Below are 70,336 nucleotides of genomic sequence, written 5' to 3' on the forward strand. Positions count from 1 at the left end.
CGATGGGAGCTAGAGTCCCAACGATATTTCCAAAATAGAGGGGGGGGGGTAAATAGATGTTGGACTCCATCAGCCAACGGTCACGAATGAGGGAAACACGAGTCCAACAACATCTGGAGGGCCCCAGGTTCAGGAAGGGTGAAATAAAGTGTTATAAGAACAAAAAACAACAACGAAAACTTACAGTTTCCCTACCTTACCTCCAATGGCACGGGTTTTGCTTATGGATTTATTAGCAAAATAAGAATGCATTTGCGAGCCGGAAATAACTGAGGCTTTGATGACGTTCCATCCTCTTTGGGCACCCCCCACCCCCGTAAGGAAGGGAGGTGACAACAGAGGCGATGCCCCTCCCCTTGCGCCGCCTAGGGGCGTGGCCACGAATGGCCCCTCCCATTCCCTCTGAGGCGGCGGTTGGAATTCAGCCGAGCCGGCGCCATTTTGTTCGAGGTGGGCGGGAAGGTGAGGAAGCGGCGGCGGCGAGGGCGGGGGATGCCTCTGCTGCCGCCGCTGTTGTCCACCGGATAGGGCGTCTGAGGGGAGCCGTCCTCGGGCGGCTATCCGTGCCATGGACCCGACTGGGCCGCGTGGGCCGCCTGGCGGGGTCGGGGGAGCCCCGCCGCCTCCTCCGTTACAGCCCCGGGAGTACAAGCTGGTGATGTTGGGCGCCGGAGGCGTCGGCAAAAGCGGTACGTTGAGGAGAGGGTTGAAAATCCTTGTTGAGGACTCACGTATGTACGCCTTTGAGGGACGGGGTGGGGTGCGGCAGTGATACGAAGGGCGTGGGTTGGTTGTTTTTTTTGGGGGGGTGGAAATAGGAAGGGGCACCTTCGGAACTCCCTGCCTCATGATATGGGGACAAAACATACCTTCGCTACTTGCTTAGGCCCTGGGCCCAATACTCTCTCGCTCACTAACGTCTTTGGTAACTGGCTAGCCTCTTCCTTTCTTATTTTTTATTTATTCATTTTCTCAGGCATGTATTGATTTATTCATGAAGTCTTTTTATATACCGCTGGAATCCTATCGCAGCGGTTTATACAGCAATATCAAAAGTATAAAACCAAGTCTTAAAATCATTAAAAGTTAGAAGCAAGAATATAAACTGAAAGCGGACATCAGCGTACAATTGTGGAAGGATGTGCTCTGCATAGGCCTGGCGGCACAGAAAAGTTTAGAAGTTGGAGCAGAATTCGCCCGCCGACGGTGATGCTTGCTCCTTTGTTGGTGGTGCGGGTCGGGCTCACCCTTGTTGTTGTAATCAGCTTGTTAAGTGCTCTTAAATACTGTGTTTTAATGTTTTAACACGCCCTGGGATTACAACATCAAGGGTGGGAAATGAATAAAAAAGAAATAACCCTTCTAAACCACTTCTCAAGGCGATTTACACATAACACAGTTAAAACAACAAGTACATTTAAAACAAGACTAAAACCCTAACAGGTTTATTATGTTACTGGATCTACACAGTGTTGTATTTTTTTCTGGTTTTGTTCTTAACTGGTATGTTACCTTGTTAAATTGCTTTGAAATGTGTTAAATAATTAACGATAAAAGTGAAATCTGATGGGAAGGTTGCTGTAATGTTTTTATTAGCTTTTAAAATGTCATTTATAACGTGATTACCAAAATGAATGTAGTTCTAGAGGGGCGGCTGTGTTAGGTTACTTAAAGTCAAAGCAACAAGGAGTGTAAAGCAGGGAGCTGAACCGACATAATGTCATCAGTGCAGTTCTTCTGTATGTATGTCTATATAGAAGTAAGTTCATTGAGTTCAGTGGTACTTTCCACTGAATTCACTTACTCAATTCTCTTAGGTTGCAAACCCATATTCAGGAAACTGAATATTCAGGAAACTGAATATAGGTTTGCAGCCTAAGAGACTGACCTATGAATTGGGAAGTCCCCAGTTTGAGTCTTCTGCTGGATCAAGCATCAGTGGCCCATTTAGTCCAGCACCTTGTTCTCACAGTGGCCTGTCAGATGGCACTAGGAAGCCCATAAGCAGGAAGTACAGAAGCCACTCTCCCTGTTGGTGGTTCCCAGCAACTGGGATTCAGAGGCTTTTTGCCTCTCAAGTGGCAACAGGAAGAACATAACCATCCTGGCTAGAAGCTATTGACAGCTTTGGCCTTTATGAATTTGTCTTATCCCCTTTCAAAGCAATTTTTGATGTTGCAGCTTACCCTGAGGCCTCCATGCCTCCACACGGATGTGGAGCTTTCCCCACTTCAATCCTGTAAAGGGCAACTTCCCTCTTGCCTATTATGACTGGAGTGATTCTCATGTGGGACTCCCTGCCACAAGATGAAGGGACAAATATTATCATGCTCTTTAGCATGTAATATGAAAGTAGCTGCAATGATTCAATTCGTTTTTATTTACTGCTTCTGTTTTATGTTGTTATTGCTGTTATCTATAAATCTGTTTAAGGACACTACGCTCTGTTAGACAAATTTAAAAGGAAACAAGGTTGGCTCACAGACTTTCATCCTAAAGCTTGCTTCATTTTGGCGGTATTTGTTAGTTTTTGAAAGCAACCTTGAAGTGTTTTCTGTAAGCCGGAAAATATTTTCCCCAAACAAACAATGAAGGTGCATTATGCAGTCAGACTATTGGTGCAGCTTGCGCAATACTGTTTGCTCCTAACTGGGAGCGCCTCTCCCAAGACCCCTGATGGGATGATTTTTATAATATTTTTCTTACAGCATTTGCATACTCCTAAGTCAAATAGAGCTTTAAAGGTCAACACCAGCCTTTTGAATTGTGCCTGGAAATGGATTGGGAGCTGTTGTAATGTTTCTCCCCTTTAAAAACCATGGCAAGTTATATTTAAAACGGTGGGTCTGGTCACATTTGTGGCCTGTCCTTTTTCAAAGAAACTCAAGGCTTTGTGCACAGGGTTATCCCAGTAGCACGTGCTTCATCTTGTGTTGATAGGCATTTCTGCCTTTTGTTCAGTTTTAACATGTTTGCGCCTTCCTTTCAGCCATGACCATGCAGTTCATTAGTCATCGTTTCCCAGAAGACCATGACCCCACCATCGGTGAGTGTGTTCTTCTGCTTCCTCTTCTCACCAGTGATGTGCTGGCTGAAAAAGAAAAAAAAAATCTGGGGCTGGTAGGACCCCCCAACCTGCAAAATGGGGAAGCCTTGCTACTATTGAGAATAAAAGTGTCTTTTAATTTCTAAACCTTTTTTCCAGACAATATTAATGATAGTCACCTGTCAGTGATACTAGCTTTGATTGGTAGAAATGTTAACTTGTTTTTTTCTTTTTCTTTTATTTGTTTGTTTGATTTATATGGAACCCTATACCTGCAGGTCTCAGGGCAGTTTCCATCCCTACCCCCACCCCCACTGCTAAAAAAATAATGGTGCTGGGCGCATGAAACTTCCATAGGCCATTGGCAACAGCACTCTGGTACCTGAGATTAATCTTTTAAGTGGAGAAGTTGAGAGTTGAACTTGGGTCCTTCTGCTTTACAAAGGCCAGGGCTCTGAAACATGTGAGGAGCTTCCATGAGTACAGAAGGCTCTCTGCTTCAGCGGTTTACTCTCCCAACGTGGAGGAACTCTGGGCATTCCTATTTTGAAGGCAGCAAGGGCAGCCCACTATCTGGTAAATGGGCTGGTAAATGTAATTGAAAGCAGAACTTCATCGTAACTAGTAATATATTAAATATTTTTTCAAGAGGTACTTGTGAGCCACAGGTGGAAGTTCCCAGGTATTGTCAATCATTCACATCAGTGCCTGTATCAACTGGCAAAAAAAATTCATGTTTGTGAGAGTTGTTTTTTTACATTAAAAAGAACAATAACATTTGAGGCAGACCATGAGTGCAACAATCACTTAAGCAGTAACTATGGGTCTCTGTTGTGAACATGTCTGAAGGATTGTCCTTTGCTCATAAAGACATTGATAGCTAGACTGTACTGAATGTTTGTTTGTATGTCTTTCTCTTTCTCTAGAGGATGCTTACAAAATGCGAATAAGGATTGATGATGAACCTGCTAATCTGGACATTTTAGACACAGCAGGCCAGGTATATAATAACCACTGTATATTTTATATTTTGCTTTTACTCATTCAAAGCAGTTTACATACATTTACCTGACTGTGATCCTTAAAACAATCCTCTATGGTGGGTCACTATTATCCCCACATGGGTGGCTGAGAGTGCCATCTGGCATCGTGTTGTATAAATATTTTCATATACTGAAGACAAGCTACTTTACCCTTGCACTGCCAGCAATGAACATTCATTTTATAGTACCTGTGTTGTAGGCACAGGACAGAAGCTAGTTTGCCCAATCCACTGTAACCCTGGGCATTTATTTATAAAATTATTTACAACAGTGCATACAATAAAAACACCATAACCCAGTACAAAATGATTATAGTGACTGGCTGGTCCAAAAAGGTAAACAGTTGCATAGGCCTGTTTACGTAAGGTCTTCAGATGGTCCTAGAAAATCATCTGTTTGCGTGCATGTCGATAGTGCAGCATGATTACAGACCTTTTGCTGAATGGGCAGGCTCATGATATTCTATAAAAATCCTGGAGCTGGAATATACTCTGTTGTTGTTTTACTTCCTAGGCAGAATTTACCGCCATGAGGGACCAATACATGAGGGCAGGCGAAGGGTTCATTATCTGTTACTCAATCACAGACCGCCGAAGCTTCCATGAAGTGCGCGAGTTCAAGCAGCTTATCTACCGTGTTCGGCGCACAGATGAAACTCCCGTGGTTCTCGTGGGGAACAAGTCTGATCTAGCTCGTCTCAGACAGGTAAAGAATGCTTCAGAATTAATTTCTATTCTTGTATGTTGGTGATTTGCAGAGGATGATAGGAATTGAACCGAATCTTTGGATTTGCTCATTATCAAAAGGGAGGCAAATAGCCTTCCCTAGAAGGCGAGGTTGTTTGTTAAACAATTTCTAGCCGGTCTTTCAGGGCACTTAGCTCTCACAATTTTGTTTTCAAATAGACGTGGTAATTGTATTCCCACAAGCCCCATCAGATATACTGTCTTGGTCCCCTTCCCCCTTGTTCTTGCTGCTGAGTAACTAGGATGTTGCAAGAGGCAGGGAGCATGTTGAAAAACAAATATTTGGAACAATTGGGACTTCTCTCAAGATTGAAATAGGGTTGGGAAAATGCATGCAGGTATCAAATGTGTAAGTAAGAAAGCAAAGCAGAAAATGCACATGCCAGGTGAGCATTGAAAGATGCGGAAAACAAAAAAGCCATGCCACACAGCAGGTATGGAAGAAGTGTGCTAAAATAAAAAATAGTGTATGTAATAGAATGTGATATGTAGCTTGCTACTTTGTTGAGGCTTACTATAAAGTGGAGTGCCCGAGAAAATTGCACATAAAGCCTGCCTTCCTTCCTTCCTTCCTTCCTTCCTTCCTTCCTTCCTTCCTTCCATCCATCCTTTATAATATTAGTTATTGGGAAATGGACATTCACATACTTTGAAGGACTTGGCAGAAGTTCAGGTGCTGGGAATGCCACCAAGAACAGACATTGACCATGTTGAGATTGGTAGAGGGGAGAAAAGAGAACTTTTATAGCTATATATTCCCAATAATGTTTCATTCCGCCAAAATCCAGTGCTTTCTGAGAGTTGCATGGTTCCTACTGCAAAAAAACCCTTAAAATCTAACATGACAGCATGGCATTTCCTTTCAAATGTTTGAAAGATCAGGAAGAGCCTCGGCATAAAGCAGGAATGTCAGAAATATATAGCAAAAGATGGATATTGATGATGAGTACAGAGAGTGAAGCATGAAAGGGCAGTATTCCATGAATTTTCAGGCTGTGTGAAGGAGTCTGTAAAAAGCAAAAGTGGGTTTTGTTAAAAGAAATGGCTGCCTCTCCTGTTGCTGACCAGCATGTGCTTTTCTTGTTGCAAGGTCCCCAAGGAAGAAGGTTCAGCCTTGGCACGCGAGTTTGGCTGCCCTTTCTTTGAAACTTCAGCTGCCTTTCGCTACTATATCGATGATGTGTTTCACACTCTGGTTCGAGAAATCCGAAGGAAGGAGAAAGAAGCAGTCATGGCGCTGGGGAAGAAATCCAGGCCTCGGACGAGTGTGTGGAAGAGGTTGAAATCTCCCTTCCGGAAGAAGAAGAAGAATTCTGTGACATGAATCAAATATGTCTGTCAGCCAAATAACTGTGTGGCTTGCAGGAGAACCAAAGCAGTCCAGCAGCCCTTTGGAGCCTTGTGCTTGTTTCTGCTGACCGTGCCAATCAAGAGACTTTTGTGTGTTCAAAACTGGATGGAGTGATTCTGCCCTGCCACCAAGAGTGTCGCGCTACATTGCGTGCTTTGAAAGTTTGTTTAATCTGTTTCTTCCTGGAGAAGACTTGGCAAAGAAAAGTAACAATTGATCCAGATGGCCATAAATCAGTTTTGCAAATAAGTGCAAGTCGCATAGCCAACTAGTCTGCCCGTATGTATTTTGTGCCTCGCAAGGTTGGCTTGTGCCAGTTGGTCTGATATTTTAAACAGTTGCCAACATTAGGATACCTTCTGGATTTGGGTGTTGGTGTCTCAACAGCATTTCACAGGGTTATAGTTGAGTCCTAATTTTGCTGTTCAGAAGCCTTGTTGCATAAGCTATATATTTCCCCCCCTAGGAAGGTAGCAAAATGTACACGAATTTGATGAAGTTGATTTGTTGGGATTTGTGGGCCACTCGTGTAGCAGGTTTGCTACAATTGGTTGCTTCAAGCATGGGGGAAGAATGCTAAAAGATTTGTGCCAAATCTTTATTCTTGTGTATTTTTCCACTAAGTTGATTCCTCTCGGGATGGGGATGGGGATGAGCAGATCAGTGTCTGTCAGCAAAGTTGTTGAAAACTTCAAAGCACAGGAGACGCCAAGAGTATGCACAACTATTGCACAAGTTTCTTAGCATGTGCAATTTTGACTGTTTCTGTAATAATTGACACTCGAGATGCATTGGTAGTCTCTCTTTTAAATACCTTTCCCAGTGCCATATTCTTTTAGATTTTGCAGGAAATGTTACCGTTTTTTCCCCTTCCATGTGGAGTGGGGAGTACTGGATTGTGCAGTATTAACTGGAGATGAACTTACACCACTTTTCTGGGATTCTTGTCCCAGTCTCTGAAATTCATAGGAAACTGCAGGTGAGAGCTTTCTTGTTAGGAAGTTTCCCTGCCTCCTTCTGAGGGGTGGTGGTGATCTGTGACCAGTGAAAAATAGAAAGGTGCTGCAGGAAGGAGTTGAACTGGGCATAGTGGTTGTTACTGGGAAGTTGGAGAGTGGTGGTGTCAAGTGGCTATTGTGAAAGGGTGATTGTCGAGGGGCTGTTGGTTGGAAGCTGACCCACTGACCTGTGGCGCAATCGGGTGGGTGGACACAGCAACAGCTTTCGCTGTGAAAAATCCAAGGTCGGTCCAGTTCAAAAAGGATCTTTGGTAGCAAGGCTGGGAAAGACCCTCCTGCTACCTCCACTGATGGTAGCAGTGTGCTTCAGAATACGGTTGCTGGAAAACACAGGGGAGGAGAGTGCCGTCGCTCCCAGGTCCTGCTTGGCCACTGTGAGAACATGATGCTGGACTAGCTGGGCCACTGACCTGATCCAGCAGGCTTTTTAATGTCCTTATGCTGGGAACCTGGAGAGCTATTGCTACCCAAGAGTGGACAATTCTGGGCTAGATAAAGGGATGGTCTGATTCGGTATAAGGCAGCTAATACATGCTTGTATCTCAGGCCTTAGTTCTAATCTAAATCATCTGGGTCAATGGATCATACCTCAGTGTTGACATCCTAGTAGGAATGTGTTGTACGCACGCAGAGTTGTATTGGTGCTGATCGTAAAGTGAAAGATTTTGTACTGTGATTTTTGTGCAGGGGGAACACTTTGGAAGGAGCACAGAGAGGATTTTTTTCAGGACTCAGGCCTGTACTTGAAAATGTAGCAAACCCCATGGGGAGAGCCACACAATTTCTTGCCACTTCCTTGCATTTTTTTTTCATACACCAGAAGAGCCGCGTGCCTTGGAGAGTTGAAACATTACCTGGTTTTTGACAAATACATGGTTTTTAAAAATCACCAAGCCAATATCTAATATGTATATCATTCAGGTGTCAAGAATAAGCAAATCCATCTTGAATTAAATTCCCAAGTGCCTTCAGGAAGTCATAGAGCTGAATTTCTATCCCTGGGTTTCAGTTACTATACTACAAATGTGATCATTTTGCAAAAGATTTTAAAGGGGGGGGGATGAGATGATACAATTAGCCAGCTGGATACATTAGCCTTTTCTCAAACCTCCTGCCAAGTTTCTTTGTTTGATCTCCCTGGTCAGAGAATGACTGGAGAAAGAGTTAAAATCTTTCTGTTACTTTTTAGGAAATTAATCAAGCAATAATAAAATAGAGGCACTTCTTGGGTTCTTGAAGTATATTTTGTATTGCTCTTGAATTACCAAGTTGTACCAGTTGTAGTATTTTTAATATATAAATCTTACTTGCATTATGAATTCTTCTGAGCAACTGGGTGTGTGTTTTTTGGGGGCAAGTGGAGTCACACATTCCATTTAGCAAGGAAGATTTCAAATGTATTTTATTGAGTATAACAATATATGGTGTATTTATATTAGTAAATTAACTTAATGATCAATTCTGGATACTTTCCATAGCTACTAATTTAGAAACAGATCACACCTATAATTTAATAATTTTTGTTTAGTGTTGTATCAGATTCTTTTGACACATGGTGGATAAATCACAGATTTTCTTAAAGGACTACTTTAATTTTCATGTTCTCTTTAATATTCAAGTCAAAGTGACTTAAAATGAGGTGGTTATAATTCAAAAGCTGCAGTTTACTATAGGAAGCAAAATGAAGAACAAATGGAACTTAAGAGACTTGCCTTTTGGGGAGAGTGAAAAACTTTGTGCCTTAAATTTGTGGTTTTTCAGAATTCATTGTAACATTTTGTGCTAACTTGTGAACGTGCCTGCTCCCCATTTTCCTTGTAATGACATCTGAATAATAAGCACTTTTTGGGGGGACACAATCCGTGATTTTTATGTTCCACGTACACTTTTGTACCTACAAGCTGAGAATTGTATTTGACACTATAAAGAATTTGTTTTTATTTTTAGTCTCTGCCTTGCTTTTTTAAAAAAATGAATAATGAAGAAGTCTTTTGTTGTTGCCTGGAAATAAATGGTGCAGGCAGGATGGGAAATGTATGCTATAAAGTATAAGTTGGGCTTGTTATTAAGGAAATTTATTCAAAATCAGCAGCAACAAATTTGAGATTTAAGCTCCACCAAGGCTGGAATCCTGTACCCACCATGTGGGAGTAATCTCGGTTAAACACAATGGGACTTATTTTGAGTAGACTTGTACAGCAGGGTTGGGAAGCCTCAGACCCAGAGGCCAAATACGACCTTCCAGGCGTCAGTTCTGTTTTGCCCTTGGAATGATCAGGCCATGCCCCTCAGCAGCCTTGCATCACACCCTGCAATGTGTCCTTGATCTGATCATACAGCTCTTGCTTGTCTGGATGGAAGATAGAGAAGGGGTGTGTAAGCCTTCTGTACAATCTAACTTGCTGTACAAGAGGTTACAATTTACATTCGTTGTCTGGCCCTGCCTATAACTGAAGGGAATGCGGCCCCCAGACAGAAAAGAAGTTCCTCACCTCTGATGTATATGATTGCATTTTAGGGTTTAAATGGTATAATGCTTGAGAATCTTCACTCGTTTGTCACCGTTGTGTGCACAATACGAACGTTCCAGATTAGTGAGGCGCTGGCGATTAGATAAGCAGGGCCTTTGGTCTTGACTTTAAGCATATTTTTTATGTCTCAAAATGCATTCCTCTGCTGGTTGATCATGTATTCAGGACACCCAAACTGCTGTGTCTTGGGTGTCTTGAAATCCCTGAAGGGAAGCAACAGATTGACTTTTACATTAAAACATAGCCGTGCATCCTGACCCTCTTTCTTACCAAATCCACTGATGGAATCCTTTTGTGACTCAAACCAGATCTGAAAGAACACACTGTATTTTCTAGGCTGCGTGGTACTCGGTATCTCCTCATCTAAAAGGTTTGTTTGAATCACCTTTGAAACTTCCGCTCCAAGTTTTGTTTCTCCCTGTGTGCCTCCATCCAAGAGGCAGAGCATTTTGAAAGAATGGGCTGTATCCAAGTGACTTCTACTCAGAGTAAACCTATTGAAATTAATGGACCTAAATTAGCCATGTATATTGATCTCGATAAGTCTGAGTTGGACTAGTGTCAGATACAACCCATTTGCTGTGTTTTCTGTTGCGGATTACACATTTTAGGAGCTTGTTAACCTTTCCCCTTCCTGCAACGTTCTATAGGCAATGAACTGGATCTTGGCTAGAGATCTTGGGGAGGGTGGCTCTGAATGTGAAAAGGGCTTTACATTTTGACCTGTATCAATTTGATTTCGCAGTGATTGGGCAAACCCATAAGAATAATTTTAAAAAGCAAACACATCCATTAAAGCTTCATTTCTTTTTAATCGGAAGAATTGAATTGAACACAGCAAATGTCAAAGAAACGGCTTTTTCCATGTTAGGCATCTTGCTAGTCTTTTCCTCCTCCTGGGTTTGAAAATAGTTTCCTATTCATTTCGCCAACAAGGGGAGGGAGGAGAGAGCAGGGAATCTGTGTTCCTTCCCTTGAGGGAGTTCGATGCCCCTTGTCACAGCAGACAAATAGAACTGAGAATGGATGAGGTAATGCCTTCCCAGTGAGGCTGCGCAGCCGATGTTTGTGTGTGTTTTGTGTGCGTGAGTGTGCACCCAGGATGCACAGCTCAATGTGACAACTGGAGCTGAACTAGATGGCTTCCCCCTGAGGTGAATGGCAAAAGGGTTCATTTACTTTTAAAAAACCATGCAAATTCCGCTGGGGGGGGGGGGAGGATGAGCAGAAATCTTGAGCAGGCAGTGAGCAAGCACTCTATTGTTTTGACTTCCAATTAGACATTATGCATACCATTTTTGTGCCTGGTTTGTAGCCAAAATGTGTGGCCCCATTCTTGCCCCTAAATGATGCAGTGGTAGTATGGCTTGTACCCAGTGCTTTTTTTCTGGGGGGATGCATTTTATTAATCTAAGTTTGGCCTCATTGGGGGCAGTACTTCAATATGATTAGGAAAATGAGAGTAACCCTAAACATTTTCTTAGAAAAAAGCACTGCTTGTACCACCTCAAAGTGCAGGTGTTTTTCCCCCCCATTTTTCAACGTTCCCCCTTTTTAAAAGTGCCTCCATAGATAAAATGTGTGTTTCATGAGAGGGTCTGTCCCAGCATGCTCTCTTAGAATGAAAGTGTGTGTGTGTGTTTGGTGGGGGCTTGCAGACTTATCTAGTCCACACCCCTGCTGAACGCAGGAAATCCAGAGCTGCTTGAAGATCACTGGGGGGACGGACGGACGGACGGACCCATCACCCTTCCAGGTAATACGTAGGTTCCATTATTGAGCTGTTCTTCCTGTTAACAGGATTTGCCTAATAGTCTGCTGAAATCTGCCCTCCTTTACCTTGAGACCATTAGGGCCACATTTGAACCATACATCTAAAGCACTGCGATGCTATTTTAAACTAGTTAGTAGTTTAAATGTGTAATGTGCGCAAGGCAAGCGCTCTACCGCCGAGCAGTGGGACCCTCTGTTGATGAAAGTGTGTGGCTCCAGCAACCTCAGAATAACTATTTTGCGATCAGTAAGTAAAGTTAAAGTGACTCCATCTTTATTTGAACGCTCAATGTGCGTTAAAACAATTTTGACATTACAGGTAGCATTACATATTTGTTAGGTTAGCATTACAGCATTATGCAGTTGTACAACGGTTCAAGTTATTTTTTTTTCTTACTTTTTTTTGTTTTGTTTTGACACCAAGTTGTAACTTGTCCAAGTTATTTTTTTTTCTTTTTAATTTTACAATAGACACGAGGTGAAAAGGAAAAAAAAACAAAATCCCAACCGAAAATGACCCACATTTGGGAAATATTACAGTGAGGCAGCTGTCAATACATTTTTTTAATAAAAACAAACCCAAAACCCGACTGTTATCTGACCCTCTTTATTTCCCCATTATTCCTGAGGAGTAATGGATCTCTTTACATCTGCCCAATAAGCCTAAATCTATTTTAACCCTGAGCACATTTCCTTGACAACAACTTCATTTTTTTTTCTCTTTACAGCTGGAGGAAGGAGAGATGATTTAGGCTTAAGAAAGATGGGTTTTATTTGCATTGAAAAGCTTTTAAAAAAAAGCGGGGATAATTAAGATTGATAATTCAAGATGAGCCCTAATCTATCAGTAATTGGGGTCAAAATTGGGTTGAGGAGGAAGGGGGTGGTGTAAGGGTTAAGCGTCAAGACAATCAAGTTTGAATGCCAAATTCGGCACCAACCTGGCCTTTGCAGAGAAGAGGTTCCTAATTCTCCCCGTTCTGAAATGGTTCTGAGTGTCTGTCTCTCAATAAATCTTACTCCAGGGCTGGGGGAAACCCTCTTAAGTGTTGCTGTACTACAATTCCCATCACCCCTGGTCATTGAGTCGTGCCACTTGGGGCAGATGGGACTTGCAGGTTTTGAGGCCACCCACCCATTTTACAGCAGTGCTTCATAGCTTACCTTGCAGCACATCCTTTAGGGCAGGAGTCGGTAGGCTTTGGGCTTGTAGGATCAGCATTCGTCACTACTGTGTGCAGAGTCCCTAACCAATGGCTAAGCTGGCTGAGCATGATGGGAGTTGTAGTCCAGCAACACTCTCCTGCAACCTTCCTCAACCTGGTGCCCTCTGGATGTTTTGGACTGCAGCTCCCATCAACCCCAGCCAACATGAGGAAGGCTGATCTACTGGAACCCTGGTAACACCCCTGAAAAAAATAGTTGCCAAGGTCTGGCAGGTGTACCCCTGCCAAAAAAATTAAATAATAAGGTGCTCAGTCTTTGAATTTGTGGTCAGTACTGGACCCAGGGCCCATTCACAGAAAAAATGCTAGTCTGACACAGTAGACTCGTTAAAGTAGGTTCATTAATTTCTGTGGGTCTACTTTGAGTAGCACTTAGTTGGAGACAACAGCTCCCCCTCCAGTGCTCTTTTTTTTTTTGAGGGGTGAAGTTTTTGCTATTAGAAAGCTAAGTGAGAAGCCCTCGCCAACCAACTGTGACTCTCCGAGAGATCTACCGCCTGGTTTGACAGGAGGTGGATATGGGGGTGAGCTGGTGCCCCCTGGGCATTGGTCCCTTTAGCTCTCCTGGACGGGGGTGGGGGTGCGGGGGTTGTATGTGACTCCGTTTCCAGACTCGGAAACTAGAGCAAGCATGGAAGGAAACTTAACCCCCAAGGGCTTTTAGGGAGGGAAGGGAGGAGTTTCCAGTAGTCTTCCTTCTCCCCCAAACACAAAGTTGCATCCAATGTTAGACCTCCGCGGAGTAGACCCATTGAAAATGATGGACACAACTGCCTTAGGCCCCTGAATTCCAATGGGTCTGCTCTGAGTGAAATGGAGATACCTCCCACGGGGCTGTGCCGAGACAGTTCACCTCTCTGCGGCCAAGGTGCCTCCCCACCACTGAAACGATTTCTCCTAGTTTTTGTTTTAAAGTATGATACAGTATTTACAGCATACAGGGCACAGGATGAGTAAGTGCATGGATGTGACTTGGTGAATACTGAAACACCCACTTCCCACATGCCTTCCCCCTTAACTTGGATCTGCCTTGCTTCGCGAATGGCTTACGGGTTGGTCCTGGATGGGGGAGATTGACTTTTCTTTCAGCTCTGTCTGTTGACGTGGAAGTTGCAGGCTTCTGGATTACGCAGAGCTCTTCAGCAGACAATCTTGCCCTGTCTGGGGATGGCTTCCGTGTCAGCTTGAAAGCTTGCACACTCTGTCACCAATAAATGTTGGTGGGGCATTTCAGGTGCCCAGAATGTTGCAAGGGGAGGATGTGGAGCTGGAAAAGCCTTGGCTAGATATAGATCTCCAGTGGCTATTTATTTCTATCGACTGATCCAGCTGTGAAGCCGACCAGGCTCCAATTAATGAGAACAGTAATAGTAATAAACATTGGTGGCGGGATCTTTGTGAGAGTTACCTGCTTGCCACCCTTGTAGGCATTAGGATCAATGCACAAGCAACCCTGTCTAGTCGCCACTGCTTCAGGCGGCACAGCTGAAGGGGCACTTTCCTGCTTCAGAAGAGGCCCGCTTTCCAATCATGGTAGAGGCAGGATAAAGACTTGGCTTGAAAGATTAAGAGGGCGAGAGATGCCTCCCTGGTCCAACTCCAAATGAAGTCTTTCTCTTTGAAAGAGACTGCTTCGGAAGTGGATGGAGTGGAGAGCATCTTGCAATGTTCCGGACAACAAGGACAAAGGAATTATTCCAGGATCCTATTTTACAGGGAGGGAATTGCTTTCAGCAGCAGCTATAATTCACAGGAACCATTTCCATCCGCTCTGAGATCTCTCCGATCCAAGACAGATGCCCCAAAACCATTGCATGTACACCAACAGCATTAGATCACCCTAGTCACAAAGAACTGCAAAGAATCAACAGGAAGGGGGTGGGCAGACGGTGTCAACAAAGAACCAGCGATTCAACACCAGAATCCAATATTATTATTATTGTTATTTTAAAAAAGAGTAAGTTGGGAGAGAAGCTGAATAGGCCAATTGAGGTGAATTACCAACAAATACAGTCCAGCACAAAACACGACTTTCATAGTGACAGATAAATCGTATTAAAAACTGTACTTTGGATATTGGTAAAGTTATATTATTATTATTATTGTTTTGTGATTTTTTTTTTAAACTTTTGTATTCGGCATGCAACAGTGCGGTTACACCTTTTATTACATATATTTATATATATATATATATGTTTTGTGGTATTTATTAAAATTAATGCTCTTTTTTCGTTAGGTTTTTTTTTTGTATACTTTTTGTAAGTTCCTTTTTCCCCCTTTTTCTTTTTTTCTTTTTTTTTTTAGAACTTTTAGTGTGCCCTGCAAAAGTTAAACATCACTAGAGAGAACCGATCAGCTGCTTCGTACTGAAACTTTTAAGTTTCTACGACTAAGACGGAAGGCGGGAGGAGGAGGAGGAGGAGGAGGAGGAGGAAATGAAAGGCCAAGTGTCTGTTTGCGCAGGGGCGTCTGGTGCAAGCGCCCGGCGCCCCTCTGCTCACCCTGCTAGTATTCGCTCAAGCTGTGCCATTTGGCGATCTGCTTCCTGGGGCTGTCGCACACTTCCCGCCAGTGTTCCACGCCGCCCGCCGTGACGCTGTGCGCTCCCAGGATCAGCCGGCCCACCACTTCGTTTTTCGTGGTGCGGTCGAAGTCGATGACCAGGAATTCGATGCTGACGTCAGGGAGGAGATCCGCGGGGATGTCGTATATGAAGGATTCGTTGAAGACAGGGTTCAAAGTGCACTTCTTCACGTGAGTTTTCTTTTTGGCTATGCGCTTCCTGCCGTAGTACACGTTCACCTTGACGTAGGGGTCTGCAGGAAAGAAGGGGCAGGGAGCGAGCCAATAACACAGGCCAATAACTGGCGGTATCACCCGGGAGGGATTCTGGGGGGACGGACGGACAGAACTCTGGGAACCCCCCCCCCTTCAGCAGAATGAGCAGGGGACCACCACCCCTCACCCTAATTGGAGTGAGATTGGCTCACCGTGTTTATGAAGAAAGTGAAGGAATAATAATGATAATATTTATTTATTTATTTATATCCTCCCCAGAGCGGCTGGGTTGCCCCTGCCTTCCAACATATAAAATGCTAACCATTAAAAAAAAATCCCAATTTTTTAGGTGTCTTCTAAAAGTTGTAGGGTCTCAACCGGCATACCAGATGGAGCTGGTAAACAGCTGCCCTGAACACATCAGAATCATAGAATTGTAGAGCTGGAAGGGGACCCCAAGTGTCATTCTAATCCAAACCCTTGCAAACCGAGGTAGGGATGAGAAAGACCTGGGGAGAGCTGCCTGAGACTCTGCAGAGAGCTCCTGCCAATCACTGGAGGTTTTTAAGCAGAGGTTGGATGGCCATCTGCCATGGATGCTCCCTTCCAACTATATGCTTCTATGAATCAATGTTTCTATGACTGTAGACAATGCTCGGAGCTCAGCCAGACCAAGGGTCTGATTCAGTATAAGGCAGATTCCTGGAGGAACGTGTGTCCCTCCAGGTGTTGCTGGACTCCAACTCCCATCATCCTTGACCTTTGGTCATGCTGGCTAGGGGCTGATGAGAGTTGTAGTCCATCATCAATCAGGAAGGCCACAGGCTCCCCCATCTCTGGCTTCTCTGCTTCTCTCTAATGTTCCTGAGTCCTGGAACGGGGCTGAAGGTAAAAACATACGAAGACAGACCAAAGGTCCATTTAGTCTGGCCAGGTGTCTCCAGGAGGCTCAGAACCTGGGCCTGAAGGCAACAGAATCTCTCCCATGATGTTCCCTTAACAATTAGTATCCAGAGATATACTGCCAATCCACATGGAGGCTCTGTTTAGCCCTTGGCAGACCTCTCCTCTTCTAGGAATTTGTATGACGGCAAAGTTTCTGGGGCAGGGGTGGGGACCCTGAAAAGCAAGTAGCTCAAGATGAGACAAGCCATACCATAACCCCAATCTCCTAAACACAAGGTCGCTAACTCAAGAGACCGAGGAGAACGTTTCCCTCCATGACATTCTGTTAGGGGTTCGTGAACCAGAGTTTGCGTTGAGGGAGGTAACTGAAAAATTAAGCAAAGCCACTGAACATTGCGATCCTGTTCTGCAAGTCCAGGGGTGGAGAAATGCCAGCCTGCAGTGCAGACCAAGTCATGCTACCCAGCCCTTTGGAGTCTCTTCTGGCCACGCCCCTTCTTTCCAGGCCACACCCCTCACCAGCCCTGCTCCGCGCCTTCCTCGAGTGCTCTTTGCCCGGCTGGAATTTGTCCTCGAAAGGTATGAACATCAAATGAAGGATCAAGTTGTGTCCATGGGAAAACCTCTGAGTTCTGCATTGCTAGGGAAGGGCCCACTGTGCAAAGGCAGGATTGTCACCGGCAACCTTTGCCCCTGGCCACACCCACCAGTGGCATCCGGCCCCTGGGACAGAATCTGGCCTTCAGGCTGAAATAAAAAGGGCCCACACTCTTGATGCAAATGATTCAAATTGAGACGCTAAGCTCTTCGGGGCTTTACATTTCAAACACCCTGGAGATATTGGGGTGTTTGTTTTTAAATGCTATGGGCACATCACGGTGCCATCTTTTTGGGATGCCACACAGAAGAGGGCAAAGAGTTGCTCTTTGCTGCTGTCCTGTCCAGGACAAGAACTAGTGGGCTTCAGTTGCAGGAGAGCAGATTTGGGGCAAACATTAGGAGAAAGGGATGGCTGCCTTCTGATCTCTCCAAGGATGAACAGGATTCATAAGCTGGCTCAGTGATTACAAATGGGAGGGAGAGAGAAACTCAGTTCAGTTTGCATTTAAAGGTGGACCTACGAAATCCGCGTTCTCTGAAATTACATGTATTGAAGCCCAGCCATCCTTTGCATCTCTCCAAATTTTGCAGCGCTGTGTGTTCTCCAACAACACGTACGAAAATGCACGTACCAAGCGTGCATAAAATTGCATACAAAAGTGGGGAAATTGCTTTGCAAAATGCGGCTAATAGGCAAAACTGCGAACAAAACTGGGTTTATTGGGGGGATTGCAGTAAAATGCTGGCACGTTTTCATTTTTTTAAAAAAGTGAATTGCTGCAGAAATGCAGGGAACTGAATTTAAGGTTGGGGGGGGGGAATGAGAAACAGAGAGGAACCGAAATGAACAGATCCACTCCTCTCACTAAAAAGTAACACGAACAAAAGAGCGTTCAAAGGGGCACACAAAGAAAATATGGAGATGAGGCGGAGTAAATAGCTTCTACCTGAGAGGCCGGTGATGTCCATCTTGGGCAGATGTCTTGCCTTCAAAACCACCACAGTCATCCTCTGGGCGACAGGATGGTAAGACAAGGAAACCTGCAGCTCCCCTCTGCTGACGCATTTCTGGAAAGAGATAAGGTTGCACATCCTCAGAACGACAGACCCCAAGCAGCCCTAGCCACCCTCAGGTCCACCCATCCGCTTCTGCAAATGGGGGTCCTGAGGATGTATCGTCTAGAAAGGGTCGGCTGAAGGAAGCCAACGGGGAAGGAGAACATAAGAAGGCCCATCTAGTCCAACATCCTGTTTCTACAGCAGTTATTATTATTATTATTATTATTATTATTATTATTATTTATTAAATGGAACAATGGTCTGACACAGTACAGTGGATGCTCGGGTTGCGGACGTAATCCGTGACAGAGGCACGTCCGCAACCCGCAGTGTTCATATCACGCAGTGCTGCGTCTGTGCATGTGCGTGACATAATTTGGCGCTTCTGCGCATGCACAAAGTGCAATTTAGTGGTTCTGTGCATGCGTGAGCACTGAGACCTGGAAGTAACCCGTTCCGGTACTTCTGGGTTTGGCACGGAGTGCAACCTGAAAAAAACGTAACCCGCAGCGGCCATAACATGAGGTATGACTGTACAAGATAGCTTCCGGTCAATATAGGTAACGCGGAGCTAGGTGGACCCTTGATCTGACTTGATTTATAAAACAGCTTCCCATGTTCCTATTTAAAATCAGCTCTTTGTGCAGAACAATGAGGACTAGAATCTTGTATTTCTAGGGGAAGGGCTGTAGGTTAGTGGGAGAGCACCTGCTTGGAGCGAAGAACTTCCCAGGCTCAATCCTTCAGGTAGGGCTGGGAGAGACCTGTCGCCTGCAACTGTGGAGACCCGCTGCTGCCAGTCAGTGTAGGCAACCCCAAGCTAAGATGACTCTGTATAAGGCAGCTTCCTATGGCCCACCTTTGAAGGGAACAAGAATCTTGACCTCCTAGGAAAGAGCAACTTCACCACCTTAAAAAGCAGGTTCGAAATCGCCAGTGAACTCGGCTATCGGGGAGGGTGTGGCGTTTTTTTGTTTGCATTTTCCGTGCTTCCGCTGTGGCCTTAAATGCTTTTCGGTGGTAGATGACTTGTTCGTGGTGAGCAGGTCATTTCTTCAGGCATGGCTGTGTTGAAAGGGAGTTAATACGGTGGAAATAAAACAGAGCCTTGCCAAGTGTTTTTAAAAAGCCGTTGTTAAGGCTGTGAATAGCAGGCCGGGTTGCCATGGCCGTCGTGTCCTAGATTCGGCATTTTGGGAACTGCCCGGGACTCTTGAGTTAACATTTGTCTAAAGCCAGTCCTTCTCCTTTCACTTCCTCCCGGAATCACAAGTGGAAAGTGCCCAGTTTGGGCCAAACGACTCTTCGCCATCTGCACCGTATATTTAAAGCACTCTTCTGCTTATTTTAAGCAGTCGTGGCTTCTTCCCCCAAAGAACCCTGGGAACTGTAGTTTGTTACAGGCCTTGAGATTTGTTAGGAGGTGCCCCTACTCCCCTCACAAGAGCTACTGTTCCCAGTATGGTTTAGCAACCAATCCCTCTTCCCAGGGAATTGTAGCTCTGTGAGGTGAATGGGGGAGTCTCATAACAACTCTCAGTGCCCTTAACAAACTACAGCTCCCAGGATTCAATGGGGGAGGGCGGGCGGGGAGCCATGACTGTGATCAAGGCTAGTGGGTGTCCGGCAATGTCTGTAAGGCATTGTGCTGGCTGACCCTGCTCCATTTCACTGTAGGGGTGCTGTCAAGAAACATGCATGAGGCTGTTTCGGATATCGCACCCTCTCTCCTTCCCTCACCCACAGTGATTCCCCCCGCCCAGCCTTTCCTGCTTCGAGGCATCTGAACCAGCAAAGTCTGGTTTGCACATTGGGATTGGAAACCAGGGCCCCATCTGCACTATACGTTTAAAGAGCTCTTACGCCACCTTAACAGTTATGACTCCCTCCCTGTGAAAAAAAGGAATCCTGGGAACTGTAGTTTATTATGGGCACTGAGATTTCTTATGAAACTCCTTAGTCCCCTTGCAGAGCTACAATTATTTTGGGGGGGGGGCGCAACGTTGATTTTGAGCTATTTCTTTAGGGAAATCGGCAAAAACGACACTGCCGACATGGGTTGCCATATGTCCGGATTTCCCCGGACATTTTGCAGATTTCTGCCCAGACACTGCTTCTGACTACAGTATTCTGGGTATGTCCAGACGTATGGCAACCCTAGGAGGGGGCCTTGAAGTTGCTATAGCATAAGCATCTAAAGCTGCATACGTATCCTACATGGCTGGTGTTTAGTGGTGCCAGAGCTGTAAATGAATGGGGCCATCGTTTCTCCCTCTCCTTTTGTCATCCCCTTTTCTCTTCCTCTCTCTCTCTCCTTTTGCCACACTTTCTCCTCCTGTCTTCACAAGTGTCTGAACTGACCGCTGCCACAGGCTGTACTCCCCTCCTCCCCGCCAGTGTGGTGTAGTGGTTAAGAGTGGTAGACTCGTAATCTGGGGGACCGGGTTCGCGTCTCCGCTCCTCCACATGCAGCTGCTGGGTGACCTTGGGCTAGTCACACTTCTCTGAAGTCTCTCGGCCCCACTCACCTCACAGAGTTTTTGTTGTGGGGGAGGAAGGGAAAGGAGAATGTGAGGTGCTTTGAGACTCCTTCGGGTAGTGATAAAGCGGGATATCAAATCCAAACTCCTCTTCTTCTTCCCATTACCAGTTTTAATTTTCCTCGCCATATTTTCCTCTCCCTCCTCTTCTCCCATTCCTCTCCCTCCTCTTTTCTTCCTACGCATGCATGCATGCCAAGGTGAAGGGCCTTCCAAGCCTCTCTGCCCAGCTCTTGGGACTCTTGGAAACATAGGAAGCTGCCTTTCACTGAGTCAGACCGCGGGGTCCACCCAGCTCAGTAGTGTCCACACTGATTGTCGGCACCTCTCCAGAGTTTCAGGCAGGGGGGGCATTCCCAGCCCTACCTGGAGATGCTGGGGACAGAACCTGGGACCTTGTGACAGTTGCTCTACCACTGAGCTACGGACCCATGCTGGCTAGGGGCCGGTGCGAGACGGAGTCCAACAATATATGGAAGGCCATGAGCTCCTCATCCCTGCTTTACATCTCTGTTGTAAGTGCATTTAATGTGTGGTCCCTGATTGGCTAGGGACATGTGTCTAGGAGAGGAGTGAGGAAGCTGTGGCTCTCCAGGTGTTGCTGGACTCCAGCCCCCATGATCTCTGAACCATTGGCCGTGCTGGCTGAGGCTGATGATAATAATAATAATAATAATAATAATAATAATAATAATAATAATAATAATAATAATAATTTATTTGTACCCCGCCCATCTGGCTGAGTCTCCCCAGCCACTCTGGGCAGCTTCCACCAAACATTAAAATACATTTAAAATATCACAGTTTAAAAACTTCCCTAAACAGGGCTGCCTTCAGGTATTTTCTAAATGTCAGGTAGTTGTCTATTCCCTTGACTTCTGATGGGAGGGCGTTCCACAGGGCGGGCGCCACTACCGAGAAAGCCCTCTGCCTGGTTCCCTGTAGTTTTGCTTCTCGCAGTGAGGGAACCGACAGAAGGCCCTCGGCGCTGGATCTCAGTGTCCCATGATGGAACATGGAGAGCCACACAGGTCCCCCACCCCACCCCCATCTCTTTTGACTCTGATAGTAAAAACCTTCCCCACCCCCCACCCCGAACAGCAAAGTAATTTACAAAGGCATCAATTTAAATTCCTTGCAACTTCATTTGTAGGGTGGGAGTCCTAATCACTGGTCATGCTGGCTGGGGCTGATGGGAACTATTGTCCAAAAACATCAGAAAGGGGAAGGCAGAAAAAGGGAGCCTTCATTCAGCTTCCTGTTGTCTCAACGGGAGCTCTCCCTGGTCCTGAAAGATGCGACTCCTAACTGCTTGCCTGTAACTCACTTTCCCATTTCTTTCTGCATCATAAGAACAGCCCGATGGCCTGTCTCCAGTCCAGCATCATGTTTTCCCAGTTGCGAATCGGATACCCATTATGGGAAGCCCACAAGCAAGATGTGGCAACATTGCCAGTTCTCGGCCGCCGGAATAACTGCATGCCAGTCGCTTTCTGTTCCAGCGTCAATAGCTTTCTGGCTTTGCTCGAGGGGAGGGGGGACCCCCTCCCCATCACAGATCCTCAGACCAGCTAGAGCAGGGCAATAGTTGCAGCTTGGAAGCCAGACAGAAGCAAGGGAAGCTTAACTGCCTAGAAAGCCTGACAGCAAGACACAGCAGCTGGTTTACGAGCCCAAACATTTTATTTCTGCCCCTCTAATTGTGCAGAGATGTGTGTCATCCCATTGAAGCAGGATTTATGTACAGGTATTTATTTTAAAGCCACCCATCCTGCCTAATTAAAGAAATGTTTAGACAACTTAAAGCAGAAGCCTAAGATCTGCCAGAGGAGTTTTCTTTTGTGCCAAATATGGATAATAATAATAATAATAATAATAATAATAATAATAATAATAATAATAATATAATTTATTATTTGTGCCATGCCCATCTGGCTGGGTCTCCCCAGCCACTCTGGGCAGCTTCCACCAAACATTAAAATACATTTAAAATATCACAGTTCAAAAACTTCCCTAAACAGGGCTGCCTTCAGGTATTTTCTAAATGTCAGGTAGTTGTCTATTCCCTTGACCTCTGGTGGGAGGGCGTTCCACAGGGCGGGCGCCACTACCGAGAAGGCCCTCTGCCTGGTTCCCTGTAGCTTTGCTTCTCGCAGTGAGGGAACCGGCAGAATCTCTGGTGTGGCCCTCCATACCTCTCCAACTGGCCCTTGGGTCTCTCCACATGTGCTCCTTGTGTACATTCCTTATCAGCCCTGCTTTTCACCCTCCCACGGTGCATCTTCCTGGCTGGAATGAGCCCTTGAACTCTGATATTCCTTTTTACTTGCCTGGATGGAGGATTTTGGGGGAGGGGGGTTGAATGTAGAGAAGCAGCCTACATTCATTGCTTCTGCCTCTGGCTTTGGCTGCCCTTGGGATGTGGCTCCCGGAAGGATGCTGCTGGACTGCAACTCATCCCTGACCATTGGCCCCTCTTGCAAGGGCTGCTGGGAGTTGGAGTCCAACGGCATCTAAAGGGCCACAGGCTTCCCATCCCTGCAGCAGACCACAGAAGCAGAGGAAACAGCCTTATGCAGAGTCACAGCATTAGCCCATCTGGTTCAGTATCGTCCGCACTGACCTGCAAGGACTATCCAGGACTTCAAATGCAGAATCTCTCCCAGCCCTATCTGCAGATGCTGGGATTGAACCCGGGACAGATTCTCTGCCACTGTTCTATTTTCCCTTTCCCCCCAAATCTGCCTGCTACGTTTGTTTGGGATCTAAGCACACACACACACACAGAGAGAGAAAGAAAAAAAGCATTAGATTGTGTATTGCCTGAGCTAAAATCCACATCCTGTTCATCTGTCGTAATGTAGCCCAGTTTCCCAAAGCGCCCTCCTCCATAGTGCTGATCTGGCTGCTTTCCAGCTACCACTCTGAAGGCGGCTGACCCCAATCCTTGGTCTGATTACTGTCCTTGCCAGCTCTGCGCTCGCTTGCATTATTGCTCGCACTCCCGGGGACTCTGCCGCTTCCGCTGGCTGGAACAATGCCTTGCAAAATCCCACGTTACAGAACAGATGTTCCTCCTCCTCTTTTAGAGGAGGAGGAGGAGACATGCCCAGAAAACTGGAATCGCGCTGTTATGAGCGTGAGATGCATCCTCTCGTGCAGAACCCAGGAGTTTCAGCAGAAGGCAAGGAATCTGTAGTTAGGAAAAAGATGAACAGCTCCTTCTGGACCAGGCAGAAAAGGCATGTAATGGGACAACCTGTGCTCTCTTTAGATCTCCTTGGAACAGCCCCTGTTGCTGCTGTGGTGAACTTTTGCCTTGTCTCTGAATCCCAGCGGTGCATAGTTAATACTTGTTCCCCAACAGCACAAAATCATACAGTACTATGATATTTACATCCAGCAATGGCCACCATCTTGGATGGGTTTCAGAGAGGATGAGACAAGTCTGTGGAATGCTTTCCCCAGGGAGACGTGCCTGGCGCCATTCTCTTTCGGCCCCTGGGGGGCCAGGCTGAGACCTTTTGTTTACTCAGACCTTTGGTTATTTAATGTTGCCTCATGCAGTGGTGCTCATCTTTCACTTGGGGGGTGGCTAGGACTTCTCCTTGTTAATATGTTACTGGGAGAGCATCTCATGCATTTTGTATTGTTCCTGGTTTTATTCTTTTGTTTTTTTTCTCTCTGGTTGCAGATCATTTTTACGTGTTGCATTTTATCCTATCGATTGTCACTCTTTTTGTATAAAGCGGCTGGTAGGTATAATAACCGGAGCTGTTGAAGCTGCCACATAATACTCGGTCTTCATTTGAAAGAAAATCCATCTTTTACTGGGGCTACATCCATACTTTGGAACTCCCTGCCTGTTGACAGGCGCCTTTGCTGAACTCATTTCAGCACCTTCTAAAAACCTCCTTTTGTTTCGGCACATAAAATGTCAACATGTGTTTTAATCTGCTTTTTAGCTTATTGTTGATTTTAATTATTATTGAATACTTTAAATTGTATTTTACTTTATAACTGTATGCTGTGTAAATATGAGTGTATTTTACTAGCAATTTCATTGTTTTATTCATTTTGTGAACCGCTGGGTGTTTTATTTTTTATTTTTACAATCAAGCAGTATATAAATTTTGTGAAATAAAATAAACGAAAAATTCACTAAGGATCAGGCTATCACTGGTTCCTAGCCATGATGGCTGTCCTCTCCCTGCACCGTTGATAGCAGTCTACTACTTAGCCCCAGGTGGGGAGAGTCGCTGCTGCGCTCAGACTCGGCTTTTGGCCTTCCTTCCCTTTAGGGTAGCGTTTCTTGAACCTGGGTTTCCTGCTGTTGTTGGACTGTGTAATTCCCACTGTCCCTGCTGGCTACAGGTGATGGGAGTTGTAGTCCAACAACATTGCGTTAAGGCATCTGTTTGGCTGCTGCTAAAACAGGGTGCTGGACTTGAGAGGGGCAGTCGCGGTCCATGCCACAAACCACTTCCCCTTGGCTCTCACATCAGCACACCTGTCTTGTGGGTCCTACCAGCAGATACAACCCCTACTGCTGGCTCACAGCCCCACACCATAGCTGTCAAGTCTCCCTTTTTTGCGGGAAACTCCCTTATTCCAAGCCGTTTCCCGCTGCTATCCCTTATTGTTGATATCCCTTAAATTTCCCTTATTTCCGGGAAGGAGAGTTGGAGTCCGGGGACTCCTTGGGTCCCTGCCTTTCTCAGCCCTGCCTGCCTGCCTGCCTACCTCACAGGACTGTTGTGGGGATTAAATGAGGACTAGGACCAGGGAGCGCCTTGGAGAAAAAGGTGGAATATAAATACCTAATAACAAACAGACAGACAGATATATAAAGAAGAAGATAAAATAGACGAATGTTTCTCGGCAACAGGTGTTCCGATTAAGCATTGCTGCCCCTAACTGGAGGCAGAGCAGAGCCAACCTGGCCAGAAGCCATCAGTGGTCCTCTCCTCCTGCATGAATTTGCCTAATCCTTTTCTAAAGCCATCCAAGTTGGTGGCCATCACTGCTCCCTGTGGCAGGGAGTTCCAGAGGTTAACCGTGTGCTGCGTGAATAAGTGCTTTCTTTTCTCTGCCCTGATTTCTCTTTCTTGGGAGTGCTTTCCTGGTGTAAATTAATTTGTAGCCTGAGGGGGGGGGATTACCACTGTCCCTGAGAACCGTAGACTGTCCCCAGGACAGGTGAGGGTGCTGATCCCTTATTTTCAAACCCGAAACAGCTATGCCCCCCACACCTACCCCGCTCGCTTGGACACCAATGGCGAGGACAGGGCATGAGGCAACATAAGCACGTGCTTAGGGCATCAAGGGAAGGAGGGCACCAGAAAAATTTTCCATTGCCAGATTTGCCAAAATGCAGCTGGACCAGGTAACGTCCTTGCGTAACGCATCTGTTCCTATACTTAGTGGAGATAAGGCATCTTGCCTGCCTTGTTGCATAGTTGTTCTGTTGGGATTTTTTAAAATACAGAACGAATTAAGTTCTTAACCCGAGGTACCACTGCATACAAATATTACAAATGGTTCGGCTGAGCATCCAATTTCTCAGTTGATGTATACAGTGGTACCTTGGGTTAAGAACTTAATTCGTTCTGTATTTTTAAAAAATCCCAACAGAACAACTATGCAACGAGGCAGGCAAGGTGCCTTATCTCCACTAAGTATAGAAACAGATGCGTTACGCAAGGATCTGATCAAAGACTTTGCAATTAGAAAAACGAGGAGAAAATTCCCCCAAATATAAATAAGGTGAAAGTATGCAAAAATAAATGTTATTTTTCCATCTTACTGTAGGTTTGTTTTTGAAAAATCGTTTTCTAGTTTCAGTTACAGGTAGGTAGCCGTGTTGGTCTTCCATAGTCAAAACAAAATAAAAAATAAAAAATAAATTCCTTCCAGTAGCACCTGATATCAGGAATCACAAGACAGAAGAAGAGTTTGGATTTGATATCCCGCTTTATCACTACCCGAAGGTGTCTCAAAGCGGCTAACATTCTCCTTTCCCTTCTTCCCCCACAACAAACACTCTGTGAGGTGAGTGGGGCTGAGAGACTTCAGAGAAGTGTGACTAGCCCAAGGTCACACAGCAGCTGCATGTGGAGGAGCGGAGACATGAACCCGGTTCACCAGATTACGAGTCTACCGCTCTTAACCGCTACACCACACTGAAACCAGTAGGAGAACACTTCAGTCTCCCAGGACATTCTATACAAGATCTCAAAGTAGCTGTCTTACTACAAAGGAATTTCAAAAATAGACTGGAAAGAGAACTTGCTGAATTGCAACTAATTACCAAACTTAAAACCATGGAGAGACCTGGTCTGAACAAAGACATTGGATTCTTATCTCATTATACATGACATTGCTATCTTTAGCCATCTCACCCCTTGCTTTTTCCTGTAAGACCGATTGCATTCGTTAACAGTCGTCAACAGGTTTTCCGCACCTATCAGCCAATCACCCATTCCCACCACCCTTCTGAGTCATACCCCCTCCCCACTCTCTCACTATATATAAGGGTCTGGTGACTTCTGTTTCAGTGTATCTGAAGAAGTGTGCATGCACACGGAAGCTTATACCTAGAACAAACTTAGTTGGTCTCTAAGGTGCTACTGGAAGGAATTTTTATTTTATTTTATTTTCTAGTTCATTATTGATTATATTTTGAAATTTGATATACAGTATATGGGGGTGCCAAAAACATTTAAGTGCCTAGGGCCTCTAAAGGTCCTGTGCGAGGAAAAGGAAGTCGGACAGTCCCCCTAGTGAAACCCCCGGGTCCCAGCTCCCCTACCTGTATATTCCTTTTGATTATCTCCCTGGTGAGCTGGACCTTCCCTGTGCTTGGGTCCACGCCGGCGAGCGGCACCATCACCTCCCCGATGACGTCGTCTCGAGAGAAGCGGTCGAAGCTCAGCACCAGGAAGTGGAGGACCAGGTCCTGGAGCTGGCTGTAGGGGATCCCGTAGAAAGTGAAGGTCTCGTCGAAGACGGGGTCCAGCGTCTTGCGGAGGACGCGCGTCTTCACCCGGTGCCTCTTGTCGGGCAGGATTGTCATTTTGATGTAGGGGTCGGAGCCTTGGTTTTGCTCGTCCATGACCGGCAACCCGCGGGCTTCTTGGATGGTCACGACCAGAGCTTTCTTGGGGAAGTTGTAGTCCACGGAGAAGGTCAGCGTCCCCAAAGTGACCTCTTCTTCTGGGGAAGAGGGAGAGGAAGTCTTGCTGCCCGCCGGAGTCAAGCTCTGGTCCGGGCTCAACTCGTCCCCGTAATCGACTTTGATAGGGAGCTGGTTGACGCAGGGAGATGCGCCGGAGATCCTGTCGGGACCCACCAGGCCAGCTTCTGCCGCGTCCACCAGAAGGTTCCCTCTTCCGTCTTTCCTGGCGGCTCCCGTCTTGTCTCTCCGGATCCGTATTATTTTCTTCTTGTTAGTCAGGGTCTCTGGGTAGATGCTGATGCCCTTCAGCATGTGGATGAACTTGTATGGGGGGGTCTTGTGCTTCTTTTCCGCGTGCTGGTGGCAGCATGTCCACACGAAGACCGTCATGGAGACGGACACCACTAGGACGGTGGCGCCAATCAGGCCCGCCACGATCGGGGAGACATCTGTGAGCGGGGAAGAGTGAGGTGGAGAGGAATGGGGGAAGGGAGAGGGGATAAATTAGTGGGTCCCCCCAAAAATTGAGCCATTGGCTCCTTGGTTTCCATAAACTCATCCCCACTAGGGCTGGGCGACATCTGGTTTTCAACACCGCGATATCTCACCAGCTAAACATTGCGATATACGGATATATCACAATGCCTGAAATAAGGACTGAGCTATGTAAAAGCTTTGGCTGGCTTCGCAGTTTTCCCCACACCTTGTTTTTTTCTGCATAGCACCCTCCCCCACCCACATCCTGATTTGCGATATATTGTCGAGCCTAAAATTACGAAACCAATATCATGACATAAGATTTGAAACTGGATTTGGACGATATATCAAAAAAAATTATTCAGAACACCAGTTTGCTAAGGAAGATAATGGCACCGTAACGTTGAGAACAGTAACAATTAATCGCACATTTATTCAGAATCCAATTAAAACTATTTAGGTTAATCAATTCAACAAAATTGATGAACTTGATCCACAGATGCTGGCTTTTCAAAATCTGGTAGTCATTTGCACCTTCAGCACCCCCTTGCTGCCCATTTGCCTCTTAGGGCTGCCCTAGGTAATCCCACCGCACCCTTTGGGGACCACTGGGATGGATAATCTATTCAGCCAGCTGCTCTTTATTTATCCTGAGCGCCAGATGAGGAAAGTCTCCCTGGGGCAGCTCACAAATATTAGTGAATAAGACTAGTCCTTGCCCCCAGGTTTTAAAGGCCAAGTACACACCTTACATTTGAATCACATGCCTTCCAGCAAAGAATCCTGGGAATTGTAGTTTAGCCTTCACAGAATCCTGGGCACTGTAGTTAGTTAAGGGTTGCTGGGAATTATAACTCTGTGAGGGGTAAACTACAGCGCCCAAAATTCTTTGAGGGGAAAAATGGGCTTTAAAAGGTTTGATGTGGGTGAGACTGCAGGCCCATGCAGTGGTTAAATACAAAAAAGATACCCCTGTGTTGCAAACTACAAGCAGGATATGAAAAAAGGCAACACGTGGACCAAATAATGTAGGGCAAAATGTTTCTTTATAATGTCAAATAATATGCAGCGAAATTTCTTTATAATGTCAAATAATATGCAGCAAAGACAGCATTCCGGATAAGTACACTGTTTCGGTGCATGATCCTTTATATGATTGATTAGATGTATATATTCTATTTTGTTATTCTTTGTAGTTATGAACTGAAGAAGATTACACTGGAAGAAGATTTTCATATCCGGCCCATGCAGTGGGGCAGGGGGCAAAACACAGACCCTCCAAGTGTCCCTATTTTCCAGGGACACACCCAGATTTACTGAAGCCGTCCCGGTTTTTGATTTTATCCCAGAATGTCCCACTTTTCCTTAGGACGTCCCTGCTTTCATTGGAGAAATGTCGGAGGGTATGGAGTTATCTGACCCCTGAGCCATCTGAAGGCAGCTCTGTATAGGGAAGTTCTTAAATGTTTAATGTTTTAGTATTTTTTATATATGTTGGAAGCTACCCAGAGTGGCTGGGGCAACCCAGTCAAATGGGGGGGGGTATAATTAGTAAAATGATGATTTTGATGATGACGGAATAGGATGTCCCTATTTTCATTGGAGAAATGTTGGAGGGCTTGCCGTTCAGAAGGTCGGCGGTTCGAATCCCCGCAATGACGGGGTGAGCTCCTGTTGCTCGGTCCCTGCTCCTGCCCACCTAGCAGTTCGAAAGTGCGTCAAAGTGCATGTAGATAAATAGGTACAGCTCTGGCGGGAATGTAAACGGCGTTTCCATGCGCTGCTCTGGGTTCGCCAGAAGCGGCTTAGTCATGCTGGCCACATGACCCAGAAGTTGTACACCGGCTCCCTCAGCCAATAAAGCAAGATGAACGCCGCAACCCCAGAGTCGGCCGCGACTGGACTTAATGGTCAGGGGTCCCTTTACCTTTACCTTTACGGAGCCAGGTACACTTGCCCCAGGCCTCGGAGGGCTAAGCCAGCTGGTGGAGCAGGGAGGTGGCCATCAGGGGCCTGCCGGACTTATGCTGTTGTGCCAAGAATGCCCTGTGCTTCGCATCCGACTGGGGACTCCCGCCCTAGGCCTCAGACAAGCTCTGCATGGGCCTGTGCAAACCTTTCAAGTACCACAAGACTCTTCATATATCTTTTAAAGCTGTGTACTATACACACTTATGCCTTTAAAGCCTATTGAGAGCATGCTTTACTTCCTCCAAGAATTCTGCAAACTATGTGTAGCTTGATAAGGGTTTCTGGGAATTGTATTTCTACGAGGGGTAAACTGCAGTGCCCAGATTTCTTTGAGGGAAATAATGTTCCTGGGACAGCTCAATCGGTAGAGCATGAGACTCTTAATCTCAGGGTTGTAGGTTCGAGCCCCACGTTGGGCAAAAGATTCCTGCCTTGCAGGGGATGGACTAGATGCACATATTTTAAGTACACTTAATTAGCATATGGTGCTGGAGGAGACTCTTGAGAGTCCCATGGACTGCAAGAAGATCAAACCTATCCATTCTCAAAGAAATCAGCCCTGAGTGCTCACTAGAAGGACAGATCCTGAAGTTGAGGCTCCAGTACTTTGGCCACCTCATGAGAAGAGAAGACTCCCTAGAAAAGACCCTGATGTTGGGAAAGATGGAGGGCACAAGGAGAAGGGGACGACAGAGGATGAGATGGTTGGACAGTGTTCTCGAAGCTACTAACATGAGTTTGGCCAAACTGCGAGAGGCAGTGAAGGATAGGCGTGCCTGGCATGCTCTGGTCCATGGGGTCACGAAGAGTCGGACACGACTGAACGACTGAACAACAACAAATTAGCATATTGATTGTTAAACCCCATATCAATCGTTTTTCTTGTTGATGTAGAGAATTATGCAGAAATTCTGGTTTAATATGCTGCCTCTTTGCCATAAATAAACATGGACTGACTGATGGACCAGATAACTCTCAGGGTCCCTTCCAACTCTGTGATTCTATGATCCTAATGTGCTTTAAAGAACAGTGTGTACAGAGCCTTATTATGAGTGCAGAATACACATACACAAATATATGCACTGGTGGGATTTAGTATGTGTGAGTAGGGGATGTCTTACCGCTCTCCATGCCTCTAGCTATGAGAAGGTAACCATGGAATTTAATGTTCAAGTCATAACACACAAAAGGGTGACCTCAGCTGTGCAGATGACATCACCCAGATTAACTCAGTGCCTCTTGTTTGTTGCAGAGAACAGAAAGGCCCGGTTATTGCAAGACGCGGCAAAGCAAGCCTGGAACTGATGCGGGGTGTGATTTATTTATTTTTCCTGCGGAAATTATTTGGAGTTCTTTTCCCTAGTGCTTTAATTTCCCTCCGATTCCTGCCCACCCCCTCGCCCCAGGCATTTAATAAATTCATCAGTAACAATGAACAGAAGCCAGCTGTGAATATATTAGGCAAGCTTAGCAGTTTCCAAGCCTCCCCCCTCCCCCAAAAACCTGTTTACTAAAGTAAGGTGAATATGCTACATTAGTTCACTCTCTAAGGCATTCAAAAAATTTCCTGTGCGAAATTTGCAAGGGGTGGGGGTAGAAATTCCAGAAAAATACACACCGGTACAAGAGGACACCCCCTTCTAAAACAAAAACAAAACCATTAAGAGTAGACAGCAGGCAGCTGAAAAATAATTAGGGGGCACTTCATCCCCCTAGAACAGGCGTCGCCAATGGAGGGGCTGTAGCTCAGAGGCAGAACTTAAGCTGTGTATGCTGCAGAAGGGTCCCGGGATTGATCCTGGCACCTCTAGGTTGGGTTGGGAGATGCCCTCACCTGAAAACTTGAATCGCTAAATTTCAGGCTTTGCATAATTAGTTTTTTTTAAAAAAAAATACTAAAGGAAACATGGAAAACAGATTCCGAAACAAACAAACACTGTCGTTCCAAAGTGGCAAAAATATACTTAATGGATGCTTGCACAGTTATTAGTCATGCTGTGTTTGTAAATCTGTGCAGAAATCACTATATAGTTTTTCCATATATGCTAAAAAGTCGTATTTCGTTTAGATGGCATTTCATATGCAGATAGTCTTATCGTGACCTGCTTTCCTTAAGACTGTGAGATTTAGTTGCAGCCTTGCCTATGTACTGGCATACAATGCAAACGTGGGAGTTTAATATTTCTACTTCCATTTTCCTTATTGCATAAAGATAGAGTATTAAACTAATGTGAATAAATTATAAGGAGGTATTTCATCTCTTACTTTGTCATTCCAGAATTGAATGAACAAGGCCCGTTTCTCAATGAATTTGTTTTTGCGATGGTTATATGCCACGTATGGTTATATCCCAGTAGTAATGTATGGAAGTGAGAGCTGGACCATAAAGAAGACCATAAAGAATTGATGCTTTTGAATTATGGTGCTGGAGGAGACTATTGAGAGTCCCATGGACTGCAAGAAGATCAAACCTATCTATTCTGAAGGAAATCAGCCCTGAGTGCTCACTGGAAGGACAGATCCTGCAGCTGAGGCTCCAATACTTTGGCCACCTCATGAGAAGAGAAGACTCCCTGGGAAAGATGGAGGGCACAAGGAGAAGGGGACAACAGTCCACCTGGGAAGGTAGCCCATCGAGCACAGGGGTCAGCAAACTTTTTCGGCAGGGGGCCGATCCACTGTCGCTCAGACCTTGTCGGGGGCTGGACTATATTTTTTGGGGTGGGGTGGGAGAACGAATTCCTATGCCCCACAAATAACCCAGAGATGCATTTTAAATAAAAGGACACATTCTACTCATGTAAAAACATGCTGATTTCCGGACCATCCGTGGGCCGGATTTAGAAGTCGATTGGGCTGGATCCAGCTCCTGGGCCTTAGTTTGCCTACCCATGACCTAGGAGAAGGAAACCTCTGTTCCTAAACCTCCGCTTTCTTTTGGGATATCTAGGCTAGGGAGTAAATCCTACACAAATCAGGAATGAAGTCCCTAAGATGGTTGGATGGCAACTCCTGCACCCAAGCGGGTGACAAACGTCTTGCTCTGCTTTCCTTTGGACCACATCAGCAAGGAAAAGATGGGGGTTGTCTGGGCAGCCCAGGACCTCCATACCCACTGGCCAGTCTTGCGCCCTGGAGAGGTCACTTGGGTGCTGCTAATGCAGCGGTTTGACTTCACCCCCGGAGGCACACACTCCATTGTATCTCGAGACAGGTGGATGCAGGCAACCGTATTTATAATGTCAGGTCAAAGCACGCACAACAGGGAATTTTCCGGGTTCGTAACCCTCAAGACTGAACTTTTGCAGACCTTGAGGTTCCTGTAGATACTGCTCTCTTTTGCATGGGTAGTGCCATTTTGGCTACATAAAGAATTGGCACTCACAGCCTGGATATTGGCAATAGAGGGAATGATCAAAAATATTGTGTATGCCAGCGCATATGTGTATATATATATGGCTTGGGCCCAGGTTACCCAAAGGACGGTATCTCCCTTTATGCACCTGCCTGGGTGCTAAGGTTCTCTGGTGAGCACCTCTCAGTTCCCATCAACATCACAGTTGGTGGTGACACGAGACAGAGCCTTTTCTGTGTCTGCACCCATATTGTAGAATTCCCTCCCAAGAAAGGGTAGGCTGGCTCCCTCCTTGTTATCTTTCTGATGGCAAGCTAAGACCTTCCTGTTCTGACAACCAGAGAGCAGATGCATCAATAGGAGTATAGCGTCTAGATCAAGGGAGGTAATAGTACCACTATATTCTGCTCTGGTCAGACCTCACCTGGAATACTGTGTCCAGTTCTGGGCACCACAGTTCAAGAAGGATAGTGACAAGCTGGAACGTGTCCAAAGGAGGGCAACCAAAATGGTCAAAGGCCTGGAAACAATGCCTTATGAGGAACGGCTTAGGGAGCTGGGTATGTTTAGCCTGGAGAAGAGAAGGTTAAGGGGTGATATGATAGCCATGTTCAAATATATCAAAGGATGTCATATAGAGGAGGGAGAAAGGTTGCTTTCTGCTGCTCCAGAGAAGCGGACAAGGGGCAATGGATTCAAACTACAAGAAAGAAGATTCCACCTAAACATTAGGAAGAACTTCCTGACAGTGAGAGCTGTTCGGCAGTGGAATTTGCTACCAAGGAGTGTGGTGGAGTCTCCTTCTTTGGAGGTCTTTAAGCAGAGGCTTGACAGCCATCTGTCAGGAATGCTTTGATGGTGTTTCCTGCTTGGCAGGGGGTTGGACTGGATGGCCCTTGGGGTCTCTTCCAACTCTATGATTCTATGATTCTATGATGATGAGCATTGGGCGATCGGCGTTTTAACATTGGCTCTAAATGTGTTTTATATTGCATTTCAATTTATCGTTTTTAACTAATTTTCATTGCTTTGTATTTTATAATGACGTTTTCAAGATTTTGTAAGCCTTCTTGAATCCCAGCTTGGGAGAAAGGCGGGATATAATTACAAGCAAACAAGCAAGCGACTCACTCACGCAAATCTGCATTCAAGAATGGTGCTCACAAAAGCCCAAGAACTCCCTAATATCACATTCACTTGCACAAACCCATGCAGCCCTTACGGCAACACATCGCAGATGGAAACATGAGCAATCTTGTGTGCATTCTATGATTCTATGTGATTCTGTTATCATCCCCCTGTTCCCAGCGTATCTCTCACTCCCTGACACCGCTTCCCACCCCACACCCGCATACACACTCCCAAACTGCATCTTCTTCAAGTCTCTTCACTGCTTTTATTATAACAATTTGCATTTTGTTTCCACGCACACACACACACACAAAAAAACCCTCAACCCAACCCGGCACACTTAAGAAAGCTTTAACAGAATACTTAGCTTCACAATGGATCTGGTTGTACTTTGCACAGAACAGCTGCAAATGCAACACATTCAGCAGCCTTCACTATCTGGATGGGCAGCTACAGCCGCTGACATTTTGTCTCCGTGCATGAACATTAGAATTAAAACACATCTGTGCCTCACCATCCTGGATAATCAGAGATAAAACTTATAGAAACCCAGTATTTCCCCCAAAATGCAAAATAAGGATAGCATTATTATTATTATTATTAGTAGTAGTAGTAGTAGTAGTAGTATTGACAGTTACCAGAAATTATGGGCTGTCCCTGATATATAAGGCCTGTTGGAATGCATGCTACCAATATTGTCAGACTATTGGTCCATCTTGGCTCTGAGCTGTCCAGCGCTAACTGGCAGCAGCTCTTCAGAATTTTCATTAGCGGACAATTCCCAGCCCTAACTGCAAATGTTGAGGAATCATAGAATCATAGAGTTGGAAGAGACCCCAAGGGCCATCCAGTCCAACCCCCTGCCAAGCAGGAAACACCATCAAAGCATTCCTGACAGATGGCTGTCAAGCCTCTGCTTAAAGACCTCCAAAGAAGGAGACTCCACCACACTCCTTGGTAGCATATTCCACTGCCGAACAGCTCTCACTGTCAGGAAGTTCTTCCTAATGTTTAGGTGGAATCTTCTTTCTTGTAGTTTGAATCAATTGCCCCGTGTCCGCTTCTCTGGAGCAGCAGAAAACAACCTTTCACACTCCTCTATATGACATCCTTTTATATATTTGAACATGGCTATCATATCACCCCTTAACCTTCTCTTCTCCAGGCTAAACATACCCAGCTCCCTAAGCCGTTCCTCATAAGGCATCGTTTCCAGGCCTTTGACCATTTTGGTTGCCCTCTTCTGGACACGTTCCAGCTTGTCAGTATCCTTCTCGAACTGTGGTGCCCAGAACTGGACACAGTATTCCAGGTGAGGTCTGACCAGAGCAGAATACAGTGGTACTATTACTTCCCTTGATCTAGACGCTATACTCCTATTGATGCAGCCCAGAATTGCATTGGCTTTTTTAGCTGCTGCATCACACTGTTGGCTCATGTCAAGTTTGAGGAATGAGTCTGGAACCTTCAAAACAGGTGCTCTGCCACTGACCTATGCAGTTCCCTCCTTTTGAAAACTGGCCAAAGCCTGAACATCTTTTCAGAACTGCTATTGGGGATAGGTTTTTGCAGCTGAGTAGGATAGGGACAGCAGTGTTTGTTTGCACCTTCTGTATATGTAATCAAACCATGTACATGGCCCTTTGTAAATTTTGTTTTTTTTTAAGGCCTCCTGGCTGTAAGGCAAACATATTAGTCTGTGGAACAAGGAGCATCTACAGCAGGGGTCAGCAAACTTTTTCAGCAGGGGGCCGGTCCACTGTCCCTCAGACCTTGTGCGGGGCCGGACTATATTTTGGAAAAAAAAAATGATCGAATTCCTATGCCCCACAAATAACCCAGAGAATAATTTTAAATAAAAGGGCACATTCTACACATGTAAAAACATGCTGATTCCCGGACCGTCTGCAGGCCGCATTTAGAAGGCGATTGGGCTGCATCTGGCCCCCGGGCCTTAGTTTGGGGACCCCGATCTACAGGTGCAGACTGTCCAGGTGTCTCTGTTTTCCAGGAACAGTCCTGGATTTACAGAAGCTGTCCTGGTTTCTGATATGATCCTGGAATGTTTCACTTTTCCATAGGATGTCCCTGTTTTCACTAGAAAAATGTTGGAGGCTGTGGACTTAAATCAGTGTTTTTCAACCACTGTTCCACGGCACACTAGTGTGCTGCGAGATGTTGCCTGGTGTGCCGTGGGAAAAATTGAAAAATTCAAGAGAATTACTTTATATATAGTCAATATAGGCACAGAGTTAATTTTTTTAACATTTTCTAATGGTGGTGTGCCTCGTGATTTTTTTCATGAAACAAGCGTGCCTTTGCCCAAAAAAGGTTGAAAAACACTGACTTAAATTACCCCTCTGAGCCAAGGAGATATGTAACTATACAACCTTTAGAAGACATCTGAAGGCAGCCTTGTATAGGGAAATTTTTAAATGTCTCATGGTTCATTATGTTTTAATATATGTTGGAAGCCGCCCAGAGTGGCTGAGGAAACCCAGTCAGATGGGCAGGGTATAATAATAATAATAATAATAATAATAATAATAATAATAATAATAGGACACCCCTATTTTTATCAGATAAATGTTGGAAGTATGCAATTGTCTAGTGTTGTAATTCCACCATAATAGACACCAGTCTTCCCCTGGGACCCTCCAGATGTTGCTGGACTCCAGCTTCCATAATCCCTGCCCACTGTGCCATGCTGGCTGGAGTTGATGGGAATTGAAGTCCAACAATATCTGAAGTGCCCCAGGGTGGAGAAGGCTGTCGGAAGCAATACTGGTTTTCTGTGATTCAGTGGCTATGTGCAACCTTGCACATGCCTGCTCAGAAGAACTTCCTGCTGAGTTCAGTGGGACATACTCCCAGCCAATAAGAAATATGAGTGAAGCCTATATTTCCTTAGGAGGTGTGTGCATGTATGTGCATGTGCCTGATTGTGTATGTGTTCCCAAGCTGTATGAATAAGGGAAGGACCTTAGGTCAGGGGTAGAGCACCTGCATGCAAGCAGAAGGCCCTAGGTTTAATCCTCAGCATCTCCAGGTCAGGTTGAGAATTGTCCCCATGCCTGAAACCCTGGAGAGCTGCTGCCAGTCAGTGTTGGCAGTACTGAGATCGATGGACAAATGGTGTGACTCTGTACAAGTTAGCTTCCCATGTTCCCGTGAGACAATATTGCAGGGCGCCTGTCACTCCTGCAGCATTGAATTAAAATGGTAGGGGTGTAAAACAGAAATCTTGAATATATCTGCACTGTAAACATCTGCCAAAAAAAAGGAGACTGGATACTAAACTGCCAACATCCAAAGCCACCCCCATTTCACAACTCCCATAATAACAATAATAATCCCCCATATGCATTTTGAAACGCCTCAAACAATATCCTCAGTGACGCATGCACAGTCTAATTGGGGGACACATACTAACATCTGCCTAATCCAGCCTGCTTCTCTTTCAATCCACTTCAGCCATTCCGTCATTAACAACTGGGTTGCCTCTCTGCTATCTCAATGCACAATTGCACATGAGGTGGAGACCATGTTCTACATTAGTAACTGCAAGCCCAGAGCCAGGTGCTTATATTTATTCTGGAAAAAAACTAAATCCAGAATTTACGACCCTGTGATTTTTGTTGTCGTCGTCGTTCACGTGACTTAACGGGGCGGAGAGGATGCTATCACTTCTGCATCCTTAGTTAGCTTTGGGGCCGTAGCACAACACAGCCTTCCACCCCAGAGGACAATAAAAGGCTGCACTTTTGGTGATAAAAAAACAAATAAACCAGAGGGCTTTAATTAACATAAAACATTACACACTGGCCTAACAAGCGCAGGAAACCTTGATCCTCTCTCTCAGAACTGCCATTGTGTGACAGCAGGTGTGTTCAGTATTACATGTGTGCACACTAGAATTAGAACATGAAATAAGCTGAGACTTTTCACTGAATGGCACACAGGTACATTTGAATACAAATCAAAGGTCCACAAACACGTCAGAGGATCCTATCCTATTTACATTTCAGTGTATTTTGGGGTGGGGGAAATGATTAGCTTTATTTCCCTCCCCCTTCTTGCTTTTATATTCGTGCTCCTGCCAGAAACTTTGCTGCAACCTGGCAAAGAGGAGCTGCCTAGAGGCCACGGTGATAGTCCCTGTGGCTTGTTATTGCATGGATTGGAGCAGACAGATGCCGAGAGGCAGTTTAAAAAGCCACTGTTGGATGAATGAGAAGGCATCATGATCCCTGGCATAGATGAGAGGCCTCAAACTCCTCACAGAGGTAACACCCCAGGGAGTCTCAACAATGGAGGTGGGGGCAGCTGCTTGGGTTAGGGAGTTATTTGGTGTCTCTGAGCAAACCCTCAATGGATGGGGTGCAATTATATGGGGTGGCTGGGCCAGGTTACAGGCCATCAGGCTAGGGTCTGTGTGGTTTGCAAGCAACGACTTGAGTGAATTTGGGGGGCGGGGGGGGGGGCTGAGGAAAATAAAGCTCTTAAACTCCATATTTTGCTTGCTCCACAACCTCTGCAAAAAGGGGGTGCATTGAACAAAGGCTGTTTTCTTGCCCACCCTCCCCTCCAAGCTATGTGGGGGCTGGGGCGCTGCCTGGCCCGGAATAGACATCACGTCATCCGGCCCTCCTCCTAGCCACCACAATGTGCACCTGCTCCGTCCTTCCCTTCCACCCACCTCCAGCCCCCCCCCAACCACAGGAGGAGATCAGGCCAGAGGACAACGCCTTGTCGCCTCCCCACCCCACATGTGTCCATCTAAGCATCTCTTCAAATGGCTCGGATCTGCCCCTGGCACTGACCCAGTCCGCTCCCAAGGCCAGGCACGCCCGTGCAAGGAGAGGGGGGGATGGGAGAGACGGGAAGGGAGAGACGAGGGAAGAGCACAGGAAGACGAATGATGATGGCATTGGGGATTGGAAAGCCCGGAGGAGACCTGGCCCCGGATTTGGGAGTTGTCATGTGTTCCCACCTCCTTACAGGGTGGCTTATGTGAAGATTTCCACACTGCCCAAATGCTGATGGGGATTGTGTGTGTGTGTGTGTGTGTGTGTGTGTTTTGAAGGGAAGTGGAATACTGAGTGATGCTGGGCATTGCTGGCCGCGCGCGCGGCCGCCTGCGCGTGTTGGCCAATGCTGTCAAAACCCAGACAGAGAAGTGTAGACTGGAGGATTATTATTATCATTTAAATGAAATTAATGGGAACAAGGGAACCAAAGAGGCGTGGGAAGCAAGCCGGCAATCTGGCCTTTGAGGCTGCAATCCTAGAGCCCTCCTCGCTTAGGAGCAATGAACTCAGCGGGACTTCCATGGATCGGATCGCGCAGTCCAAGAGGGTTTCCGTCCCCACATTGGGGGGGGGGGGAATCTTTCCCAAACTGCGTGTGGGTTTCTTTGGACGCATTCTTTCTCAGCCACACACAGACAGTCCGAATATCCTTCCTATATCCTAATGTTGCAGCGGGCTAGTGGGGGAGGAGGAGAGAGAGATTTCCCCCCGCGGATCAGCGTTGGCGATCGGTTCGTGAGCGTGCGCCCTGCTAATGCCGCGCGTTATTTGCACGACTGAATGGTGTGCGTGCCAGTAAGGATGTGGAGAAGCTGTCAAACCCCCCCCCCAACAAAAAACCCCACCACCACCCTGGAGATGGAGGCCAGGTGGTCGTGTGACGCTGGTGGTGGTGGTGCCTCTTCGACGGCGCAAACAAGGCCCTCTCTGGCTGCTGAGTGCGCTGGTGTTTGTAGATGTGCCAGTTGCCACAAGCAGAGATAGAAGAAGAGGCTGGGGTAGGGATGGGACGCTTGCCAAAACAGAATTATAGTGGCGGGCACGGCCTGAGTGGGATCCGGCGAGGGTGGCGGAGAGATCAGGATGCCCACGAAGGCCCGGTGTTTTGCGCTGGGGAGCGGGTGGAGGAGGGGACGGCCAAGGCAAAGAGAAACGGGGCGGGGGCGGGAGAGGGAATTGCGCAGCAGCCTCCCACGGGCCCCACTCACCGAAGCTGGGGCGGACGCTGGCGATCTCTGCCATGGCGGCCCGCGACTGGAGCGGCGGCGACGGCCCGGTGCGCGCAGGGAGGCCCCTTCAGCGGATGCAGCGGCTGCGCTTCTGCCACGGCCCTGAGGATGCTCCCGACTCCGAGGGATGCAGAAGCTGGCGACTGGTCCTGATGCAGCGCTAGCTCCGCCCACTTCGAACGATCCCCGGGCGAGGCCACGCCTCCTCCTCCTCCGAGCGGCGGCCGAAGCGAGCGAGCGAGAGGAAGCCACGCCCCCCGCCACCTCGCCGAACCCCTCCCGGCGGTGACTCGGCAGAGCGGCTCGGCTGCTGTCTAGCGGGGAGGGCGGGTCGCTTGCGGGGCTTGTTTGCATCCCGCCGGCACCCCCGCTTCGCCAACCCGACCCCCCCCCCCGAGGTTTCTGAGCGGTGTGTAGCGGGGGAGATGCAGCCGATGTAATGGTTATTTACAGCATAAATGTGGAGAGAGAGAACCTTGGCAAAACCTTGTTCTAAAATATTAACGATTATTATGTGCTTTCAGGATTCATCATACATACGTTGCTATACTGTGCATTCATATTGTGGGCTGATGACGTTGTACAGGCGGGCCCTCGTCCTGGGATTCCTTTTAGTTTACTTGTTAACAAAATATATTAAACTGATTTTAGAATCCTATTTACTGCCCGAGTTGTATCCATAAATTCCTTCTCATTGCTCCTCCACCTGTTCCACAAGGCCCTTTGCTGATCTACTTATAAGGCAATCCTAGGCATTTATTCAGAGTAAGCGCCATTGAGTTAAATGGGTTTTACTCTCAGGTAAGTGCTCATAGGATTGACAGCCTCGCTCGCTGCATGCTTATTCAGCAGTAAATCCCACTGTGTTGAGGGAATCTGTGAACCGCCCTGAGATCTAATGATGAACTGTGTCTACTCAGAAGTAACTCCCACTGGGTTCAATGAGGCTTGTTGTTGTTCAGTCCTATCCGACTCTTCGTGATCCCATGGACCAGAGCACGCCAGGCACACCTGTCTTCCACTGCCTCCCGCAGTTTGGTCACTCATGTTGGTAGCCTCAAGAACACCGTCCAACCATCTCGTCTTCTGTCGTCCCCTTCTCCTTGTGCCCTCAATCTTTCCCAGCATCAGAAGAAAAATAAGAGTTTGGATTTGATATCCCGCTTTATCACTACCCGAAGGTGTCTCAAAGCGGCTAACATTCTCCTTTCCCTTCCTCCCCCACAACAAACACTCTGTGAGGTGAGTGGGGCTGAGAGACTTCACAGAAGTGTGATTTGCCCAAGGTCACCCAGCAGCTGCATGTGGAGACGCAAACCTGGTTCCCCAGATTACGAGTCTACCACTCTTAACCACTACACCACACTGGCTCTCTCAGGGTCTTTTCCAGGGAGTCTTCTCTTCTCATGAGGTGGCCAAAGTATTGGAGCCTCAGCTTCAGGATCTGTCCTTCCAGGGAGCACTCAGGGCTGATTTCCTTCAGAATGGATAGGTTTGATCTTCTTGCAGTCCATGGGACTCTCAAGAGTCTCCTCCAGCACCATAATTCAAAAGCATCAATTCTTCGGCGATCAGCCTTCTTTATGGTCCAGCTCTCACTTCCATACATCACTACTGATGCTTATTCCCAGGTAAATGGGGTTAGGAATTCAGCCTTTGTGTACACAGAATTGAAACTAGCAGGCATGTTTACTCAGAAGTACTCCCAGGTATGCCTGTTGTCTTTGTCCATGGAGTTTTCTGGGATACTGGAGTGGGTTGCCAGTTCCTCCTCCAGGTGGATCACGTTTGGTCCAAACTCTCCACTATGACCTGTCCATCTTGACCTGCCCATAGCTTCCCTGAGTAATTCAAGCCCCTTCGCCGCGACAAGGCAGTGATCCATGAAGGGGAAGCTCAACATCAAAAAAACTAAGATCATGGCCACTGGTCCCATCACCTCCTGGCAAATAGAAGGGGAAGAAATGGAGGCAGTGAGAGATTTCACTTTCTTGGGTTCCATGAGCACTGCAGATGGTGACAGCAGTCACGAAATTAGAAGACGCCTGCTTCTTGGGAGAAAAGAAATGACAAACCTAGACAGCATCTTAAAAAGCAAAGACATCACCTTGCCGACAAAGGTCCGTATAGTTAAAGCTATGGTTTTCCCAGTAGTAATGTACGGAAGTGAGAGCTGGACCATAAAGAAGGCTGATCGCCGAAGAATTGATGCTTTTGAATTATGGTGCTGGAGGAGACTCTTGAGAGTCCCATGGACTGCAAGAAGATCAAACCTATCCATTCTCAAAGAAATCAGCCCTGAGTGCTCACTAGAAGGACAGATCCTGAAGTTGAGGCTCCAGTACTTTGGCCACCTCATGAGAAGAGAAGACTCCCTAGAAAAGACCCTGATGTTGGGAAAGATGGAGGGCACAAGGAGAAGGGGACGACAGAGGATGAGATGGTTGGACAGTGTTCTCGAAGCTACTAACATGAGTCTGGCCAAACTGCGAGAGGCAGTGAAGGATAGGCGTGCCTGGCGTGCTCTGGTCCATGGGGTCACGAAGAGTCGGACACGACTGAATGACTGAACAACACTCCCAGGTATGAGTGCACAGGACTTCAGTCTTAATTTTAATTTCCAGATATAACCAAACTATATGTATAATAGCATTTGCTCAGTCTTCTCTCCCTTACTAGCTCTTCTGTTTCCTCAGTGTCTATTTTAGATTTTAAGCTGGGGGGGGGGGGGACTTGCCATCTGCTCTGCCCTTGATTTCCTCCTCATCCACCAACAGTATTCAGTAGCTGGATATATTTACGTGGCTATGGGGCACGGAGAAGGACTGTACCTCAGTGGGTAGAGCACCTGTTTTAAATGCAGAAGGCCCCACATTCAATCCTCGGCAACTCCAGGTCTGGCTAGTAAACACTCCAAACAAACTACACAAAATATCACAGTGGTGATAATAATATGACACTAAACCAAACCACCACAAACTGGCTAATAAATGTAAAAGGGAATTTACTAGAATAATAACTGAATGAAGATTGACGAATAACCATTCAAACAAGCAAAAACATATTACAATGCCATGTGCAGATCAATATTGGTTTTTGCCAAAAAACATGGAATGAATTATGTGCATGGTGAATGTTTCAATGTCTGAATAACTGAACCATTCAACAAGTGGCTAAGCATTGAACAGTATCTTGATGCCAACAGACGGTTCAAGGTTCTTCAGTAGGTCTTATATAGCCACCACCATGGCGGAAAAAACACAGGTGGGCAAATGAAAGAAGACCTGTCCTCCGGATTTGTAACTGATGTTGACCTACTGAAGAACATTTCATCCAATTTCTTCCTTCATCCACCCACGTTCATTTCATCAGGGTGGTGTCAACTTTAGACCTATTGAAGAACTCTCCATTCAGTTCATCTTTAACAAACTGCCTTGAACCTTCTGTTGGCATCAAGATACTGTTCAATGCTTAGCCATCTAGCCACTGAGCCTCAGAACAAGTTTTTATTGATCATCTAGAAAAACATTATTTCACATTGATACTATATACTTTCTATAATAATATAGAATGCTGTCTGTGGTTCTTCAATTTCACTTTGGATGCACCCACCACTGGAATATGACCCTCAGAGGACTGGCCAACTGCGAATGAAGCCATCAGGCCAAAACAAGTTAGCCTCCTTTCCTATAATAATTACTGTAATAATGTATAATATATTGAATATTATGCCCCAACCACATTGCTTCTGTCAATTGCCCCTAAACATAACCACTGCAGAAGTAATTTTATGAAAAATTATTTCACCAACAGCAGTGTTGTTTTTAAGCAACTCTTTAACCTGCATATGGAAATTAGATTAGCTTTCACAAACAATGTCATCCCTTCATCGTTCTGGATCTAGTTCAGGCTGAGGCTGTATATATACATCATCCATCTAAAGCACATTCGTTCCTTCAAAGAATTCTGGGAACTTCTTCATCTTTGACGATCACTCGTAGCCGAGTAAGATTGTCTTCCATAAACACGGTTTTAACAATGAGTCCGTAAGTGACTGTGGATAGAATCCCTGGCATCTGCAGGCAGGGTTGGGAAAGATTGCCATCGGAGACTCTTGAGTGGCCGTTGCCATTTTACAAAGTACCGAGCTATATATTCTAAAACTGTCTGACTCAGTGTAAGTGTGGGATATAGATTCAATTAATCATAATTGTAATACTGTATTAAGTGTGCCGTTTGCCTTGCATTACAGAGGTGCTTGAAACAGCAAAATTCTCTGTGTTCTCCCCACCTGCTCCAAAATTCAATATGCTACAGTTGTCTGTGTTCTTTTGGGGGATGCATAATAATTAAAGTGTATCCTGAGTCAATCCTTCTGCCTTAGGCTTTTTTATTGGGCCCTTGATAGGGTACAAATGAGGCATTGCCATTACATTGCATGCTCCTTGCTGAGCCTTGGTGGGATTTGGCTCTTGGTCTGGGACAATGACACTGGAATGGGCCATTAAGTTCCCCCAGGAGGTCATTAGACAGGAAGTCAGAGTGGGATGTGGGGTCAAAGAGAGGTGGCCAGCAGAACCACTATGAGAAGAGATTACTGGAACTCAGCTACGTTAGTACAAAAAACAACACAGTGTTTTTAATGTGTTATAAACATGCAACACCAGATTGCACTGTAGAGGACAAAACGTTTTACATAGAGATCTTGTTATTTTATTTATTATTTGTGGCATTTCCCCCTCAACCCCCAGATTTCCTGCATGTTGACATTACTTTGGGCTCAGGATTCTATCTTTCATTGCCTTATAATACCTGTTTGTTGTAAGTCACCCTATATATTTTCATTGCTGATCATAGTGTTCAGCTGCAGTTTGGAAGCTCCTCTGAATTTTTGACCACTTGTGAGGGGACAGCATGCAAAATGCACATTTTCTAGTTGCAGTAAATCAAGGGGGGGTCAAAGTTCAGGAGGTGGCAATTATGGCCTTCAGGACTTTCACCAGGCCACCCCAGCCACCTGCTTCAGCAGCCCTGCTTTGCATGCCCAAATGTTTTTTTCCTGGCTGGAATGTGCCCTTTAGGGTTTCCATATGTCTGGACATAGCAGGAATACTGCGGTCCGCAGCAGTGCCTGGGTGGAAATTGCAAAATGTCTGGGGAAATCCATCTCATCAGGGTCTTTTTAGCAACTTTGGCTCATAAAAAAGCTCAACAACTTTTGCGTCTGGATTTTTACTTTTTGAAATATGGGAACCCTAGTCTAATCCCTAAAAATGCCTTATGCATTTTTATCCTATGGAGGATAGAGAAACATGAATGATTGCACAAGCTAACCTACTATACAAAGGTAAAATATACAAGTTTCCTGTTGCCACATGCCAGTGGTGGGTGGTTCCAGAGACAAAAGTGGCTGGAGCTGTTAATGTAAATTTCCCCTTTTGTACAGTACGCTAGTTTCTACCCACACCCCTCTCTTCTATACAGGGAAGGAAGAGACATGATCAGAGTTTGAGGACACATTCCAACCAGGCAAAAACACTCAAGGGGGGTATGAAGCAGGACAGGTGAGGAGAACAGAAAGGTGCACTTGGCTGTTGGGGAATGAGGTAATGTTGCAACAGTTGCTGCTCTTTAATTATAGTTTTAATGTGTGTCATTAAAATGAACTGGGTGGAGCTTCTTTTAAAATAGTATCTTAAATAAAATCATAAAACCTTTTTTAAAATTCTCTTTTTAAATTTCTGTTCTGTTCTGGTGCTAGTTTTTTTTTAAATGCTGTCTCACTCTACTTTCAGCTATGAATTATTTTTGTTATATGAGTTGCTGAAAACAAGCCTGGATTTTTTATTTTTATCTTTACTTAAGAGCGGTATAGAAAGGTCTTAAACGGAAAACCAACAGATTTCCCCAAGGCTAAATGTCACCTTCTGTTTACTGGATTCTGCAAAATAAATATATTACCTTACAATGATTAAAAATATTAACAGTAAAAACAATGACACTATTGTGACGTCACGCAGCGTTAAATCAGTCGAGTGTGACGTCACGGGGCCAGCAGACCGCCAGGTTCTCCTTTACGCTAATTATGCGTTCTCCCGCCCCCTGGAAGTCACGTGCCGGCAAGTTCGCGCTCGGGAAGAGCAAACATGGCGGTTCCTCGGGCGCCGTGGCCTCAACAAAGATGGCGGCGTTAGCCTCCCCCCGCCCTGTCTGTTTATTTCATTCACATTTCTCCCCCTACCCCCACATATCAGCGCCGCTCCTCCCCTCGCACCGCCTTTCGCCATTTCAAACAACCGCCCGCTCTACTTCTGAACCTCAAACCAGTTTCCTCGCGGGGGAGGTGCCAGGAAAAAACATGGCGGCGCAGGACTCCGCTGAGTCTGGGCATGCGCTGGGATGGCCCTTTCCGGTTGCGCCACTTCCTCTTCCGTTTTGTTGAAGCGGGGATCTGGATTGGAAAATGGCAAAGCGGCGGCTTCCCTGCGGGGCGGAGGACGCGGCGGAGGGAGAGCGCGGTCAGTCTGCGCGCTGGGCTGGAGGGGCGGGAAGGGAAGGGGCAGGTGGGGGGCCGGGCTGAGGGGGCAGGATAGGCCCAGTGGGCGGCGGAGGCAGAAGCCGCTTCCCCTTCTCTTCCCCACCCACCTCCCCCTCAGGAGCCCAGGCTGGGCTTCCTTTGAGCGCCTCTCCGCCTCCCCTACGGAGCTCTGCCCGTTCCCACACAGGGAGGCTGAGGCGCGGCCCCTTCTCCTGCAGGAGGGAAGGGGGCTGGAGAAAGGGAGGTGGGGGGCCGGCGGGGGAAGGGGGCTGGTCCTGAGGCTGGGACTCCTGTATAAGCTAAACAGGCTAAGAAATTGAATGAAAGAAATTGGATGTACATTTCCAAAATATAAGATAAAATACATAAAATAAACCCTACATACAGCAACAGTGGCAAATGGCTTTAGATACCTGCTAGGTCCATAAATTACCATATAGCATATATTCAACACAAAAAACAGCAACCATTTGTTGTTGACAGAGGACCATAGCTGTCAACCTTTTCCTTTTTTTGTGGGAAATTCCCTTATTATAGCATTGGGGAACAGCAGGGAGGGTTGGCAGCTATGTATATAGCAGTGGGGAACAGCAGGGAAGGTTGACAGCTATGCAAAGGACAGCTGGACATATAAAGGGCCCCATTACCTTCTGTAGTTTAGGGCCTCATCAAACCTAAATCCGGCCCCGGCTGGGAGCTAGCATGAAGCAAGCAGCAGCCTCGCTCAGCTCGGATGCCTTGAGAAACAGCATCCTGTTCTCAAAGTGGCTGACTAGATGACTGTGGGAAACCTGCAGACTGGACATGAGCACAATAGTAGTCTGCCCACCTGCATTTCCCAGCAGTTGGTATTCAGAGGCATACTGCCTCTGGCAGTGGAGGTAGAATTTAGCTGCCGTGGCTACTAACTGTTGATAGCCTTGAATTTATCTAATCCTCTTTAAAAGCCACCCAGCTTGGTCACTATCACTGCCTCCTCTGGGATAGAGCTCCATCGTTCTATCTGATTGGCCACTGTGAGAACAGGATTCTCAGAGTTGGTGGGTGTTCTTATGGTTAACAGCCAGCCAATCTGGCCAAAGTCACGGGAAGCCAGGGGGACTGTTGCTCAGGAAGCAGCCCACTCTGACCTGGAAGTAAGTTGTCAGTTCTGGATTTAAAAGGAGCCTTGAAGACCCATTTGTTTTAAAGTGCTTTTAGTTGATAACCTTCTATGTACGTTGTGGCCTGGCTGGTTTAAAATTGCGTTATTAGTGGCTTCATTAATTTTTGGGATTACTTGGCTTTCCAGATGGGGAATCGGTATACAGTATACCTGATGCGGTGAACCCTTTGGACTTCCATAAGTTCCTGAGTTACAGCTCCCTTCATCCCTGGCCATTGGCCAAGCTAGCTGCTGGGGCTGCTGGGAGTTACAGTTCAATAACCTCTGGAGGGCCAAAAGTTTCCCATGCTTGGTATATGCGGGGAATAGGAACTGTTGTCTCTAGAAAAGCAGGATGGCAGACGGTCTTTTCCCCACAGGTGTAATAAGAGCACATCCCGGTTTGTGATCGGGCTGCCATGTTTTGAACCAGAGAGATTTCCAAGCAGTCTCCAAGGGCAGCCTTGCGTACAGTGCATTGCAGTAATCTAACCAATGAGTTCACACCTCTTCTCTTTGCAGAGTGACAACAGGAGAGCTATAGCTGGGACGTCTCTCTCGCCGAAGATGCTGCCGTGCAAGAAGAGAAGAGCTGCCACGGCAGATTCTGAGGAGGTGGAGGAGGAGGAGGATATGCAGCCTGTTCCAATGGAGACCACTCCCTCAGGTGGGATCGACCAGCTCTGCAGCCTGGTGCCACAGGGGAAGGACAATGCTGCTTTGATTGAAGGGAGAGGTCCCTACAGCCTGCCTGCCAACACGCCTGTTTGTTCATCTCCTCCTACTTTGCCCATGCCTCTGTCTTTCTTGGGAGACGCTGGCGGTGAAGCAGCGAAGAGCATTGTGCTTCCATCTAGAGACGCCATGCAGAAAGGCTGGCCGGAATTGTCCGAGGCCTCTTTGAGGGGTGGGAAGGTTCTGGCTAAAGCAGAGCCGGATCTCTGCCTAGAGCAAGCCAGAGAGCTCAAGGATGCAAAGACCTCTCCGTCACCTGAGCTGCTCGTGGATAAGGGGCAGAAGCCCAAGTCAGAAGGTAAGCTACTGGTGTGTGCTGAAGGGGAGCAAAACACGACGGGAATAATGCTGCGAGGTAGGTTAGGCTGAGGTCACCCAGCGAGCTTCATGGCCAAGTGGGGATTTGAACCCTTGTCTCCCAGGCCCTGGTTTGAAACTCTATAATTGCTACATCATCAGTGGTTCAGTTATGCTCCAAAAAGATCGTTGAGGCTGAATTAAGCTTGCCTGTTAGAAATACAATGCGATGATTTCACCCGTTGTTGATAGCTAGGATAAGGACTGCAAAATCTTAGAGAAGCAGGGGTTACCCTGTTATGGATGATCGGTGGCTAAGAAAAGCATCTGAGCAAAATTAAATGTTATAAAAGTAGAAGTGGGAAGGGAAAGCCCGAGTCATTCAGAGGTTTCTGGCGAAATTGGTGACTTCGTTTTGTAGGGGAACAAAAACACAGTTGATGAGACAGCGACAATGGATGCTCCTGGTGCGATAGAAACAGATGGTATCCGTTTAAAACAGGATACTTGATATAGTATGTGATCAGACCATATATGGTTTGAAGATGTTTTGCAGTTAGAGTTTTTACTGTAAATGCACATATGTGCAAGCAGTAGGTTTTCATGGCATCGTAGATTTCTCGTTTCCAGCTGCTACCATTTCTCTGAAGCCAGAGCCTGAATGGGACGTGGGGTATCCTCCCCTGAAAGCCCCAAAGGCTGCACAGGGAGCCGAATTGCTCCAGGAAGTCAAGGAGGAAGCTGAGGAGACGGAGCTGTTCATCCCAGTAGGTGAGTATTGCATGCCCATAAAGTGGATAACGGAACAGAGGCATCTTCTTAAAAGTTCGGCCCTGTTTTTCAGGCACAGCAAGCAGATACTGAAGGCTGAGGGATCTTTAACCCCTGATGAATAGCAGGGATGGGTTAGCCTCTGCCCCTCCCCCTGCAAAATACTGCTGGACCCTTCAACCCCAGTCAGCATGGCCAGTGTTCAGGGATGGTGGGAGGCATAGTTGAGCATTATTATTATTATTATTATTATTATTATTATTATTTATACCCAACCCATCTGGCTGGGTCTCCCCGGCCATCAAATGGAGGGCCAGAGGTTTCCCAGCCCTGGCATGCAGCTTCAGGCATCTGTTGTTGAACAGTTGATTTATACATTTCTAGGCAAGTGCTGCTATTAAGTCATTCTTTCATAGTGATCATTTGCAGAAATGACTCTGAACAGCAGAACAACTGGGCTGCTTGATCACACCAAAAGCCCACCTAGTCCAGCATCCTGTTGTCACAGTGGCCAACCAACTGCCCCAACAGGGAGTGTGCAGCAACCCCCCCCCACTTGTGTGGTATAGTTGGCATGGAGCTCTGCTCCTATCGGTTTATCAAACTACATTCCCTCCTCTAATTTTTGTCCTGGGTAAATTTGCAGGAAGCATTATTAAAGCTAGTATTTTTAAGCACATGGAAGAACAAGCCATGTTGAGGAAGAATCAGCATGGTTTCTGCAGTGAGAGGTCCTGCCTCACTACAGTGCAGTGGTACCCTGGGTTAAGAAATTAATTCGTTCCGGAGGTCCGTTCTTAACCTGAAACTTTCTTAACCTGAAGCACCACTTTAGCTAATGGGGCCTCCCGCTGCCGCTGTGCCGCCAGAGCACGATTTCTGTTCTTATCCTGAAGCAAAGTTCTTAACCTGAAGCATTATTTCTGGGTTAGCGGAGTCTGTAACCTGAAGCGTCTGTAACCTGAGGTACCACTGTATAGCCTTTTATATTTTTTGTGTGTGTCTCAATAAACGCATGGACAGGGGTGATCTGATAGACATGAGAGCTTGCATCCAAAGCTAGTCATCCTCAGACCCATTGAAATTAATTCCAAAGGAGCTGAGGTTCTGATCTCCTCCAGTTTATCCTTGCAACCTCTCTACAAGGTAGGGTAGACTTCATTTGATTTATTATATTTTTATCCCGCTTTCTTTCATGTGAATCCCAAAGTGGCTTACAAACAATAAATAGCAATAACATAATGGAACATAATAGAACATCACAAATACAGCATAAATCATATAGAATAATTAACAACTCACCAGTGAAACAATTTCAGTCTGCAAAACACTGTTAAGGTCACCTGGTGAACTTCCTGGCTGAGCCTGGATTCAGAGACAGCTGCTTATTGACTGCTGTGGTTTGAGACTCTGCCTGTTCTTTCCCCTGTTTTTCTTGTCCAGAAGAGCGAGAAGGAGGGAAGAGAAAGCGGAGGAAAGCGACTAAACGGAAGCGGGAAGGGAAATGCCAGGAGGAGGAGGAAGGGCCCTTGGCTTGCGACCTCAAGCTGGATGACACGCTCGACCGGACTTTGGAAGACGGGGCGAAGCAGCACAACCTGACAGCTGTCAACGTGCGAAACATCCTCCACGTGAGTGTGAAGACGGCAGCAGCAGCAGCAGCGGTGTGGATGGGGATGCAAAGAAACACCTGGTGATGGCATCTGTGATCTGGCTGATCACAGCCTTGAAAATGAGGCAGGGCCTTGCGCGAGGTGGTTTCCCTTTCTCCCTCGGAAACCACATATGGTTGCCTCCAGCATTAGTACTGGACCACGAGCTGCTTGGAGGGGCTTTGTGGACATTACTTATGTGCCCACTGCATTGAGGACCCATTACTTTATTGCCATGTTTGACTCAGCCCAGGTTATTCCGTCGATAAGGGTAGACTACGCGGTGGGTGGAGTAAACTGGAATATCTGAAGTATCTGGTATCTGAAGAAGTGTGCATGCACACGAAAGCTCATACCAAGAACAAACTTAGTTGGTCTCTAAGGTGCTACTGGAAGGAATTTTTGTTTTGTTTTGTTTTGACTATGGCAGACCAACACGGCTACCTACCTGTAACTGGAATATATATACAGTATATATATTGTCTTTCCCACTCCAGGAAGTGATAACGAATGAGCATGTTGTCGCCATGATGAAAGCAGCCATCAGTGAGACGGAGGACATCCCCATGTTCGTAAGTTCCACCCTCGGTAGGGGAAGGTGGGGATCTATTTCTTCCCTGGCACTAGAAGGGAAAAGTCGTCAAATTTTGTACAATTTCTAATGGGACAACGGAAATGTTCTCTCTCTCTCTCTTCATCCCTTTAGGAGCCGAAAATGACTCGCTCCAAGCTGAAGGAGGTGGTGGAGAAAGGAGTGGTGAGTTGGTATTTGGAAGCACCTGCTGCCTCTTGACGGTGGAGACAGAGCGTGGACTTCGTGGCTCGTAGCCATTAATAGATGCCCTTATCCTCCATAACTTTGCCAAGTTCTCTTTCAAAGCCTTCCCAGTTGGTGCCCCTCCCTACCTCCTGTGGGAATGAGTTCCGTAGTTTAATTATGTGCTGTGTGAAGAAGCCCTTTATTTTATCTCTCCTGAATCTTCCAACATTCAGATTCGTCGGAGTTAGAGTGTTGTGAGAGAGGGAGAGAAACCTGCAGATTATCGCATCCCTGACTTCCATACAAGGCTCATGATAGTTGGAAGAGAAGTGAGGGATTCTTGTCGCTCCACCAGCAACTTCCCATGCCTTTAGGATGCTTCCCCTACTTGAGTTGTGGGTGGATTTGAGTTGCGGGGGGTTTCTAGGTGTTGACCCCCTTAATCTAGACCGGCCCCAAGAGACACTGTTGATTATATGGAGGATATTGTAGCTGCGTATCTTAATAATCTGTTCCCTCATTCCTCAAACCTTTATTTATTCTGACACATTTTATAAAGCCTCCAGAGAGGAGTGCAAGTTAGTTAGATGGATAGATGAAATGGGAAGTGGGGCAATGAGTAAATAAACTCACACACTTTCTTCCATTGGTGTTTTATGACAGAGGCGCTATTAAATGGTTTTGTTTCCTCAGGTTATTCCAACGTGGAATATTTCTCCAATCAAAAAGGCGAATGAAATCAAGGTACTCTGTGGGTGCTGCTAATTAAATAACTTGGTGGGATTTTGTTTTCATGCTTCAGTTTATTTTTTTAAAGACCTTACCAGCATTTGTTACTCGTTGTTGGAAGCGGGCGGGGGGAGGATTGGGACTTGGGACTCTAGCCAGCTAAGTCCTGCTTAGAGTGCAAACATTGAAATGAATGGACTTAATCATGACTGTTGATTGCAATGGATTTACTCTTAAGTAGGGCTTAGCAGGACACAGCCCTTGATGAACAGGTAGAATGGCTGTTCTTTATTTCTTAACTCCCCTCTCCTACAAGTCATGAGGACTAGAAGCCCCCTTTGTTTGTTTGTTTGTCTTAAAAATCTGATTTTAAAAAGTTCTTGGGATTTTGCTGGAGCTCCCTGGTTTCCAGGTTTGAGACCCTGCGTGCTCTGCTTCTCATGATATAATGGCAACATGGTTTTGAGCATAGCTAACTGTGAGGGAGAAACAGAGTCACAGTGCTTTTGATGTGTTGTTGTAAGACTATTGTGTGCACACACCCAAAGATGTAAGGGCCCGTTTTCATCCTTCCTTATCAATAACCATGAGCCTGCTCCGTGCTCATCCTCCCTAGCTTTTCATTTTTGAAAATCTGCCAGCACCCCTAATTTGTTCCCTAAAACTTCCCTTTGTGGGTCTTGTTTCCACCCCCTTCCTCTTGGTATAACTTCAGTCTCTCTTTTGCAGCCTCCTCAGTTTGTGGATATTCCCCTCGAGGAAGATGATTCCTCTGATGAAGAGTACCAGCCGGAGGAGGAAGAGGAGGATGAGACAGCAGAGGAGGTATGAAATATAATATAATATAATATAATATAATATAATATAATATAATATAATATAATATCCCCCTCCTTTCTGATTGGGTTGCTGCAGCTACTCTGGGCAGCTTCCAATACACTATACACCAGGGGTCAGCAACCTTTTTCAGTCGTGGGCCGGTCCACGATCCCTCTGACCATGTGGTGGGCCGGACTATTATTATTTTTTTTGGGGGGGGAATGAATGAATTCCTATGCCCCACAAATAACCCAGAGATGCATTTTAAAATAAAAGGGCACATTCTACTTATGTAAAAACATGCTGATTCCCGGACCGTCCATGGGCCAGATTGAGAAGGTGACTGGGCCACATCCGGCCCCCGGGCCTTAGATTGCCTACCCCTGCTATACACTATATAAGATACACTATAAAAACAGGTATATTTATATATATATTTAGGGAAGCTTTTAATGTTTAATAGATTATTGTATTTTAATATTTTGTTGGAAGTCACCCAGAGTGGCTGGGGAAACCCAGCCAGATGGGCGGGGTATAAATAAATTATTATTATTATTATTATTATTATTATTATTATTATTATTATTATTATTATTACTTTATATATGTGTGTGTATGTGTATAGCCCACAATGTATGCACGTTTAACTTGTGTGCATTTAGCTTTATGTGTGTGGCAAAATAAAAATTAAAAAAATTAAAAGGGGACCGGTTTCCAGGAAAAATAACTGGCAGTCCCACCCACCATTGAACCCAATGCATTTTGACCACACTCAGTTTTGGCTTTCAGCGTGATCCCTGGAATGTAACTTCCACGTTAGTTGTGGGCTTACTGTATCTGTGTATTGGCAGATTGGGCTGCAGTGCTGTTGGCTGTTACAGTCTGTTTACACCGCTAGGTTTTCAGCTGGTTGGCTGGGCCAGTGTTACCCAGTTTAAAGAGGCCTTCATGTCAGTCATACACTTTTGTGGCTCATCCTAAACCAAAAGCACTATGATAACACTTTACACAGCCACGGCTTCCCACAAATAATTTTGGGAGCTGAAGCTTGTTAAGGGTGCTGAGAGTCGTTAGGAGACCCCCTATTCCCCATGCAGACCAACAGTTCCCAGAGTGGTTTAGCAATCAATCCCTCTCCCCAGGGAACTTTGGGCCCTAGGTATTTGGCATGACTGTACAAACCCAAATTGCAAGGGGACACTCGCATGATTGAATGCTCCAGCTCAACCCCACGCAATAGAACATTCCTGTAATCAGAATGCTGGTATGTCAGAGAGAAGGCTAGACCCATCTCCTGATCATATGACATCAGAGGATCGGCGTGTGAATGTTTCCTCACCTGTCAAAGTGACCCACAGAGGATTGGCTGCTTCTGGGTCTCTCTCCTCCACTGGAAATAATTCCCTACCCCTGCCCTAGGTTTTTTTTTTTTTTTAAATAATAATGTGCAGAGTGGGAGCCACCCCGAAGAAGGCACTGCTGCCAGTCCTTGTTAGCGATACGTGCAGAGACTGAGGAGTGGAGCTTTGTCTGATGACACAAGCCGCCTTGGAGGGGAACAATATGAACCTCATCTGTCACCTTTTCTGTCTGTTCAGTCTTTGGTGTGGTTTCCCAGTGCTAAAGGTGAACTGCAGAGAAGAGATTTGATCACTTCTTTCTCATTTACTTTATGCTCCCCACTTTTGCGCAGAGCTTGATGGAGAGTGATGTGGAAAGCACAGCGTCGTCGCCACGGGGAGCCAAGCGGTCTCGGTCAAGGCGGTCCTCCGATATGATAGAGGCTGACGAGGAGGCAGCAGTGCCAGCGGAAGTAAGAAGGGCGCTCTCTCTCTCTCTCTCTCTCTCTCCCTCCCTCCCTCCCTCTCTCCCCTAGGCTACCATTGGGGCTAGTCAATTATCTGCAAACATCCCCTCTGTTGGAAGCCAGGACTTTAGCTACCTTATTTATTTCATAAAAAATATTTAGGCCCTGCTGTTCATTGGTTTACAACAGTCATGTGTTGTAACTGTAGTCCATGTGCTGATAAACTCTGAGGCTGGATTACTGCAATGTGCTGCACACAGGACTGCCCTTGGGCTTGGTTTAGAAGTTCCAGCAGGTGCAAAATGCAGTGGCCAGATTGCCAGCTGCATGTGGCACTATTGTTAAAGCTTCTGCACTGGCTGCCAATAATAATAATAATAATAATAATAATAATAATAATAATAATAATAATAATAATAATAATAATTTATTTATACCCATCCCATCTGGCTGGGTTTCCCCAGCCACTCTGGGCGGCTTCCAGCAGAATGTTAAAATACAATAATCTATTAAACATTAAAAGCTTTAAACATTAAAAGCTTCCCTAAGCAGGGCTGCCTTCAGATGTCTTCTGAAAGTCTGGTAGTTGTTTTTCTCTTTGACATCTGGTGGGAGGGGATTCCACAGGGCGGGTGCCACTACCGAGAAGGCCCTCTGCCTGGTTCCCTGTAACTTGGCTTCTCGCAGTGAGGGAACCGCCAGAAGGCCCTCGGCACTGGACCTCAGTGTCCGGGCAGAATGATGGGGGTGGAGACGCTCCTTCAGGTATACTGGACCGAGGCCATTTAGGGCTTTAAAGGTCAGCACCAACACTTTGAATTGTGCTCGGAAACGTACTGGGAGCCAAGCTAGGTGTTACGTGGTCTCGGCAGCCGCTCCCATCTGCTGCTGAGCCATGTGCAAGGTCCTTGTATTCATTTACCTCTTAGCAGTGCTATTTTTCTAGAAGAGGTGCCGGAACTCCTCATGAACGCCTCCCTTGTTCCCTTATAATGGCAATGGCGCCCTCATTTTCCGGCTTGGGTCCACGGTACCTGAGGGACCCCCGGTACCCTTATATATCCCAGCTCGACTGCTGAAGTTGTCTGAGCGATGGTGAGGCACATTTGACAACGACAAGTGCCATCAGCCTAGTGTTGCAGCCAGGCTGTTTTCTCTCACGTTCTTAGGGCTTTCTTTTGTCTGTCCCAGAGGGAAGGGATGGCGTAAAAGCTGTAGAAATTGAATGGGGTTAAGCATCGCCCTCTTGCTTTGCTCTCTAACCAGGCAGAGAAAGCCTCCGCTGCCCCACTTCAGCGGCACATCAGCGCTGAAGTCGTCCCAATGGGCCCCCCGCCGCCCCCCAAACCCAAGCAGAACAAGGACAGCACCTTCATGGAGAAGCTCCACGCAGTGGATGAGGAGCTGGCCTCCAGCCCAGTGTGTATGGACGCCTTCCAGGTAATCTCGGGCTCTCTTGTTCCTCCAAAGAGTTCGCTTCTTTTCTGCAACACCGTGTTTGCTTTGGTTCTTGCGGGGAGAGTAAGAGTTGATCTAGTCAGAGTCCACCTCACCCCATCCATTTGTGTTTCTTATATTCATTCGTTTGGGGGCTTTGTGGACTGGATTGGAACAGCAGGGTAGTTTCAGGCTAGGAAAGCACCAGAGTTCAGATGCCCTGATCAGCTGTGAAGCTCAATTGGGTGGTGATGTCTCTTGGCTTAGCCTACCTTACAGGGCCATTGTGAAGATGGGAAAGGGTAGAACCTCCGATTCTGAGAATCAGAAGTTTTTCCCATTTTTTAAAAAAAATCTACCATATTGGCCCGAATATAAGCCGCACCCACAAATAAGCCGCGCCTTTAAAATCCAAGGGACGGAAAGAAAAAAAGAAGACAATACCCAAATATAAGCCGCTCCCTTAAAATTCTGCAGGCACTCACACCCGTAAATGGCAAATGTAGAAGGAAATCCCACAGTGATATTGTAAAAGCCGATTTTTGTAAGGTCACAAATTTAAGCCGCACTTTAACTTTTCACGTTCGGAATTTGGAAGAAAAAAAAAAGTGCTGCTTATATTCGGGCCAATACGGTATTTCCCTTTTAATTTTTATGTTTTAAAAGCTTGATATTTGATGTTTATTTCTGTATACTGCCTTTTCTTTATTTTTTCAAGCTTTAATATATATATTTTAAAAGGAATAGGGCGGAACCTCCATATATGCCTTCCCTTATTCCTTGGAGGAACGGGCAGAGTGTGCAATATATTGATTGTTGAATGTGGACTGATGATGTGCTGTCCTGGTAGTTCCTCTTCCTACTCAGTCAGTCTTTCTATTTATTCTATTGAATTTATATTCTGTTTCCCCTCTAAGGAGTTCAAGAGGCTCCTTTAGTTCTCATAACAACCCTGCAAGGTAGGTTTATGCTGAGAGACCGTGATGGGCCCTAGTGGGCTTGCATGGCTGCGGGGAGGATTTGAACCTGAGTCTTTACCACTCCTGTCACCTGAGATTCCGGCCTCTACACCGCAAAGGCTCTTCTCTGCCCCATGATTCTGGAGAATCTGCAAGAGCCACTCAGAGCCCTTCTTCCTTTCCTCCGTTTCCTCTCCAGCCTCTGGAGGACAGCTTGATCGCCTTGCGCACCCGGTCGAAGAGGCCCCTGAAGGACGTGCCCCTCGGCCAGTTGGAAGCTGAGCTCCGTGCCCCAGACATCACCCCGGACATGTACGACCCCAACACAGCAGACGACGAGGAGTGGAAGAGGTGGCTGGGTGGCCTCATGAATGATGATGTGGGAAATGAAGGCAGGTTCTGTTTACTTGGGGTGTGTCACTGGATTTGACCTGTGTTTTTGTGGGAGGAGCAGTATCTTGAAAATACTGTATTTTTCCGTGTATAAGACTAGGTTTCCCCCCTTTAGAATAATGTCAAAAATTAGGGGGCGTCTTATACACAGATACATCCCCCCCCCCCCCCCCATTTTCTTAAATCTGAGTCCTCAAAAATAGGGGGCATCTTATACACGGGGGCGTCTTATAGATGCAAGAATACGGTATTTCACAGAATCGTAGGGTTGGAAGGGACCCCGAGGGTCATCCGCTCCATCCCCCTGCGATGCAGCAATGGCTGTTCTGTTTCCTGGATGCAAAGGATCCTCTTGGCTAAGAAGCATTTTCTCTTCCAGATGAGGCTGACGACGACGACGACCCCGAGTACAACTTCCTGGAAGATCTTGACGAGCCAGACACGGAGGACTTCAGGAACGACCGTGCCGTGAGGATCACGAGTACGTTCTCTGCCTACTTCGGTCTGGCTGTTTCATCGCTGCCTGTGTTCGAATTTGTTGGGGGAAGGGGCCATAGAGCACCTGCTTTGCACGCAGAAGGTCCCAGGTTCAATCCCCAGAATCTCCAGATAGGGCTGGGAAGAGAAGCCCGCCTGGAATCCTGCAGAGCTGCTGTCCATCTCTGTAGAGTCAGTACAGAGCTAGATGGTCTCACTCAGTATAAGGCAGCATTCCTATGTTGAGTCCATCATACTGGAGGACCAGGTGGTGGTTGTTATTGGTGCACCTTTTCTCCGGAAGCTTGAGGCATGCCGTCTTTTAAAAGCCAACCAATTTCTTCGTAATGAGGTGTTGGCTTCCTGCAGCTCGCTAATTGTGTTATGGCGTTTAAGAAATAGTAGGGTATGGTGCTGATTCGGAGGCTGAATCCTTCTCGTTTTGTATCTTGCAGAGAAAGAAGTTAATGAGCTGATGGAGGAGTTGTTTGAGACGGTAAGGCTCTCCTCCTAGCCCTTCAAGAAACTTGCTAGTGCCAAAATTAAAAAAAAGAGGAAGTACAGCCGACTCACAGCTTAATTCGCTCAGTGGCAGTTTTATGCGCTTGGTGGCTGCGCAAATTAAACACATGCAAGGTAGAGTGTTCAAAAGTTCCTTCTGTGCTTCCCCTGCTGTGGAAAGAGCTTTTAAGCTCTCCTCCTTGCTTACCGGCCTCTGGGAAGGTGTATGAGAACCTCTCCTGTGTGAGAGCCTCCCAGAGCCCAGTAAGCAAAGCAGAGAGCTTAAAAGCTCTCCACCTTGCATTGAGGGCAAGGCCTGCTTGGAACGCCAGCTTTGGAAAGGTAGGGATGGTTGTGTGTGCGGATGATTCTGGGGTGGTTCTGATTATATGCAATTTATGCGCGACTCCACAAAACGTAACTGCTGTGCAAGTCGATTACCTCTTGAATCTAAGGAAGATGGGCTGAATTTTCAGTGTCGCTCTGGTAGTGGGTGCCCTTCAGTGCCAGCTGAGGCTGTTTATCCTGCCTGGGTTGATTTCTCCAAGCCCTTTCTGCCCATGGCCGTGCCGCTGACTTGGGCTGTGTGTTTTTGCTTCAGTTTCAGGATGAGATGGGCTTCTCCAACGTAGAGGATGAAGGGCCAGAGGACGAGGACAGTGCTGCGGAGGCCCGGCCAAATTTTAACACTCCGCAGGTGCTCAGGTAAGATGGGCTATTCTCGTCCTGCCCCAAGCCATTTTGTTCCCCCTCTGTTAGGGGGAAGGCCATAGCTCAGGGAGAGAGCCTTCACTTTGCACGCAGAAGCTCCCAGGTTCTCTCCCAGGCATCTCCAGGTAGGACTGGGGAGGCTCCCTTCCTGAATCCCTGGAGAGCTGCTGCCAGTCAGTGTTGACAGTAGGAAGATGGACCAGGGGGCTGGGAAGATTTATGAGGACCAGACAGAGAAGGGCCACTTTCAGCACCCCAGGCCTGAGATTCTCCATCCCTGACTTAGCTGGACACATCCTGAAAAATATGGAGGAGTTGTGGGATAAAAACTATGTTCAAATCAGTTGACCGATAATCGGCCTGTATGAAATTTTCAGGGACAGGGGAAGTGGTTGGCTGCATGTAGCGGTTTGCGGGAAGGCGGTGGAGGGCTGGCCAGGATTCTGCCATGCAGTTCACCTTCTTCGTTGCTTCTCAGCTCAGGGAGAGGAGTGGGAAGGAGGTGCTGCAGCCATCCACTTTCCCCCCTTCATCTTGCAAATGGGGCCCGGTGTGCATCTCCATCAAGGTGGCCGTGGTCAAGCCTCTTTGTCTATGGGGCAGGTTGGCTCAAAGGAAAGCTGACTCTGTTTGGGAAGGGAGGCAAAGGAACTGCTGGGCCTCCGCCATCCCTTCTAGGTTGAGCAGTACCAGAAGGGGGAGGCAAGACCAGCTCTGCCCAGCTACAGTCTGAAAACCAGAGCTGGAATGTGTGTGTTGAAGAAAGAAAGAGGCTCCTTGCTTCTCCTGCATCAGACATTATCCAGATTTGGAGAAAGGGCATCTCCCCATGCTAGAGCCTCTGACAGTCAATGTGGACTGACTTGGTGCAAGGGCATGTCCTTTGAACTTCCTAAGCTGCCTCTTGCTCCTTGTGCAGCTCATAGAGCATGTGAGAGGCACGTGGTAGCTTGCAGGTCCCTATTTCATGTTGCCTTTGGCAAGCTGCTCTCTCTCAGCCTCACCCCCCTCCACCTTTCATCTGCAACGTGGAGAAGATGAGAGTGACCTACTGCACAAGGGCACTGTGCCGTGCTCCACCTGGGCCTGTGCTGCTTCCCTTAAAAGCAACCTTCGATGGCTCTTGCCTAGTTCTTCCGGGGGCTTGGGAAGGACTTACTAACACTGTGAATAGCTATGGAGTCCCCCCCCCCCCAATTAGGAGGCAGCAGCAGCCACCAACTTGGATGGCGTTGAAAGGGGACTACAGGTGAAACTTGAAAAATTAGAATATCATGGAAAGATTCATTTCTTTCAGCAATTCAACTTAAAAGGTGAAACTAATATATGGGATAGACTCATGACATGCAAAGCGAGATATGTCAAGCCTTTGTTATAATTGTGATGAGTATGGCGTACAGCTGATGAGAACCCCAAATTAACAATCTCAACTTTGGGGTTTTCATCAGCTGTACGTCATAATCATCACAATTATAACAAGCAAAGGCTTGACATATCTCGCTTTGCATGTCATGAGTCTATCTCATATATTAAACTCCAGTAGCTAATGAAAACAATTGCTTACATAAATGGACTTTTCCACAATATTCTAATTTTTCGAGTTTCACCTGTATACAGAGGATAAAGCTAGCAGTGACTACTAGCCACAATGGCTGTGTTTCTGCCTTGGAGGCTGTACACCTCTGAACTCCAGTAGCTGGGAATCAAAAGTGGAGAGAGTGATGTGCTTGGTTTGTGCTTGTGGGCATTTCTTTTGCCACTGTGTGAACAGAGTGCTGGACTAGATGGGCCTTTTGCCCAAGTGGTGTGCGGTCAGTGGACTATGGGGACTAGGCTATCCCCCTAAATGTTCCCCTGGCGTCTCTTTCCCAAAACCAGGAAGCTTCTGCCCAGCTTAGGGAGGTGCGATGCTCTTGTGCGCAACCCCCCCCCCCACAATTGCTCTCATAAGCTGGCGCCTCTGGCCCTAACTGTTCTCCTACAGAAAAAAATTCACTGCACGCCACTGCTTTCCAGGAACAGGGTTCCTCTGATGTTCTTATGAGTAAGAGTGAGGGAGGGCTCTTGCATTCATGCCATGCTTCTGGGCTCCCTGGAGGAATCTGATCGGCCAACGTGAGAAACAGGATGCTGGACTAGGTGGGCCATTGGCCTGAGCCAGCAGCCAGGATCTTCTGATTTTTGTGAGCAAACATGACCCTGATTTGTTTTTTTTTTTAATGAAGAATTTATTGGCATTTTTCGTAACAAAACATACACCCAAACCCACACCCACAAATACAAAACAAATACAAATATTGCCAGGATTCTTCTTCTTGTTTGCATACGTAAAGAAAAAATTTCTATTTCCGAATCTTGACCGTTGACTTCCCCTGCCTTTTCACCTTCGGTTTTAAATCCATAGTCTTCTTTTTTTTAACCACTTTTCTCTAAAAATTAACTTCAATTAGAAATAAAACAATCATCTTAATCCTCTTACTTTATCATAAATCTTAACAAAATATTCTCAAAAAAAACTATACTAACTTCTTCTGTCCTTTATCTTGCTGCTAATAACATAAAACCTCGAATATCTCCTTACTTATTCAAAATAAACTTAAAACTAACCACCTTCGTCCTCCGATTTCAGAATACCATGACAAACCATTTAAATTTTACATTTAATACTTTATCCCACTCCCCCTCTGTCCATTGTCCTTCTCTGTCTATCGCCGGAACCCATCTTCCAATTGTCCTCTTTTCCCATATGTCCACAGATCCAGGCACAGTTCACATCAATCCTTGCATCGAGCATCAGGGTACCCATCTCCTCCTCTTTCGGCTCCTCCGCTTCTTTGTAACATTCTTCTTCTTTTTGTAGATATCTTAATTCCTTGTCCCTTGCCCCCGAGCTCACACCTCGGAGTCTGGATATAGCAAATCTTACCGTCCCGGGGCTGCCACCCCCAAAGAACGGATCATTTACTCGGAGTCGCCCTGTCATCTCTCTCCATCCTTCAAGCATCCCTTTCAACTCTTTGCCAAGGTTTCCTTCCATTGAATAAAACATTTGGAAAGCCTCCTCTGTGGGAAATGGATTTTATTTATTTATTACCCCATTCAAGACTTTCAGTTTCCGATTAAGCAGTTCCAGCTCCAAGACAGTAAGCCTTTCTTCATCCGTTAGTTCAGAGTTCAAAATAAGTTCAAACACAAAGTCCAACATATTGGGGGAGGGGGTGAGTGTCAAATTTCAGTTCCTGTCTCTATGTTCCTCCCTTTGCTACAATTGTTTCCCACGTCAATCCAAATTTTCCATCGCCATTTTTCCTGAAGCCAGAGCGCAAAGACCAAAACTTTAAACAGAGATATTTTCTACAGACTTACTCCCCAAAGGGAGATCTCATCAGTCTCACTTTTCAAAGTTCAAATACTTTGTATCCATTACTGTAGCAGCAGTCACTTAAACTGGTTATTTTCTTTCGCCCGAAGGGAGGGAGGCAGGCTTCCTTTCCTCTTCCCCCCGGATCGTCCGAAAAACATAAAGTCAAGCCATTCGAATACTCACGACCACCGGGTTCTTTAATTCCATTAAGCACAGGTAGAACTTTGACGCTCGTCGCGGGGGTGACCGCCGCATTTGCGTCCCGGTTGGGGCATGTCCCCTATAGCCCGGCTCCGTTGTCCCTTCACCCCCACTCCCCCTTTACAGGGGGAGCGAGGGAAGGGTTCAGAGCACTAATGGGCACAGCCGGGGAGCCCAGGGTGCGGGACGCTCTTCCCGCACCCCACCGGAGCCCCGCTTTGCGGTAGCGGGGCTCCAACCCCCGGGACGGACTGGGTCGCCTCGCAGCCGAGGCAACCCACGACCGCTCCGCAATGGCGTCGCCGCCGGAAGTCAAACATGACCCTGATTTGGACAAGAACAGCCTAGTCCAGCGTGAAGTCCACAAACGGGACCTGAGCAGAAAAGGATTCTCCTATCCTGCGGTTTCCAGCAACCAGTGTTCAGAAGCATGATTGCCTCTGTCAGTGGATGCTGAGCCACCGCAGCTCAGTGACCGAAGCTGAGTTTGGTAGAATACTTACCTGGGTCAAACTTCCGGCGAGGGCGCCATTGCCGGCGGCTGGGAGCTGTCTCGCCTCCAAGACAGCTCCGGTTTTCCCGGGGGCTAGGAGATCCGCAACCGCGCAGCGGGCTCTGGTAAGCCGCGGGAGGAGCGTCCCGCGTTCTGGGCACTCTGGCGGGCCCCATTGCGCCGCTCCATTCTCGGGCTTCCCTTGTAAAAGGGAGGCTCGAGTGAATGGGTAACGGCGCGGGGCTGTGGAGGCTGTCCCCAACCGGGAAAGCAAGCGGCGGCCGCCGGCGATATTTGAGCGCCCTGTTCTTCTTCTTTTGGCTTAAAAATAAGAAGAAACCCGTAAGCTGTAAGTACGGAGTTCAATTGGATCTATAAATTAATTTAATTGGCTTTAGGGGAGAAACGTTAAAGAGGAAGTCCGTTTCTCCCCCCTTGTGACAGGAGAACAGTAACATTGGCTCTGGCTGTTGCTACTTTTGGCTGACACAATGTTTTTGCAGACTTTGTATTTGATCTATTAAGAAAACCCCTGCAAGGGGTAGAGCTGAGAACTTTTGAGGTATTTCTTCTGAGAGACTGTGGATTATAAGGTGAAGAATTTTTGCACTCTGATCAGGGGGAAATGGCGGCTGTAATTTGAGATTTGAAGATGGAAAAGTACTGAACTTTGTTATTTCCTGCCTACTTCTGCCCTTTTTGGTTTCGCTTTCATGATGACACCAGACCCAGCGATGACTTTAGGACAAAGGACAATTCTTCTTAAACTAGAATTTTTGCAACAGAATGTCAACGAAAGTTTTGCTGAGACTGTTGAGACTCGAACTGCTTTTAAGAACTTTGCCAAGGAACTTAAAGAAACAATTAGAGAGTGATGTTTGGAGATTTCATCTGAAGTAGAGAAGACGCAACTCCAAGACGAAGAAAAATCCTGTCGACGTGAGAGGTCCGGGATTGTTTATGGTGACGTTATAACGGCTTTCTGGGGTGGGAGCCCAGAAATGCAGGAACAACAATTTTGGAAATTACAATTACAATTTGATTTGAAGACTGAACTGGAGATGCTTGGTGGTGATGTATTACGTCCTTTGCAGAATTCAGCAGAGTTCCTTTGGGACAATGTTTTGGGTTTCGTATATAAAGGAAAAGATGACATTCTGGATAAGGGTTTGGGAAAAGGTTGTGGGGAGGCCTGGTGGGTGATTGTGTTGGGAGGAGAGAAAATGGTAAGAAGGGGGCTAGGGTGAAAGAATACATATGATTAAACAGGAAGGCTTATCATGGTACCCCGACGTCAGAGAGTAAAAATTGATTTGGTTTGGAGAAGAAATACTTAGGCTTTTTATGATATTGTACTGGTTTAATAATTTATAAGGTATGAATTAGAAGTAATAAGAGCAGCAGTTTTATGGAACTAAGAAAAGAAAAGGTTATAAGAAGTTAAGATTTGCAATAGGAGATGGTGTTTTTTGTTATATTTAGAATTTGAATGATACAAGATGTGGAGATGAAGAATAAGAATGATGGTGAATGTAAAGTTAAAATAATTAGGAAAGTTACTAAAGTAAATTAGAATTGAACGCAGGAGAGAGAACGGGGGAAGTCCCCCTAACAAGATTTGGAACAAGATTAAAATTAATAGTTGGTGTGTTCCAGTGTTTAAGGTTTGTATTTGTTTTCTTTTAATTTGTTGATGTTATTTGTAGTATTTGTTTTTCTTTGTATGATTGTTAGTATTTGTTGTTGTTTTAGTTGTATTTGTTCTTTGTAATGTGGAAAACCAATAAATTTTTGTTAAAAAAAAAAAAGAATACTTACCTGGGTCTTCAGAGCACCTGCAGCTTTCTCAACGCAAGCCGTCCTTTGACCCTGTGCAGGTTTGAGGAGCCCCTGGCCAACTTGCTGAACGAGCAGCACCGGACGGTCAAGGAGCAGCTGGAGCAGCTGCGCATGAAGAAGTCGGCCGCCAAGCTGCCCCAGGAAGCAGAGAGGCTGAAGCTCCGCGAGAAGCCGGTCCAAACCCTGGTGCTGGACGCCGGGCAGAAGAAGAGGCTGCAGCAGCAGATGCAACAGGTATTGTTTGGAAGGAAAAACAGCAGCACGCCGGACTAGGAAGGGCTTCCTCTGCTGTCTCTCATCTGCTCTCTGCTTTTGTGCTGATTTCTCTCCCTTCTCTCTTTTTAATTTATTTTACATTCATATCCCGTCCTTGGAGTGGCTTGCTAAAATCAGTTCCTGTTCTGCCGCAGCCCTTGACCTCACAGTCTAAAAAAAACCCAGTGTTTCCCAAACTTGGGTCTCCAGCTGTTTTTGGACTTCAACTCCCATCATCCCTAGCTAGCAGGACCCACATTCAGGGATGATGGGAATCGTAGTCCAAAAGCAGCCAGAGACCCATGTTTTGGGAAGCACTGGTCTAAAAAGTCATGGCCCATGAGGAAAAAGGGATGGGGAGGGAGAGCCTGCCTCCTGTCCCCCACTGTCCTCTTGGTCATGAGATGGTGAGGTGGTTACATTTCCTCCTTTTCAAAAGGGTCATAGAGCTGAAGGTGGAAGCGCGAAGGAGCGGCAGCCTTTCACACTTCCTCTTTCCGCTCAATGTGCTTTCCAAGGCTCAGATTACTTCCACTGGGTCTGACCTCTATCCGGATCCTTTGGAAAAGCGGAGCTTGTGTCTGCATGCGCTACTTCTATTGTGGGAGGCTGGCCCTGGGGAACGGTGGGGTGGAGTGTCCGCAGAGCTTGCCCCAAAATCCAGATGTGCCCGGGGGAGGGGGCTGCTGCAAAGGTCGCTGGCCTCCTGACGTGTGGCTATAGCACGCATTTCTGGTGGGCAGCAACTCAGATTCCAGCATTGCAGTGGGTCGGATCCTCGGGGTCCCTTCCAACTCTTCAACTCTGTGATTCTGCGTCTTTCCCCTCTGCTCGCAGCACGTGCAGCTCTTGACTCAGGTCCACCTTCTCAGCAGCTGCAACCCCAGCCTGAGCTCCGAGGCCAACACCACACGGCTCTTTCTGGTAAGGAGTTTGGCTTAGCTTGACCCCGGCAGTCCTTTCTGCTGCCATACGTAGGACTGAGGCCATGCCTCCTCTCATCTGTGCTTCATTCTGGTTGGGTTTGGGGCTTGCATTGCAGAATAGCCAGAGGAGCCGGGAGTGTTATCAAGTCAGAGGTGCCGGGTGCACTTCAGCAGGGCTGGGTTTCCGCAGCTTAGGGCAGGGGTGCCCAAACTTTTTTCAAAGAGGGCGAGATGATTTGATGAAGTGAACATGCATGAGGGCCGACCAAAGTTGTTGAGCTGGCTAAGGGGCTTCTGCGGAGAACGCCCTCTCCCAGACAGCTGCTCTCCCATCCACCACCAGAATTGGCCATAAGAACTAGCAACTTAGGTTTTTGTTTTGTTTCTTTTAAACCCGAAAGCTAACTGGTGGTCTAGTATCCCATTGGGCTTTGGGTGAATCTAAAGTACTTTGCAGCATGCAGCTCAGATATAATGAAAGGCAATCTGAGTGAGATGGTATTTTGAAGTGTTTTGGGTTTGTGGGGCAACTGCAGCCACAAAGGTTTTCCCCATCCCATTTTGTTCATCTCAGCTTTGATCCCCCGGTATCTCCACCACACAAGCGCTAATAAGGTTCAGGGCGAGAGAGGGCCGGCCTTACAATGAAGCATTCAGGCAGCAGATGCTGAGGGGTGTGTGTGTGTGGGGGGGGGAAGCGAACAGAGCTATGGGTGCCACATGGACTTCCCTGGGTGCCCTACACTAGCCCCTTCCTTGAGTACGGTGAAAGATGCAGTCCTTTCACCTGTACTGAAGTAACATTCAGCTACCAGTCCAGCTGGCTTCTGTCTAGGCCTCGTGGGAGGAGGGTGCCTCCTTGTCCTTCGTCTCAGGCAGCAAAATGTCTAGAGCTGGCCCTGCGCCCTGTCCAGCCCTGCAGCTTGGAAGCAGCCTCAGTGAAGGCACATGTGACATAAAACCCTCTGTAGGAGTAAGGCATGGCAGGCAGGGGGCGTCATTTTCTGGTTTGCCTCAGGCGGCAAAATGTCTTGGGATGGCCCTGGGCTGAGAAGCCGTTGTGTGCCCCTTGGCCCCCGGTTGCCTGCCATTTCTTCCCTCTTCTCTTTTCGTTCCATAGACCGAGCTGGATACATTCGCTCAGAGCTCCGCCGTCCTCCGCCAGCCCTTGGGGCACAAATTCCAGACCACGTTTCAGCCGTGCAACTTGAAGGATGCCTTGCAGCTCATCAAGGACTTTGACTCGCATGTTAAGATCGAATGGAGCCCCCGCAAAGCGGTTAAGAAGAATGGTGTGTAGCAGGGTCCCTTGTGCGGTGCCTCTGCAGTCAACTTTTAATTGTCTATTTGAGGCATTTAGGCCTCGCCTTTCCTCTAAGGATCTCATGGTGGTGTATCTCCTCGTTCATATCGTTTTGCCCTCACAACAACCCTGTGAGGTGGGTTAGGCCGAGAGATGGCGTTCAGCCCAAGGTCACCCAGTGAGCTTCATGACTGTGCGGGGATTTGAACCCTGGTTTCACAGGTTCATACTTTGGAACTCCCTGCCGATTGACATAAAGGCATGTGCATTCATTATTTCTGGTGCCTGCTAAGAAACACGTTTGTTTAGGCCAGGGGTGGCCAACTTCCAAGAGACTGTGATCTACTCACAGAGTTAAAAATTGGCAGTGATCTACCCCCTTTTGCAGGGTTCAGGTCGAGGTTGTTGAGCTTTTTTTAGGAAGGAAAGCCATCAATGTTTTGGGGGGTTCGGGTCAAAGTTGAGCTTTTTTTTTTTAGGAGGGAAAGCCCTGTTTTGGGGGCTTCAGGGCAAAGATGTAGAGCTTTTTTTAGGGGAGCCAAAGCTGCTGAGTTTCTTTGGGGGGAGCCAGTGATCTACCAGTGATCTACCACAGACATCCAGTGATCTACCAGTAGATCACGATCTACCTGTTGGACATGCCTGGTTTAGGCAATCCAGACATGTAGAAGCTGATATGTGTTTTAATCCATTTTTAGATAAAGTTAATCTGAAAATTAAAATTGCATTTTTATTTTATTTTTTAAGAATACCTGTTTCTAACAGATGTTTAACTGAATTTCAATCACATTTAGTGCATCATTTGAAATATAAGACTTTAGAGCTGTCTTGTCTCAAGGTGGCAACTAGGCATTCTGTTTTGGTGACTGTAACCTTGTTTTAAGGAGACGTTCGGCACCTGCCTTTTATATTTGAGTTTCTAACACTGCCTTGCAGATGGTCCCTTGGATGGGGCTTGACTTCAGCAAGTGGCGCCGTGTATCTTCAGCTCAGCCTTCTGATTGCTGCCTCCCCTCCCCTCTCCTCTCCTCGCTTGCTCCTTCCCTCCTGACGATTCTTCCTGCAGTGAGCGACTTTGCCTGCCTGCCGAAGCAGGTTGCGTGGATTTTGGCCACACGGAGGGTCTTCATGTACCCAGAGTTGCTGCCCACCTGCTCCTTAAAGGCCAAGTTGCCCCGGGACAAGATTATCTTCACGAAAGGGGAAGACAAGTAGGTGCTTAGATCTGTGGGGCGAGTGGTTGTGGCAGCTTGGAGGCAGGGAAGGCCTCCTGGGAATCGGAGGACCCGTCTTTATTCCAGGCTCAGCCACCACGGTGGTCTTCAGATGTTGTTGGGAATTCCGAAACTCCCAGCCGGCATGGCCAATGATCAGGGGTGATGGGAGCTGCAACCCCCATCCAGAGTCGGGTGGTTCAACACACGGCCTGACTGGGTTTCCCCTCTGTCTTCTCTCC

The 70,336-nt window shown here is 46.7% G+C and overlaps 3 protein-coding genes across 3 annotated transcripts in view; 2 read left to right on the forward strand and 1 right to left on the reverse strand.

Annotated features, from left to right (window-relative positions):
* Positions 1-430: 430 nt before the first annotated feature.
* On the forward strand, positions 431-8,528 carry RIT1 (Ras like without CAAX 1). Its single transcript, XM_033136365.1, has 5 exons — positions 431-689; positions 2,990-3,046; positions 3,973-4,046; positions 4,603-4,794; positions 5,926-8,528. The coding sequence occupies exons 1-5, from the start codon at positions 569-571 to the stop codon at positions 6,157-6,159; spliced, it is 678 nt and encodes a 225-aa protein (XP_032992256.1). The 5' UTR covers positions 431-568; the 3' UTR covers positions 6,160-8,528.
* Positions 8,529-15,029: 6,501 nt separating this feature from the next.
* SYT11 (synaptotagmin 11) lies at positions 15,030-40,944 on the reverse strand. Its single transcript, XM_033136364.1, has 4 exons — positions 40,749-40,944; positions 27,430-28,244; positions 17,964-18,087; positions 15,030-15,551 (listed from the first exon to the last, which is right to left on the reverse strand). The coding sequence occupies exons 1-4, from the start codon at positions 40,780-40,782 to the stop codon at positions 15,241-15,243; spliced, it is 1,284 nt and encodes a 427-aa protein (XP_032992255.1). The 5' UTR covers positions 40,783-40,944; the 3' UTR covers positions 15,030-15,240.
* A 6,231-nt stretch (positions 40,945-47,175) lies between these two features.
* The window catches only part of GON4L (gon-4 like), a 45,925-nt gene continuing 22,764 nt past the window's right edge, over positions 47,176-70,336 (forward strand). The window contains exons 1-18 of the mRNA XM_033136344.1: positions 47,176-47,287; positions 48,974-49,484; positions 50,114-50,254; positions 51,698-51,885; positions 52,404-52,478; positions 52,613-52,663; positions 53,360-53,410; positions 54,125-54,220; positions 55,908-56,027; positions 57,288-57,461; positions 58,617-58,809; positions 59,190-59,291; positions 59,743-59,783; positions 60,390-60,493; positions 66,435-66,630; positions 67,489-67,575; positions 68,698-68,869; positions 69,947-70,091. Coding sequence (XP_032992235.1) covers positions 49,019-49,484; positions 50,114-50,254; positions 51,698-51,885; positions 52,404-52,478; positions 52,613-52,663; positions 53,360-53,410; positions 54,125-54,220; positions 55,908-56,027; positions 57,288-57,461; positions 58,617-58,809; positions 59,190-59,291; positions 59,743-59,783; positions 60,390-60,493; positions 66,435-66,630; positions 67,489-67,575; positions 68,698-68,869; positions 69,947-70,091 — 2,402 coding nt within the window. The 5' untranslated portion in view covers positions 47,176-47,287; positions 48,974-49,018. The remainder of the gene's footprint in view (positions 47,288-48,973; positions 49,485-50,113; positions 50,255-51,697; positions 51,886-52,403; positions 52,479-52,612; positions 52,664-53,359; positions 53,411-54,124; positions 54,221-55,907; positions 56,028-57,287; positions 57,462-58,616; positions 58,810-59,189; positions 59,292-59,742; positions 59,784-60,389; positions 60,494-66,434; positions 66,631-67,488; positions 67,576-68,697; positions 68,870-69,946; positions 70,092-70,336) is intronic.

This window comes from Lacerta agilis, chromosome 17 (genome assembly GCF_009819535.1).
Source record: "Lacerta agilis isolate rLacAgi1 chromosome 17, rLacAgi1.pri, whole genome shotgun sequence".
NCBI lineage: Eukaryota > Metazoa > Chordata > Lepidosauria > Squamata > Lacertidae > Lacerta > Lacerta agilis.

Coding starts and splice junctions, on each gene's coding strand:
- RIT1 (XM_033136365.1), top strand. CDS start 569: ATGGACCCGACTGGGCCGCGTGGGCCGCCTGGCGGGGTCGGGGGAGCC. Junction 690..2,989: donor CGGAGGCGTCGGCAAAAGCG/GTACGTTGAGGA, acceptor CCTTCCTTTCAG/CCATGACCATGCAGTTCATT. Junction 3,047..3,972: donor AGACCATGACCCCACCATCG/GTGAGTGTGTTC, acceptor CTCTTTCTCTAG/AGGATGCTTACAAAATGCGA.
- SYT11 (XM_033136364.1), bottom strand. CDS start 40,782: ATGGCAGAGATCGCCAGCGTCCGCCCCAGCTTCG. Junction 28,245..40,748: donor CAGCGTCCGCCCCAGCTTCG/GTGAGTGGGGCC, acceptor CCCCGCTCACAG/ATGTCTCCCCGATCGTGGCG. Junction 18,088..27,429: donor TAATCAAAAGGAATATACAG/GTAGGGGAGCTG, acceptor ATCTCTTTCCAG/AAATGCGTCAGCAGAGGGGA.